The 57,218-nt window shown below is 53.9% G+C and overlaps 2 protein-coding genes and 1 long non-coding RNA gene across 9 annotated transcripts; 2 read left to right on the forward strand and 1 right to left on the reverse strand.

The window, feature by feature from the left end:
• Nucleotides 1–5,439: 5,439 nt before the first annotated feature.
• Slc38a3 (solute carrier family 38 member 3) lies at nt 5,440–19,740 on the forward strand. Of its 5 annotated transcripts, none has more exons than XM_004834085.4 (17): nt 5,440–5,589; nt 5,848–6,048; nt 13,305–13,456; nt 13,559–13,640; nt 13,807–13,922; nt 14,472–14,545; nt 14,630–14,722; nt 14,816–14,897; nt 15,976–16,058; nt 16,142–16,200; nt 16,382–16,543; nt 16,618–16,697; nt 16,953–17,053; nt 17,286–17,410; nt 17,494–17,638; nt 18,655–18,758; nt 18,847–19,740. In XM_004834085.4, exons 3-17 carry the CDS (start codon nt 13,356–13,358, stop codon nt 18,949–18,951), a joined length of 1,512 nt encoding a protein of 503 aa, XP_004834142.1. In that variant the 5' UTR covers nt 5,440–5,589; nt 5,848–6,048; nt 13,305–13,355; the 3' UTR covers nt 18,952–19,740. The 5 variants fall into 5 exon arrangements, with proteins under 5 accessions (XP_004834142.1, XP_087042237.1, XP_004834143.1 ...); XM_087186111.1 differs by having other exon boundaries at nt 13,374–13,456; XM_087186110.1 differs by having other exon boundaries at nt 5,513–5,727.
• Nucleotides 19,741–23,305: 3,565 nt separating this feature from the next.
• Nucleotides 23,306–53,905, forward strand: Gnai2 (G protein subunit alpha i2). Of its 2 annotated transcripts, none has more exons than XM_013070259.3 (9): nt 23,306–23,490; nt 46,984–47,026; nt 47,246–47,387; nt 47,559–47,719; nt 50,378–50,506; nt 50,883–51,012; nt 51,095–51,248; nt 52,100–52,313; nt 52,944–53,905. In XM_013070259.3, the coding sequence occupies exons 2-8, from the start codon at nt 47,022–47,024 to the stop codon at nt 52,288–52,290; spliced, it is 912 nt and encodes a 303-aa protein (XP_012925713.1). In that variant the 5' UTR covers nt 23,306–23,490; nt 46,984–47,021; the 3' UTR covers nt 52,291–52,313; nt 52,944–53,905. The 2 variants fall into 2 exon arrangements, with proteins under 2 accessions (XP_012925713.1, XP_021092304.1); XM_021236645.2 differs by lacking the exon at nt 23,306–23,490 and adding an exon at nt 31,344–31,820.
• Nucleotides 33,676–54,979, reverse strand: LOC147825215 (uncharacterized). 2 transcript variants are annotated; one of them, XR_015440799.1, is made up of 7 exons: nt 54,897–54,979; nt 49,707–49,847; nt 46,054–46,250; nt 42,259–42,304; nt 41,451–41,498; nt 40,087–40,157; nt 33,676–34,798 (listed from the first exon to the last, which is right to left on the reverse strand). It is a non-coding gene; the product is annotated as an uncharacterized LOC147825215 (long non-coding RNA). The 2 variants fall into 2 exon arrangements; XR_015440800.1 differs by lacking the exon at nt 33,676–34,798 and adding an exon at nt 38,548–39,623.
• Nucleotides 54,980–57,218: the final 2,239 nt, after the last annotated feature.

The following is a 57,218-nucleotide window of genomic DNA, read 5'->3' on the forward strand; positions in this document are numbered from 1 at the left end:
CAGGGATTATAGAGTATATAAGACCTGGAAATGTGGGTTCGTGGCCACAGGAGTTCAGTGGAGCAGGAGCAAGCAAGGGGGAAGTGGAGTGAGGAAACAGTGGACAGGTGCCCATGGCTAGGCTGAGGGCTTGACTTTTTCCAGAAAGTGATGAAGAGTCATGGAAACTCTTGAAGCCAGAACATAATTTTTTTTCCATTGCTGGGATTGAACCCAGGACCTCACACATGGTACGCAGGTACTCTACCACTAAGCTACATCCCCAGCCCAAACTCACATTATTTATTTATTTGGTTTTTTGAGACACAGTCTCGCTATGTAGTTCAGGCTGGCCTTGAATTCACTGTGTAATCCAGGCTTCCCTGGAACTTATAGTGATCCTCCTGCCTCAGCCTCCTGAGTGCTGGGATTGCAAGTATGCACTACCATGCCTGCCTGGCTCAAACACATTACAGTAATTTAAACTTACACATTTTATTCCTCCCTAAAACTGAATTTATTATAATTTTATTTTCCTGGTTTTAATGGAGATAAAAGTCATCAATAATATTTTTGAAGGGTCAGGGATTTAGCTCAGTGGCACAGCGCCTGCCTCACAAGCGAAAGGTCCTGAGCTCGATCCCTGGTATGACAAAAAAAAAATTTTTTTTTTTGAAATCTGCTTTGGGAAAAAAATAATCATAAATTTTCATAAAAACAGGTATATAGGGGAAAACCTTTGTTCTGGGGGCCAGTGTGGCAATGGAGGAGGAGAGGAATGGGACTAGGGACTCCAGGGCAGATGCTTATGTCCTCAATACCAAACAGAGCCAGAGCCTGTGAAGCAGGAGCTCAGCTGAGCAGCCACATGTGATGCTGTGCTAGCTCGGGGCGCAGAGGATGTTGGACAGGCTGCGTCTGCAAGATCTGTGGCCACTTGGCAGAGATGTCTAGGAGGCAGCAGGTCCTCCGTGTGGAGCAGAAGGCAGATTGTCAACAGCATCTTCAGGACCCAGGACCTGTGGGGGGCCAGTGGGGGGAACACAGGAGGAGCATTTGGTGCTCAGGAAGCCAAGGACACATGGTGGCCCCACTGGTGCTGTTCAGAAGCCTGAGGGAGGAAGGGGCTTGGGCAGTGGTACAGGACCCTGCTGGCAGTCTTGGGCCTCGCTGAGCTGGAGTGGTTCATCTCTACTAAGGACCTTGAGCAGTTTATTGGACTGAGGTGGGGCAGGAAGTAGTGGGCAGAGGTGAGATAGAGGAGAGGAGGCTGTGTGGAGCTGGAGGTATTGTGCTTCAGAGGAGGCTACCAGGGAGAGGTGAATTAATGGGGTCTTTCTCACAGCTGCCTTGTGTTAGAAAAAGAGTAATGAGCCAGGGATTTAGCTCAGTGGCACCGCACCTGCCTCAAAAGGCCAATGTCCTGAGTTTGATCCCTGGTACAAAAAAAACAAAAAGAAAAAAAGAAAGAAAGGAAGAAAGAAAGAAGGGAGGGAGGGAGAGAGAGAGAAGGGAGGGAGGGAGAGAGAGAGAGAGAGAGAAAGAAAAGAAAGAAAGAAAGAAAGAAAGAAAGAAAGAAAGAAAGAAAGAAAGAAAGAAAGAAAGAAAGAAAGAAAGAAAGAAAAAGAAAGACAGAAAGAAAGAAAGAAAGAAAAAGTTCCCCAGCCTTTCTGGGCATGTGACAGAGAAAAGCCAGCCCACTGTGTAGAGGTTGGACGTCACTGTCTACAGATGGTTCTGACTGCAGGGTCTAGGGTTACGGACTGATATTGCTGGATCCTGCCTTGAGCTGCCCTGTCCATGACCAGCAAGTGTGGGGGCCCCTGAGTCTCCCAGTGTGAAACCTCCTCAGCCTCATTCACCACACCAGTGTAATTACACCCTGAGGAGCAAGATCAATGGATGACTGGGTGCCTGATGCCTGATTCACAGTCCAAGGCAGAGGATCAGAGAGCTGGCTCAGATTCAGCACTGTGGCTGCACCTATATGTAGGTGGGAGCATTTACTGGGTGCATCATGGGCCACCACCATCTCTGCCTCACCTGCAGGTACCTCAAGGTGTCCCTGAAGGCCCCCGTGGTCTTCAGCTCTGGCTCTGACAGGACTAACCTGGCCCAGCTGCTGACCAGAGATTAGACAAGCCTGGTGGACGGCTAATGCCACTGACGTCAGGGCCTGCCCAGATGACCACTGGGAGTTTGGGCCCTCCCCACAGTCAGCAGCACTGCCCATGTGACCTGGGCTCATTAAGCTGCTTCAGTGGCCAGAGAAGCTGGGGGCCAAATCTCTGGGGGAAAGGGTGGACATGCCAGGCTGCAGGACTGGCCTCAGCAGGAGGCCACCTGCTCTAGGGCCCTGCTGGGGAAGGCTGCATAGAAGGGTTCTCAGTCCCCTCCACACTTCCACAACCTGTGTTGAGACAATAACCTCAAAAGGCAAAAGCTGCCAAAACAATGGAATCCAATGGAATCGAATGTAGTCAGGGTGTGGAGCTAAATCCTCAAGACTGGGGTGTAGAGCCAGAATCACTCCCCTTGAGGCTTTCACCCCAAGCATGACTCTGGCAGCATGTCTTGCCCTGGCCCCAGCACAAAGCCCTTTACCACTCCCTCCTTCCTTTCTCTTGGCAGACCCAAGCCTACAGGTTGCTTCTCCTTGGGCTTTCCTTTTTTTCTTTAATTGGTACTGGCAGTTGAACCCAGCGCCTTCACGGTGAGCTACACCACCAGTCATTTTATATTTTATTTTATTTTTGAGACAGGGCATCACCAAGTCATTAAATTGCCCAGGATGGGCTTGAACTTGCAGCCCTTCTACCTTAGCCTCCCAGAGCGCTGGGATTATGCATGTACCACCACACCTGGCTTAGGCTTCCTTTGATGTGCACCTGCATCCTGCAGGGCACTTTCCCATCTAGATTTCCTATACATAGCTCACTGAGATGCTGATGCTAGGACAGTGGGTGGATGGTAAGGCAGCTGTAGTGAGTATGGAATAGCTGGCTCTTCTGGTGATGAGGCAGAGTTCTCAGGGGTGATCTCTTTGGTGCTAAAGGACAAGTAGGAGTTTGCCAAGGGGGAGGGGCCAGGCATGGAGCATGAGACAGAGGCACAGAAGCATGAAGGCTGGTGCATTCTGGAAACAACAGGGACTAGACCATGTTGGCCAGCTTGGCCATGGAGGGCGAGAAGCCAGATGGGAGCAAGTTGGAGGATATCAGGGAGGCCAGCTGGGTACAAGGGCAGGGGCTTCCAGGGGACCCATGCAGCCAATGTATCCAGAGGCTGGGCTCTAGGAAGCACTGGGATGGAGGTTAGGATTGAGGCCTCACTATTGGAGAGGTTCTTGGGGTGTCATGTGGATGGTGTACCAGTGGAGGTGGTGGCATGGTCAGAAGAGTCCAACCTGCTGGAGACTGAGAGTTTATGACTAGAAGGTGAAAGAGAGCAAAAGGGCTGCTGTGACCATGACAGGAGAGTCTAAGTGAACCCAGGGCCCTAAGTTCTGCTCCATGTGTCTGGCAGTCTCCTGGCCCTGGATTTGAGATGTTGTGCTGGGGGAGTGAAGGAAGGAACTAGGTTGATGCTGGAGATAAAGCCCCTCTGCCCACTCCAGACATCTCTCACAGAACTGCTGCTTCATAGATGGACCTTCCCTCCAGCTTCTGGGAGATAGTATCTGCCAGTCTCAGAGCCCTGTCCCAGCTGCCCAGCTGACAAGTCACTGCAGGCTGGGCTGGAAGGTTCGGCAGGTGGTAAGAAAGACCTCAGCACTGTGTTTGCCCTGGTGGAGCCACAACTGACTTGGGCCAGGGACCCTATATCACACTCGCATCTGAGCCTCCTTAGACAGCCAAGCCCTGTCAGTCCCTGCTCCCCCCAGTCTGGATCAAAGACTCTAACATTCACCTGCTGGATGACCCTAAGCCAGGTCTGGCCCTTCAGCAATTGCCCATGGGAGACATCAGCCCTTTGCAGGTGGCTCCATGAGCATCCAGGGTGTCTCTGTCTAATGCCCTTTTGGAGTGTGGTACCCTAATGACCCTTTGTGATAACAGTGACATCTGGAGATTATGCCAGTCCCAGATCAGGAGGCAAAGCCAGTCCCTTCCAAACTGCCTAGTGACCAGCAAGGCAGTAGTTGAGCAAATTAAGGTTTGTGGAAAGTGCCCCATCCCAGTGCCTTGCTCTGTAGCCCTCACTGCCACTTGACCCTCCTAGGCAGCACTGAGCCCCCTGCCCATGGCTCTTATCCTCCTCGTACTCCATTCCCCTCAGGCCAGGGGAAAAGACAGCCATCCATTTGTTGTGACACAGAAGGAAACTAAGGTACACCAAAGCTTGGCTCTAGTAGTGCTGATTCAGCAGGAAGAGAATCCAAGTGCCCTAGATTTCAGGATACCTGACTCCGGGCCCAGGGCAGGTCACAGGTGAGCTCTGTCCTCTGAGGGCTTTCTCCCAGTGCCAAAAAGGGGGGCAGACAGGACACTGAAAGTCTTGCTTGGATAGGAAGAGTGAAGGCCAGAGATTAGTCGGATCAGAGCCAGTGGCTGAGTAGCAAGCGGCACAGCTGTTCTAGGAATTCTCCCCTTTAGTTCACCCCTAAGGATCAATGCCTCGCCCTGCTCCCTGCTGGCTGGACCTGACACCCTGCCCCCACCCACCCACCTCTAAGCATCAGGGCCCCAGGTGGAAGGCAAGCAGGGCTGGGATAGGAGCCTCCAATCAAGAACTATGCCACCCTAAAACCCCTTCTCCCAAGGCACCAAGTCCCAGCCCCCACTTCCCACCAGCAAGCTGTATCTCCTACTGTGTAGAAATAAGGAAGGGGAGCTGGCTAGCGAGGCTCCAGTCAAGACTAGTCCTTGCTGTTGTTGTCCTGCTGCCCTCCTGCCTTCATTGCCCTGCTCCAGTCTATGAGCCTTTCTTCTATTTCGTATGAAGACAATGATCCAGGAAGCTCTTCCTTATTCCCATCACTGGTTAGGAACGGTGAGAGATAAAAAAGAAAATTTGGGGGCTGGGGATTTAGCTCAGTGGTGTAGCGCCTGCCTGGCAAGCGTGAAGCCCTGGGTTCGATTCCCGGTACCAAAAAAGAAAAGTGGAAAAAAAAAACCAAAAAAGAAAATTTTGTTGCATAAGTAATGTCTGAAAGTTCTCCATGTAAAGCACCCATCGTTGAAGTTAAGCTTTTCCCCGTTCCTACTCCTGTTGCCTGAAAAACCCTTCTGGCTTCAGGAAGATGAAGGCAGAGCATTCGGGGTTGAGGACACCAGAGACCTCAAAGAGGGTCTACTTTAGTCTGAAGCATCCCTCCACTCCAGCCTCCAGGGAGCCCTCCCCGAGCTCTGCTATCCTACCTAGGGGTTTCCTCGAGCTCCTGCTCTCCCGGGCTCGGCCCCCGCCCCTCCCCGGACCAGCCCCTCCTCCCGAGGGCCACCCGGGATTGGCGGGCCGGGGGCGGGCCGGGGGCGGGCCGGGGGCGGGGCCGGCCGCCCTTCATCCCCAGCCGCCGCTGTCGCCGTTGCAGCCCTGAGCTCAGCCGGGAGCCGAGCAGACAGCACCAGCTGGAGCTAGCGGAGTGCCGCGCCTTCCCACCCACGAAGCCAGGTACCACTGGGGACGTCGGCGCACCAGCTCAGGGGCATCAGGAAGGCTGAACTGGCCCTGCTGTCCCCTTTGGGTTCCTAGGGGGCTGTGAGTTGCTCCGCTGGCCCGCCGCGGCCCCGGCCGGCACCCCAGCCACAGGCGAGTTGGAGTCCCGCGCGCTCTAGGTGCAGGTCTACGGCCCTGCCAGTCGGGACCCAGCTCGGAGCTGGAGGCAGGGTCCTGGGAGGGGCGCCTCGTCGACGCTGGACTTCTCTACAGGGCAAAGTTGGACAGCAGGAGGTCAGTGGCTTCCGGGCCTGCGGCTCGAGCAGCACCAGCCAGCTTCCTAAGCCAGGTCCGTGGGGCAGCGAGAGCGCGTCCGTCCGGGAGAGCGGCCGAGAGCTGGGAGAGCAGTCCCTGGAGCGCTGCCCCGACGGGCGCCTGACGGCAGCGCAATCGGCTGGCACGCCGGGAATCCGGGTATATTTATCCCGGCCTCGTTGGACAGGGGAACAGGGCAGATCGGGCCGGGAAGCCTAAGGGGCCGCGGGGTACATGCTGGCCCCAGAGCCTATGCCATCTGCGGTGGGGCCAAGGGGAGGGCAGGCGCTGGGCTCGCGTGGCTGGCTGCCTTAGGGCGGGACAAGTGTATACGCTCCTCCCTACCTGGCCTCTGGGCGCTTTGGAGCCCGCCTGCCCTGCGCGTTTTAAGGGAGGGAACCCAGACTTGGTTTGCATGACCCCGCCCCTGCTGGATTTGCCCCTTCCATTGGCCACAGCAGATGCATGCATTTGTTTACAACGGAGGAGGGGGCTGGGGTGCAAACCTTTGTGTGTGGGGGGGGGGGGTGCCCATACCCCCACAGCGACCTGAGCCTGGGTGTGGGTTCTGCAACAGGCCTGAGGAGGGCCAAGTCAAAGTCCCTTGTGCCTGGAGGAGAGTGGAGGACACCCAGCCTGGTGCCCATCTTTCAGCCTGCAAGTCCTATCCTTCCTTCCATGCCTGCCTCCCACCAGCCTAAGGCTACCCTGAAAGAGACCCTTAGAACAGGACTGGGATGGAGGCTTAGCTACTGACACCAAGGCCAGTCCCTGGGAACTCTCAGTCTGGGAGACAGAAAGCAACAGAGATCCAAGGGCCATTGGTTTTGAAAGGGGGAACTCAGCACAGCCATGGAAGCCTCTGGGTGGTGGGAAGGATCAGGAGGGGATTCGACCAGATAGAGAGGGCTGGAATGACTGAGTCATTTCTGACTTCTTGGGGGGTTGAGGAGAGGGCTGTGTCTCTATGGAGGGTGGGAATACGCATCTCACAACTTCATCCTACCTGAGTGCTGGTCCTCACTAGCCTCCCAAGGCACTCTGTCAAGTGCTGGTGCTTGTGGCCCATGTCACAGGCCCACCTGACCTCCTCATCCAGGGATCCAGGTGGCAAGACCTCGAGAGTTGGTTTTTCCTGCCATGCCATTGTCCTAGTGAGTAGCCCCAGAGCCCTAGGAAAATGGCAAAACAGGCATGACCAGACAGGCAGGTAGTTCACAGTCTTTGGGCTAGGTCAGACAGGGATTCTAAGCCAAACTGGACATACCCTGGGCTGGGTGTGGGGATAGACATTCATCTTGAGGGAGAGGTGATTGCAAGGGAGGTGGGTGCTCAGCCATGGGGAGGTATAGTTTTGGCATCTATGTGCAAGGAAAGCTGGGATGAGATGTGCAGTATATGCTTGTAGTAAGATGGGGGCCCTGTGGAGCCAGGACCCACTCAGAGCAGGTAAAATGGGCTCAGGGCTTGCCAAGGGCCTTAAACCCATTCCATCCATTCGACAATACTTACTAAGCACCTACTCTGTGACTTACGAAGTCAGTTTTGTGGGTGGAAGAGTACTGAAGAGGTGGGCTTTTGATCCTGGAGAGAGGACAGACATGGGAAGGCAGGGTGCGGCTCTAGAGGGCCAGGCAGGGCTTCTAGGGGCCAAAGGGAAAGACCAGCTGCTGGGGCAGGAGGAGCTTTCCTGCCAGTAGCCTAGGGTGACTTGGTTTTGAATTTCCGCTCTGCAGGCTACGTCCTGTACACAGCCTCCCAGCCAGCACGTCTGCATATATGTGTGGCCACTGAAAACAGGAGTCACTTCAATTGGGTGTCATCTCTGCATATCTTCTCCATGGTTCCTACAGATAAGCCTTGGGTGTTGGACTAGGAATCTGAGCTTCCTCACTGAGCCTGGTCTTGTGGCTTTAGTGGGTTGGGCTCCACCCTCTGGATGTCATTGCACTGGCCAGTGAGAACAGAAACTAGAGGCACAGTGGTGACCTTCTTATAGAGTCACCCAAGCCAAGTGTGATGCATGCCTGTGATCCCAGCACTCAGGAGACTCAGGCAGGAGGATCACTTCAAATTTGAGACCAGCATGATCTACATAGCAAGTTCTAAACCAGCCTGAACTTCATAGCAAGATCCTGTCTCGAAAAAAATAGATAGATAGATAAATTAAGTAGATAGATATAGATGATAGTCACCTGGTGTTCTGCCTGGTCATCCCGCAACACCCACTGGGCCTCCTGCCCCCTTCATGTGGGCATCTTGGTTCCCTTTCTCCTTCCTTCTGGGGCCTGTTTTGTCTTTTTCTTTTTCTTTTTTGGTACCAGGGATCGAACTCAGGTCCTTGTGCTTGCACAGCAGGTGGCGAAACCACTGAGCTAAATCCCCGGCCCCCTCTTTTGTCTTCTGCTAGCTGTCTCTTGCCATCTTTTGCAGTCTTATTGTCTCTTTTTTCATCTGGCTATCTCTAACTGGTTAGTCGTGTCACCTCTCTAGTTTTCTGTGTGTCTCCCTCTCTGAATGTCTATCCACCTATCTGCATATGGTTTTTGTCTCTGTGCTTTTCTCTGTGTCCTGTATCCATCTACATTTCTCTAGTTCCCTGGGCCTCTTTCTATGTGTCTGTCTAGATCAGTGTACATGAGTGCATGTACTGAATGTGTGTGTTTTCTCTGCCTGGTCTCTCTGCTTCTTCCTGACTTTGGATATCATCCCTCCTCCAGGCTGGCCTTGCCTTTAGACAGCCCCTCCTGCCCCGCCTCACCCCCATCAGGGTCTCCAATGAGTCCTGAGCTGCCCGAGACCTGTGTTCCAGCTTTCTTTGGGGCTAGAAATCCGGCTGTCAAAATATTTGGCTGCCTCCAGGGGATTCCGGGTCAGCAGGGAGGAAGATGGGTTGGCTGGCGCAGGGTCTCCCCTGCCCCTGGGGGGCCACAGTCACATGATGTCCTGTCCTTTGCCTCAGCTGGGCCTCTGGCTGCACGTCCCTCTCAGCAGGCTGGCGATGGAGTGGAGGAGGGGTTGCTGCTGGCTCTGGCCAGTCTTGAACCCAGACGCCCTGGCTGTAACCTCTGCTGGAGGCAGCCTGAGGGTAGAGGGTCCAGGGCTGAGTGGGAGGGAAAGCTGAGGTGGCCATTAAGCACCAGCTGGGCTTCTAGGAAATGTACCCTGTCACAGGAAAGTCTACCTTCCGGCCCCAGCTGGACCTCTCAGATCCTCCTAAGTACCTCCGGATGCTGAGAACACAGAAATGCAGACCCCAGATCCCAGGGTGAGAGAGCTGGGGGATGAGAGATTTGTGTGACCAGATGCCAATCTTGGGCCATCAGTCTTTCCCTAGATGTGCCCTCATGCATATCATTCCTTCAGAACCAGTCCAGTGCTGATTGCACACTTTCCACTTGTGTGGTGTCATGTTGTTTTTGACAGTGAGAGAGTGGCAGATAAGAGACTGGGACCAAAATTTGGAGTTGTGACCCAGGGGAAGGGGAAGGGGTGTCTTTTAGTACTCTCTCCTGTTCTAATGGCCTCCCACTGATAGCCCTCACCCCTGACCTCCACATCAGCTCTCCACAACCCCTGTGGTTAACTGTGCCTGGTTTGTCAAAGGGGGTGTCTTTTCTGGAAGCCTGGAGAAGCAGATGGGCAGAGGGGTAGTTGTCCAGATGGGTGCTGGGAGGGGAACCCTTCTCAGCCAAGGAGGAGGGTGGTGAGGATGGGCTGAGCTAGGAGTAGAAACAGTCCTTACTCAGAGATAATCACAGCAGACCCTCAAGCTTCTTGTCCAGTGTATGCTGAACTGGGGCTTCTCAGACTCAGAAAGCCTGGGCTATTGCTGTAAGTTCCCACTGATGCCTATGGCCATAGGACCAAGGGAAGGACAGAGTGGCTTCTCCCTGTAGCCAGTCTACCACTGCAGCCCCATTTAAGTTCCTAAGCACTGGGGAGGAAATCAGGGCTCAGAGCCCTAGGGACTTCAAGGACTTTGACTCCAGGACAGAGGGGTAGGCTTTCTATATTAGCTGATGCAAGCAGCCACCCCTTTGTGGCCTGAATTCCTAGGCCAGGAAGTCTTAAATTAGCCAAACTCAACACCTGCAGCATGTGGCTTCTCACTCTGTGATGCCCACGTGGGCAAGTGTTACCTGCTGCACCATCTTGTGGCACCTGCCACTCCTGGCTCTTATCTCCCAACAGAACAAACAGGTCCCAGAGCGGTGGGCCAGGCTATTGGTTTGCTGCCTGGGCCCACGCTGCTGCTATGATGAATACAATTCTGATGACCTGGGCAAGGTCACGGTGATCTCCCTGCCTAATGCCTGACCCTTCTCTGGGCACTCATGGCCTGCTCTGGAGACAAAGGCCCCATGGAGATTCCTCACTGTGTCTGCACAGGACATCTAGATTTTGGGGGATACTGAGGTCCTGACTGGGGGGTGCTCTGCCCATGGCCACACAACTGAGGCTGGGCCAGGTGAGGCTACAGCCTCAGGCTATGGCCCAGGTTCACACCACTGTGAGCCAGGCTTTGCTGTATCTTCCTGTCTTCAGGGGCTCTCCCCTGAGTTTGCCCTAACTCAAGGGGTCAGGAGCCTGGGAGGCAGTAGGCCTGAGGGGTGGCTGCAGTCAAAGATGGGCTAGCAGTCTCCGGGAATGGCTGGGGTCCCAAAGTGAGGCCAGACCTAATTCTCCACTGACCCCCCAGCCCTCTGGCCCACCCTTGACTAGAGTAAAGACCTTGGTGTTTAAGGCTGTACCAGGCATGTATGTCTGTAGCCACAGAATCTCCAGTCCACCCTCACCTCGTACCACACCTCAGGGCCTCTGCCCAAACTTTGTCTTCTTTTTGAGATTCTTTCCTATTTGGTATCTCAGGAGCTCCTACGGGAATGTGAGGACTGGTTTCATCATCTCCTTTAGGAAACCCTTCTTGACATCTCCCTCTCACCTCAACTATTTTTTTTTCCAGTGCTGAAAATTGAACCCAGGGTCTCATGTATGCTAAGCAAAGGCTCTATCACTGAGCTACAGCCCCAGTCACTGCCATTTCCCCTTTTTTGAGTCTCAGCACAATGTGGCTCACATTCAGTTGTATAGGAGCTCCAGGGTAGTATGGAAGGGTAGACTTTGGGATTTGTTTTCAATCCCTTCCAGACTGGAGGCCACTGAGGTGGCATATTCCATATCTCTCTGGGGCCTGAGAGTCAGCAATGACTGGCAGGAACAGCCATCAGCTTCTGGAGTCTGGGCCCCCATCAGGTAGGGTGGATAGGGACCCTGACCCTCACACACCTCCACAGCTCTGCTCTGACCCTGGAAGCAGTGCCTGGCTGTTAGTGTCCTCCTGAAACACCTTAGCCAGAGCCTGATGCACTCCTACCCACAGCAGCCCAAGCCAGCCGGGCACCAGCCACTGTGGCAGAAAATGATGCTTTGTCCCCGCTGCCTACTCAGCACTCTAGAGGGCCTGTCCCAACTTGCCCTGGGCCAGACCAGGCAAAGGCAGTCTGAAACAGTGCCAGGGGGCTCTCTGGAGAGATTCTGGAGACCCAGCACTGCCACCCGCATGCCAGGTGGGGTGCGGAGGGGCACAAATGGCACAGAGGCATGAGGATAGGCTGCCCTCTGGGAAGTGGCCAGGCAGAGATATGGACATTGTCATGAGTGGGCTGGTGGCCGAAGTGGCAGAGGCAGGTATGGTGCCAAGTGTGGGGTCCGCAGGGCTGCGGTGCAGAGATCTGAGTTTTAGCCTGGGCTGATGGAGGAGAGGTCCTCTGATCATGACGTGAGACCGAAGCCCAGCTCCCCTTGCTTGGCCTTGCCTTTCCTGCTCTTTCTCCTCTCCTCTCCTTTCCCTTTTTTTTTTTGTTCAGATGGGGTCTCACTGTGTTGCCCATACTGACTCTTGAGCTTGCAATGCTCCTGCCTCAGCCTCGGTGCTGAGATTACAGGCATGCATCACCATGCCTGGCTTCCAGCTCCCCTTTTCACTCTAGCCCTGAGCACTAAGTTCAAGTTTCAAGTTCAGATCTGAGCTGGATGTGGTGGTGTACACCTATAATCGTAGCACTTGGGAGGCTGAGGCAGGATTGCCATGAGTTTGAGGCCAGTCTGAACTACATAGCAAGTCCCTGTTTAAAAAAAAAAGACGAGCAAACCTGAGACCATCATAGTCTGGACTGGAAAGGGGGATATTTAGGACAGGATTTAGAATTCCCAAGCAGAGCATGGGGCATGGCCTCAAGATCAGGCTCCTGCCATCCTCTCTGGCAGAGCTACCCTACCCTGGCTCAGTTCTCCTGCTAGCTGCTGGTGTGACCTCCACGATGTCCTATAGACCCTAGGTTCACTGTTCCCAGACACCTACTGGGCATGGGGTAGGTGAGTCCTGGCCTTGATGGTGGGAGAGGGCCCAGTGAGTCCTTTGGGCCATGCTTGGGCCAGGGAGGAGGAGGAGGAGAGAAGCTGGATCCTTTGAGGCCCCACAGAGCCAAGCCCTGAGAACCAAGAAGGGACACTGATCTGGCAATCCAGGCTCCTCTTCAGCTGGCCGAGGCCCTGAGCTTCCAGCCAGGGGCTCAAAGCAACCAGCTATGCCAATACCTTTGAGAGGATGTAGCCCTGGGTGGTGGCACCTGAGGGTTGGGGCTCCCTGGCAGGAGAGGAGAAGCTGGAAGGAGAGCAGGGCTTCAAGGCCAAGGCTGGGTGGAGGATGAGGACTGTATGGTATAGAACTGGGACCTCTAACACCTATTTCCTGGAAATGCCCCACACCCAGGCGGGAAGGGCCCAGGTGTCCAGCTACCCAGCACTGCCTCAGGCCTCCTGGCTTCAGGGGAGGGGGCAGCCTCTGTGCCTGCAGTTCCCAGTGCCAGCTCACAGCCCACAGAGGACCCTTTGTTCTGGCTGCCAGCGGTGCCCGCCGGGCAGCTGGGAACAGGGCCCACAGCCCTCACCCTCTCCCGGGGCATCTAGCCATCAGGCAGTGCCATTCTAGGTTGGCCAGGAAGCCCCTGGCAGGAAAAGGGCAGGAAACTACCTCCCAGGACTTCTGTGCAGGGAGAGGCAGCCCAGGTTGGATGCCTCAACTGGGGTCTGAAGGCCTAGGATTCTGCATCCAGCAGTCCTGATCCTACTGAGCTCCCAACTCAGATTATCCAGATGACCCTCTCTTCACAGATGGAGAAACAGGACCAATGACTTGCCTGGCCTGGTGTGTGTAGGGGATGTATAAGGTGGGGAACTTGGGTGTCCAAGCTCTGCACCCACAAAGGCAGATGCAGAAAGGGACTGGCAGAGCTGTATGTATGTGTCCTGGGCGACCTTCTGGGAGGTGTGCTACGGCCACTGCCTGGGGTAGGAGATGGAGTGTGGGCCTAAGGGGAGAAATAAGTAGAGGGATTGATGCTGCTCCACAGACACCTGACAGTGTTGGTGTGAGAGCGGTGCTTCTGGGGTGGTCCTGAGCCATGGACGCGCCTCTGCAGACGGAGATGGTAGAGCTGGTGCCCAATGGCAGACACTTGGAGGGGCTGCTCCCAGTTGGTATTCCTGAAGCCGACAACCAGAGGTAAGTAGAAGAGGAACCCAGTGGAGGCTAAGGACAGCACAAGACAAGGGCACAGAGCCCAGGGCTGGAGCTGAGCCCCCTTCCCCTGGCCTGTGCCTGCAGGGTGGAGGACCCCAGACAGAGCTGTGTGGAGAGCAAAGGCTTCCTGCAGAAAAGCCCCAGCAAGGAGCCGCACTTCACAGATGTGAGCTGGGCGGCTGAGGGCTTGGGGGCAGTGTGGGGAGCTTGGACACAGTAATGAGGTGCTCTGGGGCAGCAACAGGAGGCCAAAGGACAGGGAGGGGAAGGCCAAGATGCCACCACACCTTGCTGATTCCCCATGCCTCCCCACCCCACTCTGGTGCCCACAGTTCGAGGGGAAAACATCATTCGGGATGTCAGTGTTCAACCTCAGCAACGCCATCATGGGCAGTGGCATCCTGGGGCTCGCCTATGCCATGGCCAACACAGGCATCATCCTTTTCCTGTGAGTGCCCTCAGCAAACCTCCTGAAGATGGGATCCCTGAACAAGCCACACACCATGACCTCCCAGGACCCTCCCAGTTCCCTGTCCAAACCACAGCTGCAAAAACACCCACAGCCAGATAAATATACCTCTATGCCCAGTAAACCCACTGAAGTCACAACACGGAGCCACCATCACAGGCCTGTGTCTGTGCTGCGACAACGTTTACACATGACAGCTGAACCCCATGGCCAGGCCTCTGTGGGCACACATGTCCTTGACCTGGGGGCTCTGCCCTACAGCCTGAATAGAAAACATGTTTGTCCCAGGGACACCAAGGGAGGTGGTGCTCAGAGGACAGTCACAGGCATTCCTGACCCTGAGGTCCCTTCTGGGTCATGTCCTGCCTGGGTCAAATAGTGTGGTTTTCACCATTCCTGGGGCCTGCTGAGCTTGAATCCACACCTTTTGGGGTTTAAACATTCAGGTCACAGATAACCTCTCCATGAAGGCTTCCTTGAGTCCCTCCCTCTTCCAGCCAGGGGCCGCTTTCTCTCCATCTTCCCCAGGTTCCTGTTGACGGCGATCGCCCTGCTCTCTAGCTACTCCATCCACTTGCTTCTCAAGTCCTCTGGGATTGTGGGTGAGCCTCCCACCAGCCCACAGAGGGATGGGGCTGGGCTGGATGGGCCAGCTCCCCTGCCTGTCCTGACCCCTGTTCCCACAGGCATCCGCGCCTATGAGCAGCTGGGCTACCGTGCCTTTGGGACCCCTGGAAAGCTGGTGGCAGCTCTGGCCATCACACTACAGAACATTGGAGGTGAGGCTGATGACTAGGTGGAGGGTAGTGGAGGTGGACAGGTCTGAAGCCTCACTGGTTCACCTGACCCCAGCACCTGCCCCCTTTCCCCAGCCATGTCCAGCTACCTGTACATCATCAAGTCTGAGCTGCCTCTTGTCATACTCACCTTCCTGAACCTGGAGAAGCAGACCTTGTGAGCCCAGGGCGGGTGAGGGTGGGAGGCCCTAGTCCCCCCATGTACACCACAGACCTCAGAGGCCCAGACTGGGCTTGTGGGGGAGAAAGAGAAAACACACGGCTGAAAAGAAAACATAACACACGACTGATGGAGGGGCACTAGAGGTGCCAGCAGAGCCACCATTCAGTTCCTACTTGTTTATGTGCCCCCTCCTGGAACCTGCCAGGAAGAAGCACATGGGGCAAAGGGTAAGGTAAGGCTGAGGATCTGGGCCCTGCCTGGCTCTAGTGCCCCCCATGCCCCATCTATGAGCAGAAGAGCCACGGGCTTAATTCTAAGTACCTGCTATTCCTGATCATGAGGTCAGCCTCCCCTCCTCCCCCTGAGATTAAACCAGGTGTCCTAGTTGCCCATCACTTCAGACTGCTAGCACTCACTGGGCACCAACCTTATTTTGCGGGTTGGAGAGAGAGAGGAAATGGGCAGGCTCTGCTCTTGGCAGCCTGGCTCAGGGGAGCAAAAGGGCTGTGTAGCTGGGAGCAGCTCTAGGTGGCAGAAAAGGGTGAGGATTCAGCCCCTCATGCAGAACAAACTGGCCTTTGGGTTTGCCCTAGAAGGATGGTCCTGGCCTTTATTCCCTTTCTCCCTGTCTCCCTGTGCCCTGTGTCTATTTCCAATGGGTAGAGGAGGGGCGGAAGATGCAAGACCCAGATGCCAGGAGAGACTACAAGAGGTATAGGTTATCAGCAAGTCCTGAGACTCCGTGGCAAACACAGCTCCTCCCAGAGCCAGATCCCTGCCTCCCTCCCTGCTCCCTCAAGGCTGAGCTCAGGCCTGCATGTGTCAGAAAAACACCAGCAGGGACTGCATTTGCAAGGGTCAGGAGCAAGAGCTAGGTGCCAGGCCCAGCCCTTGTTCTTACATCACACAGGATTCTGAGGCGCACCCATTCTGCAGAATGGCATGGGGAGACTAAGAGATATGGCTAAATATTCCTCAGTAGGCCCCATAGTAACTCCAACTGGGGAAGGCAAGAGGTCCCACCCCAGACTGAGTGGGCTCTGACCCTGGCTCCATACTCTTGTCCCTGCAGGGTCTGGTACCTGAATGGGAACTACCTGGTGATCCTGGTGTCTGTCACTGTCATTCTGCCCCTGGCACTGATGCGGCAGCTTGGTAGGTGTAGCAGTGCTAGGCCCTGGAGGGATTTTGGAGGGACAGTGGTGGTCCCAGTCTCATAGCATCCCCTCCCTCTGCAGGCTACCTGGGCTACTCCAGTGGCTTCTCTCTTAGCTGCATGGTGTTCTTCTTAATTGCAGTAAGTTATCCTCCATGTTGGTCAAGGAAGGGCAGATTGCCCTGTCAGACGGAGAGGGAGGGCATCTCTGGGAAGCCTGAGTCAGAATGTGACCCCTCCAGTCCCAATCTAGATGTGGCTTCATGGTGACTTTGCAGGAATCCTAGCCTGGCTCTGATACCCACATCTCTCCCCACCCCAGGTCATCTACAAAAAGTTCCAAGTGCCCTGCCCGTTGCCCTCCAACTTGACCAACATCACAGGCAACTTCAGCCACATGGAGGTGGCTGAGAAGGCACAGCTGCAGGGCGAGCCTGAGGCTGCTGCCCTCTGTACCCCGAGCTACTTCACCCTCAACTCACAGGTCCCAACAGGCCAGGGCAGGGACGGGAAGGCCTTGTTGGGGTGCTCCCTTGACACAATCCCATATGTCCCCAGACAGCATACACCATCCCCATAATGGCCTTCGCCTTCGTCTGCCACCCTGAGGTGCTGCCCATCTATACAGAGCTCAAGGAGTAGGTGTCTGGGGCTGGGAGAAGGGTCGGGACTGCCCTCAGCTAGTTTGGGGAGAAAGGATGTGGGTTCATGTTGAGGGGAGATGACAAGACCCCAGTCATCTGATCAGAGATCTCCATGGCTGCCATGGTGGGGATGGAGGTAAGAAAGAGACGCCCTTGCTGCTGAATAGTGAGGATGCCAATGAGACTGGGGGCTGTGGGATTTCCTGGTGTGGCCCAACTGGTTACCAAGCCTTCTCCCATGCCCTACAGCCCCACAAAGAGGAAAATGCAGCACGTCTCCAACCTGTCCATCACCGTCATGTATGTCATGTACTTCCTGGCTGCCCTCTTCGGCTATCTCACTTTCTACGGTATGGTTGGACCAGCAGGGGCAGGGGTGGAGGCCAGGCTGGGAAGCAGGGGCTGGACTGCGGCTATGGTACCTTGTGTACTGTAGGTGTTTATTAGGTGTGTGATACCTGATTTGTGCCCTCCAGCTGTGGGGATGAGTCTGAGTACTACTCCCCTCAATGTCAGGGTCCACCGGGCAGCTCAGAGTCCAATGCCCCCTAGCCTGCTGACCACCCTCCCTGCTCGCCACAGACAGGGTGGAGTCAGAGCTACTGCACACCTACAGCCAGGTGGACCCGTTTGATGTGCTGATCCTGTGTGTTCGCGTGGCTGTGCTGACAGCAGTCACACTCACGGTGCCAATCGTTCTCTTCCCGGTGAGCCAGTGGGCTGATGGTGGGGCCCCTGGGGATGGACTGACAGGACCAGCAGGCTGATGGCTGTCCCTACCTGCCCCCAGGTGCGCCGTGCCATCCAACAGATACTATTTCAGAACCAGGAGTTCAGCTGGGTTCGGCATGTGCTCATTGCCACTGTCCTACTCACTTGTATCAACCTGCTGGTTATCTTCGCCCCCAACATCCTGGGCATCTTTGGGATCATTGGTAAGAGTCTGGCCCTGCTGTGAAACTGAAAGTATTGCCTCAGAGCAATTCCGCTTCTACAAATCCTGGCAAATTCCTGAGTTCACACCTTACATTTAAGTGATGGCTGCTGGCCATGCTCACATTTTTATTTTGGCTTCCCATCTGAACTTTTGTCCTTGAGGCTGCAAGGACAATCCTTTTTTTTTTTTTTAAGACAGGATCTCACAATGTAGTTCAGGCTGGTCTTGAACTCACTGAGGCCCAGGCTGACCTCAAGCTTACAGTGATCCTCCTGCTTCAGGCTCTCAAGTGCTGAGATTAGAAGCATGGGCCACCAAGCCTGGCTTCAATCCTTTTTGAAGGCTCAGAACCATTGAGTCAGTCAGTCTTCCTTGCTGGGGAACACAGGTGAACCTCAGAGGTCAGGGCTGGGCTGGGCATAGTGGCACATACCTGTAGTCCTAGCATTTGGGGAGACTGAGGCAGGAGGACCACTTGAGCCCAAGAGTTTGAGGCCATCTTGGGCAACATAATGAGACCCCCACACACACACCTTCACCCCCTCCAAAAAAGAAAAAAGATCTCTTTGGGACCAGGCATGGTGGCACATGCCTATAATCCCAGCACTCAGGAGGCTGAGGAAGAAAGATTGGAAGTTGGAGCCCAACCTGGGCAACTTAGCAATTTAGTGAGTCCTGTGTTGAAGTGTTTAAAAGTTTTCAGGGGTGTGGCTCAGCACAAAGACCCTGGGTTCAATCCCCAGCACTAAGGGGGAAAAATGCTACTGTAGCAAGTTGCATTCTGGAACCCAACATCCTATCCATCTTTCTACCATAACCTGCTTTCCTCATTGCTGGTTTCATTCACTGACATTGTTCTTCTTCATAGAACAAGGTGAGAGGTTGGCCCATGCAGAGCTCCCAAGTACAGTAAAACAGCTCCAACAAGGAATGGCTGATCTCACTGAAGGTCTGCTCCAATCTCAGCCTAGAGCCTGACTTGAGCCAATGGTGCCCATGCTTTGTTCTTTGCAGGTGCCACATCTGCCCCATGCCTCATCTTCATCTTCCCTGCCATCTTCTACTTCCGAATAATCCCCACCGAAAAGGAGCCTGCAAGATCTACCCCCAAAATCCTGGTGCGAGGGGGCCTAGAAGCCAGCAGGCTGGTGTGGGGCTAAGGGGCTGCCCTGATCTCAGACCTGACCTTTACTTCTGGCCCCACAGGCCCTGTGTTTCGCTCTGCTTGGCCTCTTGCTGATGACCATGAGCCTGAGCTTCATCATCATTGACTGGGTCTCAGGAAACAGCCAGCACGGAGGAAGCCACTAGGATTCCCCTGTTCTGTTTACTCATCCTCATGTCCTCTCGGACTCCCCAGCCCCTCCCCATCCAGTGGCCAGTCAAGGGGAAAAAGAAAGGGAGAATGGCACGTTTTTAAACACTATGGCATTTGGCTTGGCCTGTTTCCTCTCCTTGGAAGGTTTTCCTTAAAGAGCCAGGACCAAACACTTTGGGCTACTACCTGAGGGGCTGTAGAGCTGCAGAGGCTCCCTGAGCTGGGAACAAGGTAGAGTTGTCACCTCAGATCCCACCCAAACCCATCATGCCCTTAGCTGCATATGCTGAGGCCCAGTAGCTGCTTCCTGAGGTCTGTTAGGGCACACAGAGTCAGAAGCTAGACCTGTAGCCAACCCCTCGCCCTGCTGCAAGGCCAGAGTCTGCACCCTAAAGCCTCATCTCCTCTAGCCCACCTGTTTTCCCTTTTTCTATCCCTTTGGCCCCTTTCAGACATGGGGCCTCATACCCTTGGATACTCTTGTCCTCTTCTTCTGTCCTCCCGCCAGGAGGAAACCTCACTCTACCCCATGGCTAGGACCAGCAAATTCTGCTGAGGATGGGGCTGTTGTGGGCACCAAGGGATCCCTGCCTATCCCATCACCAGTCCCGGGGAGGCTGGGCCCCCCGAACCACAAGCCTGGGCCATAGCTCACATTCCACTACTGGGGGAAGAAGCTCTGAGCCCAGTGTCCTGCCTTGGGAGCTAAAAATCCCAGGGCCCAGCTGGAGCAGGGCTGGGGAGGCTGGCGGCTCTTTTATAAACCTTATACTTAAAACCTATTGTATTGATATTCTTGGTCTCTATGGCCTCTGGGTTTCTGGAAAGTGAGGTTGGGGTAGGACATGGATGGTGATGGAGGACCTCCTTGCCTGGATGAGGACAGGGCAAGACCCCCTCCCCCACCTCCTTCCTCCTAAACCAACCAGTGGCATCAGACCCGGCTCCAGGCTGGGCCTGAGCCAAGCTCAGCACAGACCTGCTTTCTCACGGGTGAGGTGGGAAGGAATTAATGAGGCTCCAGGAAGCGGAACAGAGAGAGGCCTCCGGAAGGAGGCAACGTGAGGTGCATTCCCAGCAGCTTCATGGAGGGTTTGAGCCCTGCAGAAGCCCCAGGAAAGGCCCCCTGCTCTCACTTGGCTCCAGGCTGTCATGTCAACCCTCTGTTCATGTCTTGAATCTGGGGACCAAAGTCGAGGGATTTTGTGTCCTGTTGAGCTGATCTTTTTTATTATAGTAAAATCCACTGCAAATAAAGGTATGTTGGGGGTGGGGGGAGTCCAAGGCCCCACAGAGGCTGCAAGGAGGTAAGCAGCTCAAGTGTCCTGCCTGGGTGAACTAGGAAGCGGCCCCCTGCCTCTGGCAGACCCAAAGCAGCTGCAGCACAGCAGGATGAGCTGCCCAGGCCTTGGCATCAAAACCTCATTAGGAGGGCCGGGGATTTAGCTCAGTGGTTTTGCTGCCTGCTGCGCAAGCACAAGGACCCAAGTTCGATCCCGGGTACCAAAAAAAACCAAAACCTCATTAGGAGAGACCCTGCACCAGGGTCCAATTTTAACTTGCAATGCAGCTGCCAGCTTGGGAAAGAGCTTACTCAAGCTGGTGGCTGCCTGGCCCATGGCAGTGCCAGCTGGGCATAGGGGAACTTCCTGAGTCCCATTCCCATCAGCCCCAGGCACCTGACTCCTGCCTGGAGAATCACTCAGGAGTCCTGAGGCCCCAGGAAAGAGCTGGACACTGGCCTAGAGGTGAATGCAGCCCATGGCACCCTGTAGTGAGGCTGTTCTCAGGAATCTCTGGGCTCTTCCCCATCATGTGGGGAACCCTTGGCTCCTGGAGTATGTGGACAAAAAAGGTCAGAATCTGTCCTGTAGGCAGGCTTTGGGAGTCTTTTCACATACTCCATCCACAGAAGGCATAGGACAGAGCAGCAGAGGGTACCAGGCCTAACCAGGAGGATCTGATAATATTAGCCCCAGCCCACAGCTGCCTGCCCAGTCAGGACTCCTCCATCAGGATAGGGACAGGTAATGTGCCCACACCTAGATTCAAGAGCCATATGCCAATATGTCTGTGTGAAAATGTGTCCCTTGTCCCTGCCAATTTCCAGCCATATACAGCTCCAGTGAGGATGGATAGGCAGGCCTTTGAGCATCATTAAGCATGCATGTTCTTGTGCCTTGAAAATTTTACAGGTTTTTCCTTCCTTTATGCTTTTGTGTTTTTTTTTGGTACTGGGAATCAAACTCAGGGGCTCAAGCTTGCCAAGAAGCTGCTGAGCTACATCCCTGGCCTCTTTACACTTTTAAAAAATTATTCCAGCCAAACTCAGTAGTGCATGCCTTGTAATCTCTGCATTTAGGGAGATGAGTCAGGAGAATGGCAAGTTCGAGTCCCGCCTGGGCAATTTAATGAGACACTGATTCAAAATTAAAAATAAAAAGGGGGCTGGAGATGAAGCTTGGTGGTAAAGCACCCCAGGGTTTGATCCTTAATACCCCTCCAAAATCGAAAAATTTTGTTTTATTTAGAATAGTGACACAATAGAGCAGCCAGAAAGTCCAGCACAAGGGTCATCTGTGTTTCTTTTCATTTTTTTTTCTTGTGGCTGCTTTTTGTAAAAGTTGAAGATAATGCAGACTAAAAAAAGGGACTGAAGCATGTTGATCCTCCTGCGCACACCCTCCTCATGCACGTGTACATGCACACATTCACCTTTCAATTGAAAAGAGGTTCGTTTATTCTACACATATTTTGTTTTTGTGGTGCTGGGGTTTGAGACCAGGTCTTTTGCAGCTAGGTGAGTGTTCTACCACTGAGCCATACCCTCAGTCATTCTACTGCTATATACTGAGAGTCTGTAAGGCCCCAGTACTCTTATAGCACTGAAGTACAAGCGGGAGCCAAGTGATGACCTCTGCCTTTTGCACCTCCATACTAGATGTGGAACTAGGTTCAGAACAGAGCTAGTAAACATAACCACTAAATTATATTGCTGGTTAGAAGATGGTCAGTACTGTTGATCCTGGTGAAGCATACCTGCAATACCAACACTCAGGAGGCCGAGACAGGAGGCTCACCATAAGTTCAAGGCCAGCCTTGGCTACATAGTGAGTTCAAGGCCAGCCTGGAATCCACAATGAGACCCTGTCTCAAAAAAGATCAGAAGGAAAAAAAAAAGATCAGAAGATACTCAGTACAGTGGGCAGTAAAAACATCAAGGCAAGGGCAATGGGAAACAGGGGGTGGGAGGGGGATCAGGGTGGGCCTCACTAAAATAGAAACTAGGAAAGAGAAGAAGCCATGTGGAGCCCTTCGGGGGAATGTTCCAGTCTGTGGGATCAGGCCAGTGCAAAGCCCTGAGGCCAAACGTACCTGTCATATGAGAGGATCAGCCAGAAGGCCATGTGGCTGGGTAAGGCAGGAGAGGATAGAAGGGCTGATGATAATGGGGGACAATATGGGGCCCTATCAGCCACTATACACTTTGAGTTTTTCAAAGGGAAGATGAGAGCCAAAGCTGGGTCTTGAAGAGAGGAAGGGAGGGAGCAGGATCTGATTTGGTAGTTCTGTATGCATTACTCTGGCTGCTTCATTGAGGCTGGACTCTGGGGTGGGGTGGAAGAAAAAGGTCAAACTGACACATGGGTTACCGCTATTGTTCCAAACAGTCATGTTGGGAAGCTTAGCCCAGGTGGCAGCAGAGTTGGGGTAAGTTCTGGGCTTGTCCAGAAAGCAGAGGTGGCAGGTTCCCTGATCCCTGGATATGGGAAGAGTGGCAGAGACAAATCAGGGTGACTTCAAGGGTGTCTAGGAATGGAAGAGCCACTGCAGGAGGCTAGGTTAGAGGCAGGCTTGGAAGGAGATCAGTGAGGAGGCCAGTATAGAGTTGGAAATGCTGATTGTACTCCAAAGTACAGCTGCCACACAATGCGGGTGTGGGCCTCCACATTGTAGCGGCCCACACTGGAGATTTGCATCTCCTGGCCAAGCGCTAGTGGTTAGAACACAGTGAGTCCCAAATACAGCCCAGGGATAGCAAGGAGCACGTGGCAAGATCCAGGGGACTCATGCAGATGTTGACCTTGAGCCCAGCGTAAAGGCATCCAGCCACTGACTTTCAAACAGTTTTGAGCAGTGATAATTGACTAAGAAAGCCTTAGAAAGAAAGAGTGGCCCTGGAAAAAATCTGAAAGAACAATACTGCTTTCAAAACCATACAAGGCTGCAAATGCATCAGGTCTCAGACAACCGGGCCTGGACAACCTTAGCTAGCAGCCTGTTTCCCCATGTCTGCTTCTGGTGCCCCCTGGCGATCAACAGCCAGAGTCAGGCCTGTGCAGGGACCCACAAGACACATTACCCAGGGACCATCATTCAATGGCCCTGCTCCCAGGCCCTGAGGCTGCAGGGTAGTCCTGGAAGGGTTCCTGGATGGTGCCTGGAAGGAAGGCAGGCAGGAAAGCTCGGGGCAGAGCGGAAGAGGAGGTCCTCCAAGAGGCCTGGGCCTCCACCCTGGGCAAGGTGGGCAGGTGAGTACTGATCTTGAGCCCCAGAGCAGAGAGCAGAGGAAGGGGCCAGGCTCCAGGGCCACACCTGACTAAGCGGTCTGAGAGCTCCTCCAAGTATTACTCAGCTCTCTCCACAGCCTGGCTAGACTGAGGTCAAACCCGTAAGGGAGTCAGCCGACAAGGGCCTTTAGGGAGCAGGGAAGGGGGCAGCGAAGAGCCACTCGAATCTGTGTCTGATCTCTGCTGGGGCCGAGGAAGGCAAAGGGTGGTGTCACTGGGACTGTTCTGAGTCTGGGCTCTGTCAGAGGACAGCCTGGTGGGCTGGGGTCAGGTGCGAGCAAGGGCGACAGGGCGCCTCGAGCAAGAGGACGCCAAACGCGGGGTGCTCTCTGGACCGAGGGCCTCTATGTTACAGAGTGCCTGGCAATCGGAGGCCAGGACCTGGGCTGGAAGCAGGAGAAGGGAAGGCAGGCAAGGCGTTAGCAGCCCCAAATTGACCGGGAGAGCCGGAAAGGGGGTGGGGAGACGCCTCGCCTTCTGCGCTGTGCCCAGGGCCCGCCAGGTGGCGCCGCTGCCCCATGGAGCAGTGAGACGCTACGGCTGGCCACCGAAACAGGGCTCTGCGGCCTAGAGAGGTCCCGGAAGGGGCGGGACAGCACGGCCCGGGGCCACTTCCGGCTGCACCCCAGCTCGCGAGGCCAGCGTTGGGGAGGATGCTGGGGGCGGGGTATGGGTGAGTGGTTGGGATTGGTGGAGAGCTGAGGCTGTAGTGGACAAGGAGGTTGATGGCAAGCTTACCCCCGTAGAGGTGGCTCCCTGCTCAGCTCTCGGCCCCATGACAGAGACCCTAGCGTTTCACCTTGTGACCTGCAGTGTGGTCCCTGGGTGGCTCAGTACTGGTCAAGATCGAGGGGCAGGGCCAAGAGCTCTTCCTGGATTTGGAAGGGGAAGGGGCCGAAAGGTGAGGAAGAAGGTACGGGGATGCTGGGAACGCCTTCGAAGGATCTGTTTATATGTTTGAGCAACATCCATGTGGAAGAGAGACCAAACCTGCAGGGAAGGCTAAAGGAGAACCAGCCAGCCCAAACCTGCTGAAGAAACAAAACCAGCCAGTTATATTTTCATCCCAACCCCAACACCCCTTCTCCCAGAAGTCGTAGGACAGCCCTGTCCTGTAGGCTTAACTTCATCAGCTTACCTGCTGGCCACCACCCTCCGCCTGCCTTCTGTCTTGTCTTTGTGTCACGTGCCTCATAGCAACCAGAGGAAACTTGAAAATACTAGATCTTGTCACTCTGCCTTTAAACCCCCTCTGGTGGTTTCACCACACTTGAAATACAGTTGAACTCTTCCTTGCCCTATGGCCCTGATGATCTGGCCCCTGCTGACTCCCACCACCTGGTGCTAACCTACAATCCTGTTGCAGTGACACTATGCTGACTTTCACCTTAGGGCCTTTGTGCTGGCTGTGGCTTCTGAGAAGCTTGTTCTCCAGTAGCTGGTGGCTCATCAGACTCATTCCTCTATATAGTTGGCTTTGGTCACAGCATTTGCTCTCCACAGGGCAGAGCAATGCCTTATGCTTCTTGGGCTCAATGACCAGCTTCCCTCCTATCACCATCTACAGGAAGCCCCTGAGCCCAGGTGGCAAGGTGCATGTTGCTGGGCCACCAGCTGTTCCATCATCTTCATTAAGGCTGTTTTTGCTACTTCATTAAATTAAATTCCAGGAAGCAGTGGTAATGACAGGCTAACGAGTTGAGGGAGAGACTGCCAGCTCCAGCCTTTGGACAGCATGGTAAGGAGGGTGAGACAACGTGAGCAGAGCAGTGGCTCTTGGGGATAGAGTTGATTATCATTTCCCAGGCTCTCAGAGGACCCTGAGCTTCCTGGGGGAAAAGACATGTTGGCTGGTAGCACAATGAGTTCTTCAAGAACAAGGGGAAATAGCAGCTCAGCTCACACCTTGTTCCCAAAGCCCCAAGAACTCCTTGGGTCCACTGCCAAGGCCCTGAGCCACTTCTCCCCAGTCATATCAGGAACCCAGGGTGCCAGGACCAGCAGGATTTTCAGGGCTAGATACAGTCAGTGTCCTGGAGATGCTGGTGTCCCTATCAACATCTCCAAGGGAACTGAGAGCCCCTGTGTGCCCTACTTCTAGGGAGGCCTTGTGGCAGAACCTTTTGCTCTCCCTATTCTGGCCAGGCCTTTCTGATCCAGGAACAGCCAGCTCCTTCCCACCCCAGAGCCTTTGTAGTTTGTGGTTGCCTCTGCCCATCTCTCTCTTGTTTATCTTCCCAGGATTCACAGTTCCCTCCTCAGATTGTACCTCCTGCATACATCTCCCAGGGAACTCTTGTGTCACTCTGTAGATTTTCTGTGAAACTGGAGTTCATTTCCCTGTTTGCTTGTTTGGTGTGTGCTCTTGAGGGCAGGGTCCACCTGCCTCTCTTGCCCTAGGGTTCTCAGGCGCTGGCACCCAACAGGTTCCCAGTACTTGAGCAGATGGCACTTCCCCCTAGATCCTCCCACACCCTACTCCTCACATCATGTATTAGGGGGGTGTGTGTGTGTGTGTGTGTGTCTTCCCTAATCCAGAAATTTCTGGGCAAGAAATGCTAGGTCCTGAGTTCTCTCTGTAAAGAGAGTGGATGACCAGGAAGGGGGACCACAGCCCCCAGGCTTGGGAAGAGAGATCTGGCAGGCAGTGGAGAGGGACAGTAAGATAGCTGATTCCAATCTCAGAACTGCTACTGGGCCAAGAAGCAAGAAGGGGGGAAGTTCAGGGGATGTACCAGGAGGTGGAGCTTTTCAGAGTTTAGGAGAGGGAGGGAACTTTGGCCACTGAGATCCTCAAACAGAAGCTGCAAAGACCCTGTCTCCAAGATGTTGATTTGGTGGTCGGTCACACATCCTTGGCCAGGGATACCCTGCCACCTAGGAACCACGTGAGGTAGGGTTGTCAGAAACTTGGACTCTAGACACTCCTGGGGAATCCTGCCTGGTTGTGCCCTCTGAGGGGGGTGGTGGCAGACACACCCGCTCTGAAATTGCCTTTGGGGAAGTGCTGGCAGCTTCCTCTTCCTGGAGCCTGTAGGTTGGGGTGCCATAGACCACTGAAGTGGTCTCCCTCATTCCTCAGCTGGCTCAGGACTGCTGCCTTATTGGAACTCATGACAAGTCAGACCTGCTCTGTGGCCTGTGGTGAGCCCCAAGGCTGTTCTAACTGTTGGGATGTGACAGTGGCTTCCATTTCTCCATTCCAGCTGTAGTATACACTCTCAGCTCTGCTGGATGTCATTTCACTGTCCTTTGTGGTCCAGTACAGGCAGTACTGGACGTATTACGCACAAGGACAAGTCAAACTTCCTCTGGTGCTCCTGAGGCCCTGGCTAGGCAGCCACCCTCTGTTCCTAAAACAACCTCTCCCAAAAGAACTCCTGGATTCTTGAGTGTGAAGGGACCTGGATAGATTTGCTGTGCTGCACTAGATGGCTATGGATGGGGACTGGCCATTCTGGGTCTCAGTCGATTTAGCTACAAAGTGAGAGGTTTCTCCAGCTATGGCCCTAGATTTTCTCTCTGGCCATTCCATAAGCCCACCCTCTCCATCCTACCTCCCTGCCTTGCATGTAGTGTTTTCTTTCTGGAATATTCTTTCTCACTGCTCTTTCCCCAGGAGCACTCCTCATATCACCCTAAGAGTGCTCCCTGAACCAGTCATGGTGGCACACACCCGTGACCCCAGCACTGAAGGAGGTTGAGTCCTACTTTGGTAATGTAGTGTCTTATCAAGACCCTGCCTCAAAATAGAAAATTAATTAAAAAAAGGTCTGGGGATGTAGCTCCATGTGAAGGGCCCCGCAGTTCAATCACAGTACCAAAGGAGCTAGAGGAAAAGTAGGAGAAAGGCAAATTCAAGTTTAAAAAAAATTGTAATATTCTATTTTTGTTTTTCTTTTTGGTACTGGGAATCGAACTCGAGACCTTGTGCTTTCAAGGCAGGCGCCAGAACCACTGAGCTAAATCCCGAGCCCTGTTTTTTTGTTTTTTGAGACAGGGTCTCACTATGTAGTTCAGGCTGTCCTTGAACTCACTATGTACCCCAGGCTGGCCTCAAACTCACAGTGGTCCTCCTGCCTGAGCCTCCTGAGTGCTGGGATTACAGGCATGCGCCACCACACCTGGTTTAATCCAATATTCTAAAGTGAACATTAAAAAAAATTTAAACTTTCAAAAAGAAAAGAAGGCTGGCTCCCTGATATTCCCAGGCACCATTAGTGTTTCCCTTCTGTTTATTTTTTGTTGTTTTGTTTTAGTTTTTCTGCATCAAGGTCTGAACACAGGGTCTTTGTACTCAGCTACATCCCCAGCACTTTTTATTTTTTATTTTGAGACAGGGCCTGGCTAAATCACTATGTTGCCAAGGCTTGGCTCAAACTTGCGGTCCTCCTGCTTCAGGCTCCCATATTGCTAGGTGTGCACTCCCTACTTATAGAAATCACTGTTATGACAACTCACCCATATTGAGGGCTTTTTATGGGCCATATACATACTGAACATTTTCTTTATTTTTTATTTTTAGGATATTGCTAATTTGCTGGTGCTGGCCTTGAACTTGTGATCCTCCTGCCTCAGCTTTCCAAATAGCTGAGATTATACATGTGCACACCGTCACTCTCAGCCTGTACATTTTCTTATTGCCAGCCCCACTCCCAACCCCTCAGCCTGTGAATTCGGTAGATATAATGTTAAATCCATTTTACTGATAAGAAAACTGAGGCACAGAAAGTTTCTGATACTTATCCAAAGTAACATCAGTGGTTCTGGCACCTGCCTCGAAAGCACAAGGTCCTGAGTTCGATCCCTGGTACCAAAAAAGAAGAAAAACTCCAATCACTTCCAAAATAACAGCTGGAGATTTAGCTCAGTGGTGCCACTGCCTGCCACACAAGCGCAAGGTCCCGAGTTTGATCCCCAGTACCCCCCAAAATTTTAAAAACCAAAAAATAAAGTAACACACAACCAGCAAATTTACAGACTACTTCCCAGAGTCTTTCCACTCCGGTGCAGTCCTAACCAGTGTATATGGGCTTTATCCTCAGGGCACTGGGGAGCCAGAGATTTGTAAACAATGGAGTAATGTAATTTCTTTTTTTTTTTCTTACCGGGGGATCGAACTTGGGACCTTGTACTTGCAAGGCAGGCGCCGGAACCACTGAGCTAAATCCCCGGCCCTAGTAATGTAATTACTTTAGGCAGATCAGTTTGGCTCCAAGTGGGAGATGGATTTAGGGGAAACTTGAGAGCCACGGAGAAGGCTAGAGGTCTAAAATATGTTTTGTTTTTGTTTTGTTTGGTACCGGGGATCGAACTTGGGTTCTTGCACTTGCGCAGCAGGCAGCGAAACCACTGAGCTAAATCCCTGGCCCATAGAGGTCTAAAATATGAAAGGGGAGTGACAGAACAGGGACAGACTGGAAGGGGAATGGGGTGCTAATAGTATTTAGGGGTAGGTATGAGAGGTCAGGGCTTTGGCTGGTAGAAGGGCCATGAAATGGTGGTGAGCCTAGGAGCTGGAACCAGTGTGTGGGGTACTGAGTTCCGGGCATCCTGGGTTTAAGGCACCCCAGGTGTCTCAGAACTGCAAAGCAGTGGTGCACATGGGGCTGACAAAGAGAAGAGGTCCGGCTGGAGATGACATGTGGGGTTTTGAACCCCTGGTGTGGGAGTGGTAAGCAGAGGGCTTGCCATAGCCCTAGTGATCCCCATGGAGCAGCTGGAGGGTTGGAAACCGGTTGCTGGACTCTCTAAAAAGAAAGAGAACACGACTGAAAGGCACAGATGACTAGTGGGAAGAGTGCAAGAACCACAGTTCTGTTTGTGACTGGAGGTCATGGCGCCTAGTGGCTTTGTCCTGCCCCACCTCCATAGACTGGGGTCTGAGTCCTACCCGCCTCCCTAGAGCTGGGCCTCCAAGGGGCTGACAGGTTCTTTCTGTTGCTTGGCAACTAAGAGAGCTGTTGGCTGTTGCTAGGAGCCTGCTGGAGAGGCTGAAGAGCGAAGCTCTCCAGCTGGAGGGGGATCGGCCTCGGAGCTGCACTTTCAGTCTGTACATGGACAGTGTGTTTCTGGCTGTGTCCCTCCACATTTATAGTGTGTTCTCTGGATCTGGGGCATGTTGGAGGCTAGGCCTATGGTATATAGAGCATATTTCTGTCTGTGTCCCTAGTGAGCTTACGTAGTTCGCCCACAGCAAGGCCTGCTTGAACTTTGGTTTGGGCAGGAGGAACCCTAGGAGAACCACTGGAAGATTACAGGCCAATACATGGGAGACACAGAAGGATAGACAGACATTCTAGGGAGAGCAGACAGCCTGCAAACTGGGAACTGGAATAAGGTGTGTGGCAAGGTACTAAGGAGGGGGACTGTGTTCAACAGGGGACTGTGGGCCACCTAGTATTTCTGGCAAGCTCCCTACCTAGCTTTGGGAGCCTTGCCTGGCTTTGGGGTGGGGCTTTCTGGGCTCATGGCACTGGGGCCCACAGGACACCTTCCTGGAGAGTCCTTGGCAGACCCTTCAAATGTCTAGTTAAGACTTGGGGATCGGGATGTACCTCAGTGGCCTCACACCTACCTGGTAAGTGCAAGATCCTAAGTTCCATTCCCAGTATGGAAAAAAAAAAAGACTGAGGCTTTGTGGACCTTCTGGAAAGCAGATCAAAAAGATTTGAAAGCCAGGTATGATGGAGCACACCTGTAATCCCAGCACTCTGGGAGGCTAAGGCAGGAGGGCAAGTTGGATCCCAGCTGGGCAGCTAAACAATTTAGTGAAACCCTATCTCAAAATAAAAAATAAAAATGTCTGGGGATGCAGCTCAGTACAAAGGCCCTCGGTTCAAACCTAGTACTGCAAGGAAAAAAAAAAAAAAGATTTGAAATGTTCAGGTAGAAAGACTGCTGCTTCCACTCTGTTTTTGCTCATCTCTAGGGTTTCAGGCACTATTCAGTGAGGACAGGTTACCAGAGGTGGGACATCTCTGGTAAGGAAGCCATTGACATAGGTGGACAGACCATGGAAGGGACAGGTCATAAAATCATAGAGACTTTTAGCCGGGCATAGTGGCACATCCCAGTACTTGGGAGGTTGAGGCTGGAAGGTCCCTGAGAGTTTGAGGTCAGCCTGGGCTATATAGTCAGTTCAAGGCCAGCCTGCTCTACAACTCGAGACCCTGTCTCAAAAAATAACAAACAGGGGCCAGAGATTTAGCTCAGTGGCACTGTGCCTGCCTTGAAAGGTCCTGAGTTCGATCTCCGGTACCAGAAAAAAAAAATGTAAAAAATAACAAAAATCATAGTGACTTTTGTTTCCACAAATCCAGTGGGGCCTTGTCTCTCTCCCTTCCTCTCCGGCTCAATCCTGGTCGCCTGGCCCCAGGCTGGAGTCCAGGATGGCTGCCTCCAGGACAATGTTTTGCAGCAGATCAGAGAAGGATGAATGAGCCTCGTTGACTACAAAGGGCATCCATATGAGGGAAACAGCCTAGACAAAGAGTAGACATGGCAATTGACTGCTTTTTATTTGCTGCAACCCACAGAAAGAAAAAGGGAAAATTTAAGCGGTCTGATAGCCTCCCAGGCTCAGCAGATCCAAAAACAAGTTTACTGGGTTCATTAACTTTAACAAGTGATGAAACACGCCGCCTGCACCCTACCCACCCAACTCCCTGAAGTTCAGAGGACTGATTTCTTCCCACCTCAGGAGGACCTCGAGTCCCCACCCTCCGGCTACGAAAAATCCGCCCGCCCCACGGAGCCAGGCATCCCGCACCAATCGCAGCCGGCCCCGCCTGCAGCCCGCCCTGCGCCGGACCCCTGCGTCGCGCTGCGGCTACTGCCAGTGCTCGGCGCGCCCCGCCTCCAGTCTGTGCCCCTGCTCGGGCAGTGCCTGACTTCCCCCTCTGCTCCGCCCCTAAGCCAATATCTAGGCTCAGGTTTCCCTCGGGCCCAACCCCCGAACCCGCCCCCGGCCCAGTCCTATTTCGGCTCGCTGGGGCCCCACCCCTAGCCCGCCCTGCCGTCGGTGCGCGCCGGCCGGGAAGGCGCCTCCCGCAGTCGCTGGGAACTGCGGACCGAGAGCTGTCCGCGGAGGGCCTGCGGCGGGAGCCGAGTGGGTCGGGCGGGGCCGAGCCAGGCCGTGGGCCGTGCGGGGGCCGGGCCGGCAGACGGCGGGATGGGGTGCACTGTGAGCGCTGAGGACAAGGCGGCGGCCGAGCGCTCCAAGATGATCGACAAGAACCTGCGGGAGGACGGCGAGAAGGCGGCGCGGGAGGTGAAGTTGCTTCTGTTAGGTGAGGCCGAGCCCGGATCTGGGACCCCTGATTCCTGGCCCGAGTCCCTAGACGAAGACTTTGACCTTCCCGATAAGGGCTTCAAATTCCCAGGCTGGGTCTGGACTCCACCCCTGGGCTCGGACCCCCCCCCCCCCGCAAGAGCAAGCAGCCTGGCCAGAACCCCCAAATAAGAGTGAAAATTTTGGGTTGGTCTAGATCTCGCATCTTAGGCCAGACTCTAGCTCAGACCTTCAACTCATCCTAGACCCCAAACCTAAGCAGTAGTGTCCTAACGCCAGCTGCCCAGACCCTGCCTGGCCGCCCACCCTTGCTAGCCAGCTTCACAGAAACTCAGAGCCCCTGCCCCATCTGCCATCCTTTCCTAGACTATCCAGACCTCAGCACCCTGCTTGGTCCAAACTCCCTGGCTTCATCTTGTCCTCCACCCGTTCCCCCTCTTCCTCTTGGGCATGAGCATCTCCTGGACCTCTCTGTAGCCCCCTGCCCACTCCCTCCTTCTTCTGGGCCCTATCCCTAGTCCTGAACCTGCATGCTCCACCTGTGTGCTCTGACCCCAAGGGACCTCTCAAGTGGGAAACTGCTCTTGAGCTCTGTCCAGCTGGAACTCCTCAGAGCTCCTGCTCCTGACCACCACATCTCTTTCAGACATCACTCCCCAGACCCTCCCTGCTCCTGCCTTAAGTCCTCTCTACACACTCTGGCCTTCCCCAGATCCACCACCCTTACTGCACCAGGTGGGTCAGGCGAGGAGGAGGGGAAGAGGAGCTAGAGAGGGCCTGGGCTGGGCTAGGGTGCCCTGAAGCTCCACTGGTCACCCAGGGAGAAGGGTTGAGGCCTCAAGCTTCCCTGAGAGGATCCACTCCCTGGGAATGTATTTCTCAGTTTTGAAGGCTGGTTAGGGCACAGTCTGGGAAGTAAAGGGGAGTGTGGAGGAGTTGGGGTTGTAGGCCCTTCCAAGGCCAAGGAAGATGGTGGCTGTTAGAAGGGTGGGGGGAAGTGGAAGTGGTGAGACAGCCGACATATTGCTACCCCTGTGGGGAGGCTGAGGATGCTGAGTTTCCCGTTCCCCTTCTAGACTGAAAGGCCTGGATGTGGCCCTTGAGGGTGGGTGGGCATGTTGGATCTCAAACCCCTGTGAGAGAGCAGTGGGCTTATGAAATGGGGCTGGGGTTGGGCCAGTATGCCTTTGAGCATCCAGGGTGGTCTTCTGCAAAGACAGAGGGCCTGGTGATTTTCCCCATCCAGCGTCCCACCGGGAGCTGGAGGAGTTCTCTGTGGAGACCTGATTTGGGGGCTCCCAGGGTTGGAGGAAGGTAGGGGGCCTGGCTGCAGCGTTGTAGACTGAATAGTATGTGAATGGGGGTGTGGCCTCTCAGCTCCCAAGTTGTCTTAAGGCCTCCAGGGTGTGAAAAGGGGGCTGTTTTTACTGGGCCTGGGGCAGAGGAACAGCGTGTAGATCCATTAAGGGCCCATCTGTTGACTGTCCTCGCAGGCCTGGCCTCAGGGGCACAGCCCCGGAGGTTTCAAAATGGCATCCGCTTCACTGCTGCCGCGGGGAGGAAGAGAAGGGGCGGGAAGGGGCGGTGGCCCAGCCTCTTGGGCTGCTTTGCGTTGGGCGCTCGCCTCTTCCTGTCTCTGCTGTGAGTGCGGCAGGCAGTGAGTGGGTGTGGACGCGGCAGAATGCCCGTTGCTGCCGGGCCTGGGGAGGGCACTTCCGAGACTGCTGTCTCCCAGTGCCCAGGGCAGAGCCTTTTGCCAGCCCCTCCCCAGGCTGATCACAGTTATTGTGAAGGCTGAAGAGATGTGGGACAGACCCAGTGACACGGCTCCAGGCCTTCCTGTGCCCTGACACCAGAAGGGTTTCACATCTGGACAGGCCTGCTCCTTGGAGCCCAGCTCAGGTTTTGGGCTGGTCCAGGGAGGACCTGGGAACCCCTCCCAGAGGCTCTCTGGGAGGTGGCAGCTAGAGGTGCAGGGTATGGCTTGGCACTTGTAGCCAGCCTTGTGCCCTACTCCTCTGGCCTTTGCTTCCTTTGTGAAATGGGCTTCCTGGTTTGGTCCAGAGGATTGCTGGAGTTTAAGGATGGGGCAGACAGGAGCCTCAGGAGGTTCTTGGTGGGGATGTAGGGTGGAGCTAACACCTTGTAGAGGGTGTGCTGCAGGGGCTGAGAGACCAAGCTCTGCCTGAAATTGAGAACTCAATCCTCAGGTACCAGTCTGCCATGGCTGCTTGGGGAGGGGTCCTGGCCTGAGCCATCCTTTCCCCATCCAGGAATAAGGTGGTGATCAGAGTCCAGCTGTGGCAGGTTGAGTTCTGGGCGCCTGTCCCATGTAGCGGGCAACTCTGTCCAGGCAACGGGACTCAGGCTGGTTAAGTGCCAGCCTTCTCTCAGCCAGAACCATGCCTGCTGCCCTGCCTGCTCACTGACTCCCTCCCCTTCCTTGTAGCCCTGCCAGTTAGCAGGCACAGTCACTGTCACCAGGGCAGAGGCAGATGTGATACACACTGGCAAGAGCGTTTTTCCTGGCAGCTTGGTGAGAGCAGAGGGGCTGATACCAGTTCCACTCCAGGGTTCCCCCCACCTACCCTACCCAGTTCAGCTTGACTGACCAGCCAGGTCTAGGTGCAATTTGGCGTCTTGGTGGCCAGCCTCACAGTGAAGAGAAGGACATTGCCCACAGTGGGCTCCAGGAAGGCTTCAGAGTGTAGGTAGAGCAGTTCTGTCTTTCCTTGGCACTTTGCCTTTACTGTTCCGTACCTGATTGATTGTTCTGTAATGCTGGGTTCAGGAAAACTTTCCCCAGGATCCTTTCTTGACCTCCACAGTGTCCAATAAAGCATCTCTGGCTCTGAGTACCACTACTTCCCTCATCAGAGCATGGTATTGGCTGGCTGCTCTCCCTTCAGGAGCAAGGCTGTGTCCTTTTCATTCCTGTATCCAGCACGCAGCGTGCATCTCTTGGGTGCTTCTCATCTGTGTAAGGAATGAAGGATGCATTCACCGAACTTGGTTTGGGGGATGGGGAGGCAGAGGTCACAGTTGGCATACTGTTGGCCAGGTCTCCTCGTAGGTCAGTGACCAGGATGGAGAAAGTGGGCACTTGAGAAAAAAGTTCTTCAGGCTCTTTCTTCCAGCCCTGTCACAGGCTGTGTGGTCAGAGAAAGAGACAGCCTCTACCCATTCCCTGCAGAACTCTTGCTGTCCAGCCTGCACCCTGTACCAGGGCACAGCACACAGTAGGGACTCAACTCTTGGTGAGGGAAGGTGGCCTTGTATTCTTCCTCCCAACTCAAGCTGTTTTTGAACTGCTTTGTCTGAACAGTCCAGTAGCTCCAGAACAGCATGAGAGCCATAGGGCTGAGACCTGAGCCATGCCACTGGCACTCTGGGCCTGCCAGCACACTGGTGTCCAAAGCAAGGGCTCAAGTCAGTTTACCAAATGAAAAGAAAGGGAATTGTGTGACATTGTCCTGTCTCTGTGTCTCTACCAAAGGGCTGGCTTACTGTAAGGTGCATATTAAGTGTGCATGGAAACAATGAAGCTGTTGAACACATCCATGAACGCAGCATGATCCCTGGGGAGAGGGATAATATAATCCTGGGCTGCCACTTGAGCCTGGCTTAGCTGCAGATGAATAGGAGGGCTAGCTTGGAATCCTGGCTGGTTGAGGGGTAGGGAGATTCTAGGGTATTTGGGAAGGTGGCTTCCTGAGGGGTTCTCTGGTGGCCTTGAAAATTGGCACCACTGGGGACCTGGGTACTGACTCAGCAAGGGCACTAAGACAGTTGACCAGGCCTGGATTCCCAAGATCTTAGTGGATGTTTCTGGCCTAGAGGAAAAGGCCCACCTTGCTGGACCACCCTAGAGTCACACAGGACTGAGTTTGAATCCTGACTTCATCCAGTATGCCTTCTGGGAAAACTGCTTCAGATGAAGCTCTGGCATCCACAACCTGAGGATCTAGGTGCCTGTCTGCAGCCAGGGGTGTTGTGGGGTCAGTCCCAAACCCTGGAGAGGAGAAAATGAATGAGAGGCTGGCTGCTGGGTCTTGCAGAGTTGAGCAGGTGGAGGGAAGGGGATTCCCTATCCTACCTGCCCTCAGTATGGGTGTCCCAGGAAATCTTCTCCCTTGCCCTTAGGCAGCTGTTCACAGTAAGTGAGCCAAAATGTGAAAGTGGTACCAGGTAGAGTGACAGACTATCTTGGGAATCTCAGACCCATCTTCTGGGGGCCTAGGGTTGGGGGTGTGGCAGAGCCCTGGCTGTCAGAAGGGTGGTACCCAAGCCTGCCTCCAGCATTGAGATTTTCTCCCCCAGCCCTCTACTCTTGGCTGGAGCTCATTAGCACTTGAATGGGGGGTGGGGCATTTTGGGCCTTGGAGTCTCTTCCCACCCCTCCCCCAGGCTAGGCGAGGCTTTGTCTGCGGAGTGGTAGGGACCCAGCTCCCAGGATAGGGAGAGAGAGGGGTTCTGAGCCCCATCTGACTTCCTCTGCCTGCGCCTCGACCAGGCCCACTAGGCTCAGGCCCTGCCCATTACCCAGCGTTGGCCCAGCCGACATGGGAAGTTGTGCCTAGAGCGAGGGAGGATGGAGACTAGACATTAGGTCCTTCAGGAAATTCCCAGAGCTGGGACACTGGGTGGATCAGGGAGCGCAGCTGGGGACACCCCTGTCAGGTCAGAGTGGAACCCTGGATGGAGAGCCACACAGATGGGAAGGACAGAGGGGAATAGCTACCACTGTAGCTGGGGTAGAAGTCAAGCCAATTGAGGGGCAAAGGCTACCATTCCAGAGACCCTGAAGCCACCCATTACGTTTGCATTGGAGTCTAGGGTGCCAGCTTGGGGCTGAGCATAGCCATGGACCTTTTTTGGGCCTTTATCCTGTTGAGTTGGCTCTGACCTGAGAGGCAGGGTTACATTTACTTGCCCACCAAGTGGCAGCAGGTAGATGGTAGTGCTGGAGTGGGGTGTGATCTGGTTCCAGGAAGGTCCCTAGGCCTATAGCACTGTGGTTGGGTTGGGGCTGGCACTTGGGACCACAGGTATGCACACTGGTCCAATATAGCTTGCCCATGATCTCAGTCCTTGGCTGTGTCACTCTCACGTTCTTTCTAAAAGCCACGTGTTCACCTGGCAGAAACAGGATGGAGGAAGCCCTGTCTACCCCAAGTGCCTCCTGACCCTACCCCCAGCTGAGTGCTGCCTCTTCAGCTCCTTTTTGTGCTGTGCCAGAGGCAGGACCTGGCCTATGAGATAGGGCGCAGGCCAGGTACCATTCTCATTTTCCCACTCCTTGGGACAGTCCCAACTTGGGAGTTCAGGGAGGAAAGGGGAAGGGGTCCACAGGTTGTGGCCAGGTCTAAGAAGGCTCTGAAGGGTGCTCTGGGGAGGGCAAAGGATTGGGCTCTTTGACAGTGGCCCTGGTACCTGATGCCCTGAGCTACAGGTGCAGGGTGGGGCTTCCTCTGCTTAGCTCCACCCATTCCCTCCAGCCCAGAGCTCTTGTTTTTACTAAACCCCTGCCCCACCCTCACCCTGCTGCTGTTTCTTGAGGCTGTGGCAACTTGTAGGGGTTTGGGAGCAATAATTCCCCCAAAAAAGCAAGCATTTGGGCAGGGCCTTTGTGTTGGCCCCAGAAGGGAGTGCCTGGCCAGTTTGAGTGAAAGTGTAAGGTAAGATCCTCTAAGTCTTGTTGCAAAGAAGGTGTCCATAAGACTGGGAGGATGCTGGGGCCTCAAGGCTGCTATAGCCATGAGATGTGTGGAAGGGACTTTGATCGCAGTACTTGCTGTGCCCAGGCAGACAGAGGGGCAGTGAGGTCTGCATGGCAGGGCCTCTCTGGGAAGTGGTGTCCACATCAGAGGAAAAGGAGGAAGCAGCTGGGGAAGGAGGAGCCTAAAAGAGGAAGATGCCAGAGGGTTGCTTGCTGCTAGTGTGGAGGTTTGAATTTGAATCCTGGGCTGCCTAGGGCTTTGCCACCTGGAAGGTCCAGGAGGTGAACACCTGTCCAGGCTCATCTGTGTACTAATTCTAGTGGGCTGCCCTACTGGTGGTCGCTGGATTGAGGCCAGTCCAAGTGTCTCAGTCCTTGTCCTGCCCCAGCAACTTGTGGCCAGGGATCCCAGAGAAGGTAGTGCCTCTCAGAAGGATTCCACGTGCTTCCTTTGGCCACAGGAAGTGGTGGCTGGGAGAGGGACACCAGTGGTGAGAGGGGGGGAAGTGCTAGCAGGAAGGCAGAAGGCTGCTCTTAGATTCCTGAGTGGCCATTGCCCTCCAGAGCCGGAAGTCCAGTCACAGGCAGAATGAATGCCTGGAAATGGAGCTGGAGCCCTAGCATTAGCTCACTCTGGATTTCCCTTGCCTGGAATGGACCGAGGGGCCTTTGGCGCAGCCTAAGGATCCCCCTCCTTAAGCACCCACAGAACCCAAAGTGCCTTCACCAGGCTTCAGTTTTCCTGTTTGATAACACTGGCTGCCTTTGATTGAGCCTTGACTATCGTATGGAGTTGGGTTCTTCATAGTCTGACTTTATTCCATAAGGCTGAGCCTAGGATTACACTTTTTTTTTTTTTGGTACCGGGGATCAAACTCCCGTCCTTTTGCTTGCGCAGCAGGTGGTGAAACCACTGAGCTAAATCCCCGGCCCAATAGGAATGTCTTTTATTTTCTTTTTTCTTTTTGGTACTGGGGATCAAACTGGGGTCCTTGCACTTGCACAGCAGGCGTACACTCTTTTGACTGATGGGGAAACTGAGGCTCAGGGACATTATGCAACTTATCTGATAAGTAACTGGAGATACCAGGATATGACTCAGGTAATACCTGAACACCTGCCCCAGCCATCGTGGCCCATTGGGAATCTGTGTCTCAATGGCAGGAACTGGTCAGTCAAGATAATGGACAGCTAGTGGGGTAGATGCCATGGGTGCCTGTGTGGTCTTTCTATCCCTCAGGGGACCTCAATTTCTCCTTCACCCCAGGAGATGGGACACAAAGCCATGAATCTGCTGCTCAAAACCAGAAATCTGCCCAGTATTCATAGGCTAACCTCATCCTGTGTGCAGCTACCCATTTTTACTTCCCATCTTTCTACAAAACCCATGTCTCCTCTCAGTAGTGTTCATGTCACAGTCAGCAAGTTAGCGTCTCACTCTTCCCCTCTTTTTTTTTTTTTTGTTCAAGACAAGGTTGTGCTAGGGCTGGGGATTTAGCTCAGTGGCACCTTGCTTGCCTCACCTGTCTCGCAAGCACAAGGCCCTGAGTTTGATCCCCTGTACTGCAACAGAGTTCAGGCAGGCTTCAAACTCGTGATTCTCCTGCCTCAGCCTCCCAAGTGCTGGATTATAGGTGTATACCACAGTACCTGGCTGGCTCCATACTCGGCTCTCTTCCACTCATATACTTCCAAAGAGACTAGGCCTGAGGAAGGCTGAGAGGCTGCCGAAGTCTGAGTGGGGCCTTGGGGCAGGGAGGTAGCCAGATGAGTAGAGTGCCTGTAGGCTCCTGTTTTGAGCATGGGCTCAGTCCTGGGCCTGTATGGTGTTTATGGTACTGTGTGTCAGCTGAATGTGGCCACAGTGTGGGCTGGAGCCTGCAGGATAGCTGGTGAGGCCAAGTTCTCTGCTTCTTGGCCTCTGAATCAGAGTATTGTAGCTGGTGGGAACTTGCCCTTCCTCTTTGAAGGTTCTCAGGGGTTTTGCTCTAGTTTCAGGCCAGATCCCAGGGGCCTGAGGGGCCTGGAGAGGTCTGGGAGAGCCAGAGGAGAAGCTTCCATTCCTGTCTGGGCCAGGAGGACCTGCAGAAAGCAGAGACCAAACATCCTCCTGGTCACCCAAGCCTGGGTTCCAGAGGGCCCAGTTCCTTACTGTGTGATCTCAGGCTGTCCTCTTCCTGCTTGCGAAGTACTGGGATCTAGGATGGCATGCATGGTTCTTAGCATGGGCCACGGCCCCTAACATAGTTTGGGCTATGTGTGAAGACCTGAGGAAAGCTGCTTAAGGCAGGCCTTGGGTTTGCTGTGCTTGTGTGTCACACTCCAGTGTCCAGTGATGGGGACCCTGAGGCCAAGGCTCTAGGCACTTCACCCAGGGCCTACCACAGTGAAGTAGAAGAGAGGTGGCAGTTAATCAAGTGCCTTGAGAACATCAGAGGGATTCCTTAAGTGAAGAAGCTTCCAGGAATAGGCGTGTGCAGAGCAGCCTGGCTCATGGTGTGACCCAGGGGTTGTCCAACTTCTGCTCATAGCCTCCTTTACTTACCCCAGGCTGGCCTTCTGCAGCCTGGTCCTGGACAGCAGGCCCCTTGGCTTCAGTTTCCTCTGCACAGAGATCTGAGTGGACAGGAGTAAGGCAGAACTGGTTGTTGGTATTCCCATGGTGGCATCACAACTGGGAAGCTTCTGGAGCCAGCCCAGTGGCAGAGACTAGAGGAGGGAGGTGTCCTGTTTGTTGATGTTTTGGGGGCATCTGGTGGAAAGCCAGGCCACATCCTAGGACCCCCCCTCCCACCATTCCTGCCCCCACAGAGCAGGACAGTGCTGAGCCTCCTTGGAGGGAATGAGGGGCCCAAAGAGCAGCACCTGGAGGAAGAAAGAGCTGCCAGGGGCGGGGTTTGAAGGGCCTTTGTCTGGCTAGGCCCTCTCCTCTCCCTCCACCCTGTTTCCATTGTTCCAATGTGTGTAGTCGCTGGCTGGGGGCTTCCCAAGGAGGAGGTGGAGGGTGAGGGTCCAGGCACCTCCCCTAGGAACCCCTAGGCGGGGAGGCTGCCTTTCTGAAACAAAACACTCGCCAGCTCTGCCTAAAACACTCTCCACCTCCTGCACTTTGTTTCTGGTTGATGGGCTCCCCCTGGTGGTGACCAAGCCTGGGACCCTGGGACAGTGGGGGTTGCTGCTAGGACTTGAGGACTGCAGGCTGGGGCTGGAAATGGGGCACCCTCTAGGGGTGAGAGTGGGAGGTGATGTCTGGGCTGCCTTTGGAGTGAGCTTGCCGGGGTCCACCCCCTTCTGCTCCACTGCTCCTGTGGGGTTTCTGGCAGTGTAGACACGCCTGGTACTGTGGGTTATAGCTGGACTATCCCCAAGTCTACACTGTGGTCCCCGCCTCTGCTGCTTATGAAAATCTGTGCCCTGGAGCTGCCACGTCAACTGGCTGCTCTCCCCAGCCTGTGTGTCCCAGGATACCCACTGGCCACAGAGCTGTCTTCAGGGAGGCCTTTACCCAGCCTGCTTAGTGTGGTGTTGATGAGCAGGGTTGGTGGCTGCTGGGTAGGAAGGAGGCCCAGCTATGTAGGAGAGTCATGTGTGGAAAGGAAGTGACGAACTCGAAGTGAAGCCAGAAGCCAGTAGTGGAGTGAGTGGTTCTTAACTCTTGTCCTGGGTTACACTAAGTCCCAGCAGGGAATCCCTCTGCTTTGAAGCTGCTGTTCATTGCCCTTTACCCTCTATCCAAAAGCCTTCAGAAGCTCCCTTACAAGTAAGACATCACCAGCAGTCAATTCTGTAGGTAACCATTGCAGTGACCAGCACAGCGTGGTCATTGTGGAGTGCAGGGGATGAAAGGCATGGGGAAATTTGTATTCTTTCACAGGGTAGAAAAATAATGATTTTTATCCAAATGCTTACCATGTGTCAGGCACTGTGAGAACTTTGCTCTCCATCCTAACCCCTCTCCTAGGAAGAGATAATAGGTTGTTACATTTCACAGATGAGGGACCAGAGTAAGGGCAGGAAGTGAGCAGAAGTTCATGGAGATCTGAGGAAAGATCAGGGTAGACTGCAGGGCTGTGGCAGATTTGGACCTCCCTCTGGGAGAGGATCTGAAGATGAGAGGTGAGCTGGCTGGCTGAGGCTTGGCAGCTTCTGCAGAGGGGAAACAGACTAGAGAGGACATCCACGTGTGACCTCCTCCCAGCCAGTCAAATCCTAATGTAGGAAATAGAGGTCCAAGATGGACAGGTAGCAGTGACTTGGATGCTGGGGCCTGGGAACAGCATCAAGTGGCTGGGCCTATGGGCCCACCTCCTACTGCAAGGCCCTGCTGGCCTTGTTCAAGCAGATGGGGTGGTACTGTCTCCCTTCCCCCATCCGTCTCCCCCTCCATCGGGGCTCAGTGCCTCACAGTAGAAGCAGATGTTCTGATGCAGAGACCCACTGTTCCCCAGCACATTGCTGCGATTATTGCACTCCTGCTATGGGCCCAGCAGCTGCGCCACAGGGCAAGGGCTTCAGAGGTGTCTTCCATGGCGGAAAGAGGTGTGGCCCAGTGGGAATGTCATAGCCACCCCAGGGAACCTCTGTAGGCCCCTCTGCTCTCACTCAGCTGGGGATGGAGCACCTGATGGGGCCCTCTTCAGCAGGAGGGGCTGACTCCTGCGCCTTCTTTGGAGGGGGGTATGTAGAAAAGCAATTTATTCCACTTATAAGCACTTACATAGTTAGTCATGGAGAGTAACAGGCCTGCTGGTGAAACAGGTCACCTAAAATGGAGATGGTATTAAACTAGTGGTCAAGGACTAACTTCTTTAAAAAAAAAGGAAGCTCTTATCAGGGATTAATTTAATTTTAAAAACAAATATAAGCTATCAAATCTCAACTTGACAGTCTACCTGAGGTACAACTGTCAGGTAAAAACATACATCTTTACAACTTGGTGGTCCCAAGTTAAAACAACCACAAAAACCATTTCACAGAAAGGAAAGGAATAATATGAAAACAGCTCAAGAAATACACTAACAAGCAAAAATATATACGGAAGGAGGAACCTGTAGCTTTTACTTAACTGAATAACCCAAGAGGAAACTGGTCTACATAGGAAAAATGTGTATCCTGGAAAGTCAGGTATGAAGATTTAGAGTAGGAATTGATGACTTGAGTCTCCCCAAATTCCTGAATAAAAATGACATCTTGCAGTACTTATACTTCATGGTTCAGACACCTAACCTCACTTGGTTCTATTCCTTACTCACTTTAGCCTTTACTGAAACAAGTCTGAAAAACTTGGGGACTTATCTTTTCCCAGAACTTTTGTTTTCTTATTTATTTGATGATGGTGTTAAGGGTTTAACAAAGCCTTCTTCATAAACTTTCAAAATAGCTTCACGTACAAATCTGTATTGACTAGGTGTTTGGATCATCATGGCTCGTTGATCTCTCATGGTTCTTACAATGTCTAGGGGATAAACTGGCTGATTGCATTCAGTGAGACACGTGGCTGTTTCCATAGTAATAAGAACCCCAGTTCTTCCAGTTCCAGCACTGCAATGAACAACAACAGGTTCTTCTTTTCCAGCCCTCTTATTTCGTACATGACACACAAAGTTCAAAAAGTCACTTGAATCATCAGGGACTCCATGGTCAGGCCAGGCTATGTACTGGATGTGAGTGAGTTGACGACTTTCATTTTTCTCTTTGTTAAATAGTGTCATCTTCCTGAAGATGTAAGCAGAGTTTCCTTCTTCGGAGTGGCAGGTGACTTGGTAACATCCATAGGATGAACTTCCTCTGGGTTCTGGCCAGTACTGGTGACATTTAACTCTACCACGTTCAACTTGTGTGGTCAACATTACAACCATAGAGGAGCCTTGTTCCCAAGTCATCTGCCAAAACTCTGTGCAAGTATGTGGTAATGGCCCTTGACAAGCAATGTACTGATTAATAATACTTGAAGAAGGAATTTCCATATTTATATAGTTTGCATTGATGTAGTCTTCATTACCTTTTAAAATGACCCATGTAGCATCATAAGGCGAAATATCTCTGTATCTATTTTTGGAAATATTCTGAGGTAATTTGGCACAAGACATTGTCATTCCAGGTTTTTTCCGATATAGTTGATCAAACTGTGCCAGAACTGTTCCAGTAATAAGCCCCTCAGCTAGCTGGATCATTGATTCCCTCAAGGAATGGTCATCTTGATGGATGCTATCTTGTGGGGCTTTTGGGGACTTATTTTAAGAAGAAAAATATAATCACACATTATATTTACCTTTCTGTAGGTACTTTAGACCTGGGTTTGTTAATAGAAAATTCCTGAAGAAAATTTAAATATAAGTCTGTGGCTTTGCTGAATCAAGTACCCCAGTTAATATTTAGAAAACACCCACTTTGGGGGCCAGTAGTATTATTGGTGGTACCTGTCATGGAGGGATAGCTGAACAAAGTCTGTATGTCTCAAAACCAGTTTTAAATCGATCTCAGGGTTGAAAGGAAAAAAGGGGAGTCTTAAAATCACAAGTGCACATGTATCGAGGATCCTTGTCCTTCTGGATCCTGGATCCACACTTCCTTCAGGGTCTTCATCATTATAAATGTTCTCTGCCATCTGCCACACTTGCATGATGCTGTCTTCTTTTTTTTTTTGGTACCGGGGATCGAACTCGGGTCCTTGCGCTTGCCCAGCAGGCAGCGAAACCACTGAGCTAAATCCCCAGCCCAAAATCAGCTGTCTTGGCAGTGTGACCACCACGAATAAACAACTGAGGTGGGCCATCTTCTGCATCTTCTGGAGATTGCTCTTCTCCAATTTTACTTAAATCCCAGACGTTCAGTTTGTGATCAATACCACTGGAAGCCAGAATAGTCTCATTGTGAGGTGACCACTGAACCTATACATATGCAAGAAAACAAAATCCACGAACCAGAAAAATGCTTCCACCTGGGAGGCTGGGGTAGGAGTTTTCCCTGCACCTTCTTTTGGCTGAGCTCCCTTGCCCAGTATCTTTGCAGCAATCTGAAGGCAGCTGGGGAAGGCCCAGGGATGGGTGAGGAAGCTGAGTGCCCAGAATTAGCAGGGTACAAGCAAACTCTGAGCTTGATGCCATTTTATCTAGTAGGAGAGATCATCGGGCCCTGATGGAGGAGGGGCCCAGCCTTGGGAGTATAGAGTGAGACTACAGTCCCACAGCTACGGAGGCACCGAGGCTGTGGACACCTGAGAGCCAGGGTCTTTGGTCTTCCACTTGCTGCTGTGGCCCCACTCTCTGCTCCTGGCCCCTTCCCTGCTATAACTGCTGGGGCAGTGCTCCTGACTTTGTCTCAGGTGTCCCCCTGCTTCCTGCCTATCCACCAGTACCATGCCCTCGTCCTGCCTCTCACTACTTCCTGCCTGAGTCACAGCTTCTGGAAAGACAAAGGGACTGTCCTGAGTCCAGAAATAGAGGTTCTGTGACCTTGTTTTGGCCACCTGTCAAAGGGGGACCTGTTTCCTGTGATGCCTGCTAGGGCAGAGAATGTCCTCCTAACTCCTTGGAGTTTTAGAGGCCATGGATGGGCAAACTGAGCTTGAAAGGGGCAGGGAAATGGGAACTCAAAACAGGCTGGAGCACAGAGCAAGTATCCTGACTCCCACACAGCTTGCTCAGATGCTACCAGGGTCTTTGTGTCTACTGGCTCTACTAGGAAAATCAGATGCAGAGCAGGTTTGCACAGTCATTCCCATCACTGGGCAAAGTCACTAGGGGCCCACACCACCTACAAAGAGAGTGATCAAAGGGCCACTCTCCCCTGAGTGGCCTGAGAGAGAAACTGATGCCTCAGGTGACAAAAGACTAGACCCTGTGAGTTCATATCCTTGGCCTCTGCTCTCCTGGGAGGGCCCCAGTCCTGTCTGATACTGGCTCCTGTCCTTCCTCTGCTCCAGAATGTGTCCTCTTCCTCCTGCTCCATTGGACAAGTAAGAGCTAAGTGGCCACTGCCAGCCTTTCTATCCTGGTACATATTGAGGCCTTCTAAATCCCCACGACCATGGAGTCCAAAGGATCCTGGCTGCTTTGCCAGGCACAGCCCATGCCTAGGGAATATGCTTCGTCTGGTGCTCCAGTTCCCTGTGCTAGAGCCTTGGAATCACTACCCCAGCCTGCCCAGACTGTGCATGTTAGTGGCACCCCAATACACCATCCTGGGAAGCATGCCTGTAATTGGAGCCTAGTAATTGCAGGCCTTTGGTAGCATTTGTTTGTTTTTGAGATGGGGTCTCACTATGTAGGTCTGTGCAGGTAGGATTGCTATGAGGTTGGCCTGGGCAGGTAGGGTTATGAACCCAGTGACCAGTGCAGCTGGGCCCAGAGGACTGTGTGGCCCAACTGCTGTGTGAGGCCCTTAGGACAGCTCTAGAAGGGGCTGCATGTACGGCAAGGTGGGCTACCTGCAGAGGACTGTAACTGTCATCTCAGTCTCTCTGTCTCCATTTGCTCATCTGCTAAGGGGTAGGGGTGAGGATAGCACCTACCTCTCAGGGTTGCTGTGAAGATCCAGGTTCCTAGCAAATGTCCTAACATCACCCGGGAAGCAGTGGGTGCTCCTCACAGCTTTGCTGGCTTGTTTGCTGAAGGTATTGTTGTTGCTAGTGTTGGTTTGTGTGTTAGACCCTTCTCCTCAGAGGTAGTCTTGACTAGTCCCAGGGACACTGGTGGCGGTGGTTCCAGACTGTGACAAATGTGGGAGAGAATGATGGCAAACCTCTAAGAACCAGCAGAGAAGATAACATGGTGCAGGCTGGATTAGAAGCTTGAGTCAGTACAGGTGTGTGTGTGTGTGTGTGTGTGTGTGTGTGTGTGTGTGTGTGTGTGTGTGTGTGTGTGTGTGTGTGTGTGTGTGTGTGTGTGTGTGTGTGTGTGCGTGCGTGTGTGTGTGTGTGTCCATTTTTCTCCCAGTGTCTCCCCGATTTTGTTCACCTGCTCAGGGCAGACAGAGTAGGCCTTGGGCCATGGGCCATGTCTTAAGAGGCAGGAGTATGACACTGCCCTACCATGGGTCCCTGGCACCTAAGCCTTGATGTGGAGAGAAGAGGCTACTGCCTGCTGGAATAATCAGAGTACCTGGCTGCTAGCCCTGCCTGCAGTGCCATGTTGGTGGTCCAGGTGCATGGGTGGCAAACCTGTGTATATAAGAATGACAGTTAGTGTGGATTAGTAGGGAGCCATGATGGGCAGTGGCCTAGGGAGGCAAAGGCCTCAGAGTCTGCCAGGGGGTGGGTGCAGTAGGTTCCCTTGGTCATACCCCTGGTAGCTCAACTGCCCCCAGGCCGACTGCCTCCATCTCAAGGGCCACTTGCCTGGAGGGAGAGTTCTGCCCCAGGGTTGCCAGCAGCCAGGCTACTTGTGGCCCACCTGTAGTGACCCTGCAGGCATTTCCCTTGTCTGTCTGCCCTCTATTCTAGGTGCTGGCGAGTCAGGGAAGAGCACCATCGTCAAACAGATGAAGTAAGTGCTTTGCGCAGAGGCCAGCTCCAAACTTTGATTCCCCTCTTCTTCCTTTGGGCCTACACTGTCCACCAGTTGAGCCCCACCAGTTTCAGGCCCATTTGTCCACAAGTGCTAGTGGGTTGGGGTCAGTGTCCCCATCTCTAAACCAGGTCCCTACAGGCCCTTTGTGAGCTCCCTGTGCCCTATGGATCCTAATTCCCGACCCCTGGCTGTCAGGATCATCCATGAAGATGGCTATTCAGAGGAAGAGTGCCGGCAGTACCGGGCAGTCGTTTACAGCAACACCATCCAGTCCATCATGGCCATTGTCAAGGCCATGGGCAACCTGCAGATTGACTTTGCCGACCCCCACCGCGCGGTATGTGCACCACCATCCCCAATCTTCCATAAGGTTTCAGGGCAAGTTTTGTCCTGGGGAACCTGAGATTACCTCAGCCTGGGCCCCATTCCAGAGGACTCCCTGCCTCTGACAGATGGGATGGGGGCACAGTCCTTCAACTGGCTGACCATCCACCACTGCTGTGCCCAGGACGATGCCAGGCAGCTGTTCGCACTGTCTTGCACTGCTGAGGAGCAAGGCATGCTCCCTGAGGACCTGTCCAGTGTCATCCGGAGGCTCTGGGCTGACCATGGTGTGCAGGCCTGCTTCAGCCGCTCGAGAGAATACCAGCTCAACGACTCAGCTGCCTAGTGAGTGCTCCAGGGGCTGGGCAGGGCAGGGGCTGGGGAAGTTGAACTGCAGGCTTGGGCCAGAGGACCAGGACTCTCAGGTTTGAGACCCAATGGCAAAAAAAAGAAACCCAGTGGCTGTTCACTGAGGCTTTGATGTGTGGGAGAGGTGGCCTGGGGTAGTGGTATTGGAAGGCCAGGAGGAATGACAGGCAGGGTGGCTTCCATAGTACTTCTTCCAGGCCACTTGAACCTTATCTGTCTTTACACATAATTGTTGAAGAGAAAATTTGCTGCCGCTTGGTCTTTGCCAGGGACACTGTGATGAATGGAGTAGACAGGTCCCCAACCAGTGACAGCTGGGAGTGTCATTTCTGTGAGAGGGCGAGGCCCAGAGGAGGAGGGGGAAGGAGTTCCAAGCAGGGACATGGCAAGTGCAAATTCTAGGGCTGCACTTGACACAGGAGTTCAGGCTAGCTGGTAAGGGACCCACAACGGGGAAGGCGAGGGGCCCACATTGGGGAAGAGCTGTCTGAAGGTAGCAGGTATGTGCCTAGGCTGGAGCCTGGACCTCCTCTGAGCCTAGCTGCACCAGGGTGAGCCACAGACTTAGCTGGGGGAGTCACAGTGGGTGCAGGAGCCCCAGAGGTATGCCAGAGCTAGCCTTGCCCACCTTTCTGAACTCCTTCCCTGCATTCCCTGCCACATGTCAGACTAGCGCAGGGTGCTAATCCCACAGGAGACAGGACACACAAGTTCCAGGGGACATGAAGTCATTAGCACCCTGCCCCTACTTCAGCCAGGCCCCCTGTGTGGAACACCCTTCTGCTCCCGTTACCCACCCAGAGGGGTTAGTGGGAGGAGGCTGTTGCCTGCCCAGGACTCCTGAGCCCTGCCCCGTCACATGGACTGCCCCGTCACATGGACTGCCCCGCCACATGGACAGCCCCGCCCCCACCTCCTGTGGCCTGGCTTCTCTTGTGTGTTGTCCCACACACACTCGCCTTGCACACCCTTGCAGGAGCTGTGGGATCCCAGCCAAATGCTGAGGGGCCTCCAGGCCTCAGCACCGCCCAGCCCTGAGATCTTGGTCATGGGTTCAGCCACCAGCAGAGCTTCTGGGTCATAAGGGCTGGGAGGGGGTGAGCCCTGTCAACCATTGCCTTGTCACAGTCCCCCCACCCTTGTGGTCAAGCAGGGTGGGGACAGAGCCACCTCCAGAACACTTTCCACTTTTCTGTTGTCCTGTTTTTTCTTTCCTCAGACACTAAGTACCCACTGTATACCTAGCACCGTTTTAGGAGTTGGGGATTCAGCAGTGACCACAGGCCCTGTTCTCCCTTGACAGGATCACCCAGGAGTAGGGTGTGGATAGCACTAGCACAGGGAAGAGGGATCCACCAGCCCACTTAACAGGGGTCTTCTAAGACTGCAGTCGGAATGGATATGGGGTCGCTAGGGTGAGCCTATCTGTTGAGAAGAGAGAGACTAACGACGTCTCCAGGCCAGGGGCTCCACTGGGGCATGGGGTGTGGCATGCAGGTCATAGCACATGTGTGCGTCACAGTCCCCCATGGCCCTTCCTGTTTTTCTCTTCTGTCCCTGTGTCTCTGAGATCATTTCCCTCTGGCCTGGTTTGGCCCAGCCACAGCAGGCCTGCCCAGCAGCAAGCTGTCGGTAGAGGGCAACAGCATGGAGGCCAGGTGCAGCCCCAGGGTGCAGCAGGGCTAGCCCTTGGGCCCAGTAGCAGTACTACTGATACTAATTAGGGGAGCTGGTAATGATGAGCCCCTGGGATACCCACCATGGAAGTGTCTTCCCTCTCTAAGGAGCCAACATTTTATTGGGTGCTAGGCAAAGTGCCCACTGGGCCTGGCAGGCCCCAACATGTCCAGCTGCACACATGGAGGGACCACACCAGGCTGCTCTGCAGAGGGAGCTGTAATTGCACGATTAGCATCCTGCTGTTTCCCTGAAGGACTAATTTGCCCCCTCTCACCCCCTTTACCTGTAGCTCCAACACTGGATTCAAAATAGTTGTAGCTTAGACCTTGGGTGCTGGGGCTTGGCTGGAGGGCCACAGAGCCACAACTTCTCCCAGTCCGTGGGAGGGAGACGAGGGCTCTGAATCCAGGTTTCTTCTTCAGAGCTGTGATGTAAAAAGGGGGGAAGCAGGCAAAGGGCTTAGGCCAGGTGTGATGGCGCACACCTGTAATCCCAGCTACTCAGGAGGCTGAGGCAGGTAGATTGCAAGTTCAAGGCAAGCCTAGGAAATTTAGTAAGACCCTCTCAAATAAAAATAAAATAAGATAGGGCCGGGGATTTAGCTCAGTGGTTTCGCCGCCTGCTTCACAAGCGCAAGGACTCGAGTTCGATCCCCGGTACCAAAAACGAAAACAACAACAACAAAAAATAAATAAATAAATAAATAAATAAATAAATAAATAAAATAAAATAAAAAGGACTAGGAATGTAGCTCAGTGTTAGAGTTCTTACCTAGCATACATAACTCCCTAGGTTCAATTCCCAGCCTCAGGGAGCAAAGGGAGTAGCAGCAGCAGCAGCAGGAATTTTGCCTCAGAAGTAGGAGATGAAAGAAGGGGCCATTCTCTGCTGGCCTAGAGTCTGGGTAAGGAGGCCCCCTCCAGCCCCCACTGATCTCCCACCCCACACCTGCAGCTACCTGAATGACCTGGAGCGGATTGCTCAGAGTGACTACATCCCCACACAGCAGGATGTGCTTCGGACACGCGTGAAGACCACGGGTATTGTGGAAACACACTTTACCTTCAAGGACCTACACTTCAAGTGAGCAAGTGTGTGGGTAGGGTGGAGGGGCAGCACCTGCCAGCCTGGGGGTAGCAGAGAGGGGCTGACCCAGCATCCTGTAGTCCCACTCTGAGGGTTTTCAGACTGTTTTAGGAAAGCATGTCCTCACCACCAGGTAAGTCAGTGGTCACCTCCTGCCAGCAGCTTGTGGCCTCTGCTGACCCTGTCCTGTGTGGCTACAGCCTGCCCTCCCCTGGCCTTGCCATACAGACATGCCCTGGCCTAGAATCTGGGTGGTCAAGTCTGGATGGTTCCAGGAAACCAAATGGGCCACTGAGGGCAGGCCTCTGTCTGCAGCCAGCAGGCTTCCCCTGAGGTCCCCTTTCCTGAATCTAAGGTGACCCTGTGTCTGCAGGATGTTTGATGTGGGCGGTCAGCGGTCTGAGCGAAAGAAGTGGATCCACTGCTTCGAGGGTGTCACAGCCATCATCTTCTGTGTAGCCTTGAGCGCCTATGACTTGGTGCTAGCTGAGGATGAGGAGATGGTGAGAGGCCAAAAGGACACTGGGGATTCTGGGGGGTGGGGCGACACATGGTGGCCATCACTGAGCTCTGTCATGCCCCCAGAACCGCATGCATGAGAGCATGAAGCTGTTTGACAGCATCTGTAACAACAAATGGTTCACGGACACGTCCATCATCCTTTTCCTCAACAAGAAGGACCTGTTCGAGGAGAAGATCACACACAGCCCACTGACCATCTGCTTCCCAGAGTACACAGGTAGGGTATTGAAGGACCTGTCCCTGGGGAAGGGTGATTTTTGTCTCAAGAGGAGCCAGTGGGGACCAGGTGGTCTGTGGGCAGCCCCCTCTGGACAGGATGCTAACCACTATGGGATATTAATTATGCCTACATACTAGGTCTGCACACAGGTCCTCCTTGCTTTTTTTGGGTTTTGACAATTTTTTGAGACAGGGTCTCACTATGTAGTTCAGGCTGCTTTTTTTTTTTTTTTTTTTTTGGTACCAGGGATTGAACTTGGGTCCTTGAGCTTGCACAGCAGGTAGCAAAACTACTGAGCTAAATCCCCAGCCTCAGGCTGCCCTTTAACTCAGTATATAGCCTAGGCTGGCCTGAACTTGTGGCAATCCTCCTGCCTCAGCCTCCCAAAGTGCTGGGATTGCAGGCATGCAACACCACGCTTGGCTCCCTACCTTTTTGTTTTTGCAATGCTGGGGGTCAAACACAGGGCCTAGTGCATGCTACCAGGTACCTACCACTAAGCTGCACCCTCCAGCCCTCACACAGGGCCTTCTTTTTTTTTTTTTTTTTTTTTGGTACCGGGAATTGAACTTGGGACCTTGCATCTGCAAAGCAGGCAGCAGAACCACTGAGCTAAATCCCCTGCCCAACACAGGGCCTTCTTACACATACAGGCATGTACCCCTGAACATGTGCACATGGGTGCATCCTCACATCAGGTGTCCCCCTTTATATACACAAGTGTGTGTGTATATGCACATACATTGTCATTCTTGTCTGTTCACATGCCCAGAACCTTGCTGGGAATATTGGATAGAGCCTGCCTGCCATATACACACCACAAGTCTTCACTATTGTGTCTCCCTCAGGAGCCAGCAAGTATGATGAGGCAGCCAGCTACATCCAGAGTAAGTTTGAGGACCTGAATAAACGCAAAGACACCAAGGAGATCTACACACACTTCACATGCGCTACCGACACCAAGAACGTGCAGTTTGTGTTTGACGCTGTCACTGACGTCATCATCAAGAACAACCTGAAGGACTGCGGCCTCTTCTAAGAGGCAGTGGGCCTGGCAGGATGGTGAGCCAGAGAGGGGTGAGGCAGGGAGCTGGGGAAGAACAAAGTGGGGTCCTTGAACCCAGAGAAGGGGTGAGGTTAGGAACTGAGAGAGCCCAGGCAGGGGTGGTAAACCTAGAGTGTTAGGAAGGGGCAGTCCAAAACCAGAGGACAAGGGAGGAAACACAGATGGAGCTCAGGAGGCCGGCCACGAGGGTGTAGGGAACTGAGGAGGTGGCACATGTAGGCCTGCCCCACCATCCAGACAGAACTAGAGGCCTGGCCTAGGGTCCCTTGGAGAAAACACCTCACATACCCGGCTGCTGGTCTGACAGAAGCTGCATGCTGAGGAGGCACAGCCACCTGCTACTCACTGTGACCAGCTCTGCATATTCTCCTCACCACCTTTCTTTCCCTCAGACCTGTCTGTGAGGTTGGGCCCACACTGGCCCTACTGGCCCTGGTGGAAATTCAGTGTCTCTGCCAGTGCAATCAACTCTCCACCCCTCATAACCAAGCAACAGAACCTGGCTCCTGGGCAGTGACTGTGTCCTTGGTAATGAGTAGGTGGGAGAAGGAGAGACTCATTGAGGAGGCAGGAGGAAGAGGCACATCCTGGCCACCACCCATGCCATGTTTGTCCTCTACCTCCAGGGCCACTGCTGACTGCTCCCCGAACCCCTGAGGAAGATGGGGCCAAGAAGACCACGCTCCCTGCCTGTCCCCCTGCCCGATTCTCCCCTCTGTCCTCTATTCTCAGCTCTCCTGTCCCCTCCCTCAGCTGCAGACTCAGGGGAGGGGTAGCCACAGGCCTGTTTGAAGCCCTCCTCTCCAGAGGTGCCAGGAGTGGCCATGGTGCCTCTCCCTGGGCATGTTCTAGTTTTTTGGCCATTGTCTTGTTCTCTGGGGGAAGGGGAGCACATGCCGAGTCTCCCAAGGCCTGTGTCTGGAGGGGTACCCACTTCTCTAGCCTGGACCCCTGGCTTTGCCCAACACCAGCCCTGACCCAGCCTAAGTCCAAATGTTTACAGGGAGCCTCCTGCCCTTCCCCCTCTCACACCGCTCGGAGGCCCCAAAGGAAAAAGCACAAGAAGCGTGAGATGCCACCATTCCCGGAGACCACAAGTCCACATGCTCATTCTCATAGCTTTTAAAAAAAATGAAAGTAAAGGAAAAAAAAACCCTGCAAACTTAGAAAACTTTTTAGAGAAATATTTAAAACTGTCAGATCCTGACCAGCACCCACCTGACCCCTATTCCAGTGATTCTGTGCCTTGAGTGTGTCCGTGAGTTTACACCTGTCTTTCTGCTAGCTGCCCTCTGTGGGTGGCACCCCTGCCCTTCCCTCTGCAGAAATGGGTTCCAAGGGCTGTTCCAGACAACTGCCAATGTCACTGAGGGCCCCATCCAGCGGCCCTGGGCCCAGGCTCCATTAACCCAAATGTAGCTCCTTAGCGCTAACCTAGGAACCACCACTGCCTGCTGAGGGGCCAGGCCCCTCATGCCCTTGCCCCAGGCCTGGGTCCTTCAGCGTTGAACACTTCCTTGCTTTTTTCACATGTTTTATGGAATTGTTCACATGGTTTGAAATAATAAAATGTAGAAAGAAAAAAATATCAAGAACTGCTGGGTATTCTCTCTTGTGAACAAGGACAGAGTCAAGATGGGCCAGGGATTTAGCTCAGTGGTGCCACCTGCCTCGCAAGCACAAGATCCCAAGTTCAATCCTTGGTGGTGCCTTTGATCCTGACATCAGTCCTCACCTGGGACAGAGCCCTGTGTGCTCAGCTTTCCAGGCCAAATGCTCTGAGCTTCCGTTTTCCCACTTGGACTGGTCAGCAGACATGCTGGGGCCCATGTGTCCCCCATCTCCTGATTCTGCAGCTTTGGTTCTGCAACAGCCTTCAAGACTGGCAGAGGAGGGCTGGGGATTTAGCTCGTGGCACCGCACCTGCCTTGCAAGCTCAAGGTCCTGAGTTCGATCACCAGTACCAAAAAAAACCTGGCAGAGCAGCTGGGCAGGCTCCCTGAGCTCTCCCCCCGCCCCAATACTGGGGATTAAACCCAGGGCCTTTCCCCTGAGCTACATCCCCAGCCCTTTTTTATTTTTATTTTGAGACTGGATCTCACTAAGTAACTTAAGATGTCCAGTCTGGCCTCAAATTTGAGATCCTCCTGCCTCAGCCTGAGTCCTGGTATTACAGGCATCCACCATCAGGGCTTTGGGCTCTTACCAGGTTTTTCTAAAGGGTTCTTGCACATTGGGAGCAAGAGGGGTATCCAGCCAGCCTCTTGTGCAGGAGATGGTGACTTTTGACTTCCTAGACCCAAAGCTCCAGAAAGTGTGAAGTGTACAGTGACAAAGCCATGTGGGCTGTAGACCTCTGGCTTAACTAAGCATCTCTGCCCAGCAATCACCCTCCCCCACCAAACCTGAGGGGTGGAGTTAGGCAGTTGGCCACACTATGGCTATTATGCATTGGGCCTGAGGCTCTGAATATGGAGGAAAGTGCCAACGATGGAGGCCTGTGGGTGGGCCCCGAGTGCCAGGCGAGACGCCTGAACTTTCTTCAGTGGACAGCAGGGGAAGCCATAGGATAAACCTACCAGGAGCGCCCAGAGAGCCTCTACGCAGGGCGGGACTCAGACTGGCGTCTCCGCCTCCGGTCGCCAGGGGGCGCCGCAGCTCTTGCTCCGCGACGCCCGCCGCTCACAGAGGCTGACGTCACCAGGTCCCACAGAGGCAGCCCCGGCACAAAGGAAGCTTTGTGAGGCGAAGGCGGCCCGCGCCCGCTGCGGGGCAAAGCGGGCTGGGCTGGGGACGGGCTGGGGTCAGCGCCGCGGAGGCGGGGAGGGAAGGGATTGAGCTCCACCTCCACACACCTGCCAGTGGCCTGCGGTCACGGGCGGGTGCTGGCCGGAGACGAGAGGCTGCGGCCGCCCCGTCGGAAGGAAATCGGCTCCCCCGCCGCCGCCGCCTGGTGCCCGCCCCGGTCCCCGGGCGCTTCCGGGCCCATCCTCGGATCCCTGCCCTCCACCAGACCCTGGTTGAGCCCAGATGCCCGGTCGCCGCCATACCCGCCCCGCAGGAAGTGGCTCCGAAGACAGTTCCTTCCTTCTGTCCTGAGGGAGAACCCTGCACAGAGGGACTATTGAAGGGCCCGCATTGTTTGTCCGGCGCACCCAATGTCTCCCTCCCTGGGTGGGCCATGCAGGCTCTGGCCAGGATCTCCCCCCATCTTGTGCCCTACTTGGCAGTGGGTTTAGGTGGGATCCTGGCAGCAACGCTTCCCTGGGTGCAGACAGCTAGGCCCCCACCTGCCCTCAGCCCTCCAACCCAGATCTCCGGTATCCAGGGCATAAGGCCCCATTGTCCCACAGGGGTGGGGATGGCTTCTCAAATAGCCTTGTCTTTGGCAGTTGGGAAACTCCCTGCCATGGCGGGTGGCAAGCAAGAGGGACCGTCCAGGTATCCTGCTGGATGGACTCCATGAGGAGAGCATCCCCCAACTGTCTAGAGCTATCCAGTGTGGGGCTCAACTAGTCCTCATTCCTTGGGGTCCGCTGAGTAAGGACAGCCAGAAATTCAGGGGTCCCTGTCCTGTCCCCAGGGCACTCCCACCCTGAGGTCTGTCTTCCTGTCCACATCATGGGCAGCTGCAGCTATGTGGCCAAGGACCTTTAGTAGGGCATGCACAGCCAGGTGGGGACCCAGGGTTCTGCTCTCAGTATGGGGTGGGAGGTGTCACCAGTTTGTTGAGATTGTCACGTGGTTGATGTGCCTCCAAAAGGGCCTGGCCAACTTGAAACAGTTGCTTGAGTTACTGATGTGGTGGCAGCCTTGGTATTTTTAACCCATTTGGGGGATAGGGCAACAGCTGGGAAGAGACAGGCAAGCTCTAAGAGTCAGAGGCCCAAAGAGGGTAAGTTTTGGGATATCTTGTGGGAAGGAGGTAGGCAGATGACCTCTCTTCAGTTCTCCAGGCCCAGCAGATGGGTGGAGGCCCAAATGCCAGCTGCAGAATAGGGAAGGGCCCCTCCTCAGGGTTAGAGCTATGGCCTCTGAGCCTGCAGGAGCTTCCACAGGCTAGAGGAACCCTCTTTGTGGTCCACAGCAGACTCATGGCTTCAGAGGGTTGGGGGGATACAAGTCCCATGGCAGAGGTGAGGACCCTAGGATCTCCTTTACAGTAGTAGACGCAGGAATTGGGTCAGTGTTTGGGGATGAGTTCGGACCCAGAATCTGCCAAAAGATGCTGTAGTTCTGTCCTTGCCCCTCCCTAACTTCCAGCGTCACTTGCACCTGGCTGACCATGCCGCTGGCCAGGCAGTTGGAGTTAGAGCTTGTGGCTGGCTTGGCACTCTGGGTCTGAGGGTGTGTATGGAATGATTTTGAGACTGAGGTGAGTAGATTTTCCTGACATTTGAAGCCATGAGTCTGCTCTGGAACATGCCTTCTCCATTGGTCCCCTTTGAGACCCAGCAGGCCCAGGGAAGTGGAAGGGCTTTCTGCAGGCATGCTCTTGCTGCCTCGCTGTGTCTGAGTTCTGGGATCCCCAGGAATGATAGCCTCTGCTGCTCCCCCCATAGTGGGGGTCCTGACCTGAGGCTTGGACCTGGCACTATAGGGGTCTGGGGCTTCACAGAGGAAGGGTGATAGCTGAGGTTGATTGTGAATGGTGAAGAAGAGTCCAGCAGGTGTCTTTTTAGGGGAAGGACCTAAAGGATGGAGGGCACAGCCCAAGTAAAGTCTTGACAACCAAAGAGCTGTTGCATCCCAGAAATGAGGCAGCTCAGGAGCACTGGCAGAATGGGCAGGGCTGAGCTAGGGAGGGTGCCATGAATGACCAGCCCTGACCCAGCCTAAGTCCAAATGTTTACAGGGAGCCTCCTACCCTTTCCCCCCCTCACACTGCTACACTGCTCGGA

This window comes from Heterocephalus glaber, unplaced genomic scaffold (assembly GCF_053883595.1).
Source record: "Heterocephalus glaber isolate CG9 unplaced genomic scaffold, H.glaber_assembly_v1.0 deba00001504, whole genome shotgun sequence".
Taxonomy (NCBI): Eukaryota; Metazoa; Chordata; class Mammalia; order Rodentia; family Bathyergidae; genus Heterocephalus; species Heterocephalus glaber.

Bases quoted from the DNA above. Each gene is read 5' to 3' on its own strand.
- Slc38a3 (XM_004834085.4), top strand. From the start codon at position 13,356: ATGGACGCGCCTCTGCAGACGGAGATGGTAGAGCTGGTGCCCAATGGC. The intron at 14,898-15,975 runs GTGAGCCCAGGG...TTGTCCCTGCAG, and splicing joins AACCTGGAGAAGCAGACCTT to GGTCTGGTACCTGAATGGGA. The intron at 17,054-17,285 runs GTATGGTTGGAC...TGCTCGCCACAG, and splicing joins CGGCTATCTCACTTTCTACG to ACAGGGTGGAGTCAGAGCTA.
- Gnai2 (XM_021236645.2), top strand. From the start codon at position 31,703: ATGGGGTGCACTGTGAGCGCTGAGGACAAGGCGGCGGCCGAGCGCTCC. The intron at 31,821-46,983 runs GTGAGGCCGAGC...CCTCTATTCTAG, and splicing joins GGTGAAGTTGCTTCTGTTAG to GTGCTGGCGAGTCAGGGAAG. The intron at 47,720-50,377 runs GTGAGTGCTCCA...CCACACCTGCAG, and splicing joins CTCAACGACTCAGCTGCCTA to CTACCTGAATGACCTGGAGC.